Source organism: Nomascus leucogenys, chromosome 19, assembly GCF_006542625.1.
Source record: "Nomascus leucogenys isolate Asia chromosome 19, Asia_NLE_v1, whole genome shotgun sequence".
Lineage (NCBI taxonomy): Eukaryota > Metazoa > Chordata > Mammalia > Primates > Hylobatidae > Nomascus > Nomascus leucogenys.
In genome coordinates this window covers 60054403-60114581 of record NC_044399.1, presented here as the reverse complement: position 1 = coordinate 60114581, position 60179 = coordinate 60054403, and the positions used below count along the sequence as shown (strand labels likewise).

General features: G+C 41.4%; 1 protein-coding gene across 1 annotated transcript; it reads left to right on the top strand.

The window, feature by feature from the left end:
- The first annotated feature begins 6834 nt into the window (after positions 1-6834).
- GNA13 (G protein subunit alpha 13) lies at positions 6835-55386 on the top strand. The gene is made up of 4 exons (XM_012501371.2): positions 6835-7410; positions 9998-10224; positions 46418-46468; positions 49879-55386. The coding sequence occupies exons 1-4, from the start codon at positions 7128-7130 to the stop codon at positions 50449-50451; spliced, it is 1134 nt and encodes a 377-aa protein (XP_012356825.2). The 5' UTR covers positions 6835-7127; the 3' UTR covers positions 50452-55386.
- The last annotated feature ends 4793 nt before the right edge of the window (positions 55387-60179 follow it).

Sequence of the window (60179 nt, the reverse complement as noted above, 5' to 3'; positions counted from 1 at the left end):
TTTTTTGGAGGCTGAGAAAAATACAACCAATAATTAAAGTCATGTTTTCAGTTATTAACAACAACAAAACCACCACCAATTCGATTCCACATGTCTAGTTTCATACAAAATTTTCCACATGAGAGGCTTATTCTGGTAAAGGAAACATCAAATTTCATTACACACACACACACACACACACACACACACAAAGGGTTTCTTTTTAAATCTTCCTTATGGTAAGTGAATAATGTGTGGGGCTTGTGCATCATACAAATAAACAAATAAACAAACAAACAAGCTTGGCTCCTCTTTTCTTATTTCTCCATCAGCCACCTGGAATATTTTACAAACCAGAGCCTGAGTTCAAAGTGAAGAACATCTTACCAGGATCTGTCTGAGCTGGGGAACTTCAAGATGGCAGTCAGCCTGAAAGGGGCTGGAAAAATAATAAAGTACTGAACTCTGTGGTGCCTGGAGGTTAAGTCCAGTTAGCTACTTGTCTCAGGTTTGAAATTCGTACACTTGGGCATTCTGGGCACTACGGCAATTTCTGTACATCAAAAAGAGCACGGGGGGCCAGGCATAGTGGCTCATGCCTGTAATCTCAGCACTTTGGGAGGCTGTGGTGGGAGGATAGCTTGTGGCCAGAAGTTCAAGACCAGCCTGAAAAACATAGTGACAGCCTGTCTCTTAAACAACAACCACAACAACAGAAAAAGTCAAGAACATTGGGGCAGGGTGCAGTCATTCATGTCTATAATCCCAGCACTGTGGGAGGCCAAGGCAGGAGGATCACTTGAGCCCAGGAGTTCAAAATCAACCAGGGCAACATACTAAAAATTAAAAAAATTTGCCAGGCCTGGTAGGGCACACCTGTAGTCCTAGCTACTCAGGAGGCTGAGGTGGGAGGATTGAGGCTGCAGTGAGCTATGATAGTGCCACTACACTGCAGCCTGGGCAACAGAGCGAGACCTTATCTCCTACAAAAAAAAAAAAAAAAAAGCACTGGACTAAGCAGCTTCCAGTTCCAGCTCTGCAACTGGCCACAGTGAATGAGGTTTTCAGAGAGTCATTTGCTCAATGGGAGCGAGGTTAGTGCTGGGTGTTCCTAGTCAGGCTACTGTGAGCAGAGAATGAGATAAAGTAGGTCAAAGTGCTTTGAGGCATTTAAAACATGACACAAATGCAAGGGATTTGTATTTTGGGAGGGCTTGGGAATTCCCTTCCTTTCCCTGTGGAAGGTAAGAAAAGTCTACGCCTGTTTTATCTGTAAGGAAGGGTTAGAATCCACCTATTTTGTACTGATGGTGAGATAAAAGAGAGTTTCGTAATAAGAAGGCTGGATTAACACAAGGTTTAACCATCAAGTAATGTGACACATTTTTAAATAAACATATCTAAATGGGCGTTGTCCCATCCTGAGTAGTGAGTAGTCACCTTGGCAGGGAAAACACTTATTTAAATTATATTTCCCATCAAAAAAAATTTTTAACACCTCTTTTGGAACTGTTCCTAGAGCCTTTGGCACATTCTTCTGAATATGTCTGAGGGTGACACATTTTTTGTCCTTTGTGGATGATTCTGATTTTTGTAAACAGCCCAAAGTTATTTGGCACAAAGATTGGCAAATAAGCTAAGTAAGATCTTTTTTTTTAATTGAAAATAAACTGTAACTATAAGAAGCCTATCTTTCCAGAAGAGTTAGAAATAGATTTCAAGATTGGCAGTATTGTTGGAAAGAGCTTGTTTCTTTCTAAGGTGACAAGAGGAGAAAAGCTATTTGGAAATGTATTTCGTTTTTAGTCACACCTTTAATTATTTATCTTGCAAGATGGACACTAAACTGAGTTTCCAGAAAGAAACGAACATTGCAACTAATCAACTGCTGCAATTATTTTATCACAGCTCCACAGGGCATCTGAATCTATTTGCATATGGATTAACTGGCTAGCAACAATACACATGCTTCCAATGAGTTAACATCCGGGTCTGTTGGAAATATAGCATCCAGCAGATTCAATTCTAACTAGTAGACTTTATACTCCCTTAAAAAGTTTGGATTTTTTTTAAGTTACAAAACAATGTATCTGAAAACTAAAATATCATTAATATGATTACAATGTAACCTGAAGCAATGGCTAGATTTCCTTCTGTTGCAAAGAATTTCAATTGTTATTATTATTTTGAAATAAACACAATGGCATTTTCATTCTTTGAATGTTTTGCACACTGTGAGCACTTCAACCTTAAATGATGCCAATGACTTTTTAAAGAAAATATTTTTCTGGCTGGGCACGGTGGTTCACGCCTGTAATCCCAGCACTTTGGGAGGCCAAGATGGGCGGATCACCAGGTCAGGAGTTTGAGACCAGCCTGGCCAACATGGTCAAACCCTGTTTCTACTAAAAATACAAAAATTAGCCGGCCATGGTGGTGGCGCCTGTAATCCCAGCTACTCGGGAGGCTGAGGCAGGAGAATTGCTTGAACCTGGGAGGTGGACTAAAAATACAAAAACTAGCAGGGCATGGTGGCAGCGCCTGTATTCCCAGCTACTCCGGAGGCTGAGGCGGGAGAATTGCTTAAACACAGGAGGCAGAGGTTGCAGTGAGCCGAGATCACGCTACTGCACTCTGGCTCTAGGTGACAGAGCAAGACTCTGTCTTGGAAAAAAAAATTTTTTAAATAAAATAAAATAAAAAATATATTATATATATTATAAATATATAATATAGATTTTTTCCCCAATTCATTTTTTATTGTGGCAAAATTCACATAACATAAAATTAATCATGTGACCATTTTACAGTGTAGAATTCAGTGGCATTTAGTACATTCACGATGTTCTCCAACCATCATCACTATCTATTTCCAAAAACATTTTTGTCACCCCAAAATGAAACTCTGTACTGTTAAGCAGTCTCTCCACATCTTCCCTTACCCCATCTGCTTTCTGTTTTATGGATCTGCCTATTCTGGACATTTCACATAAGTGGAACCTTATAATATGTGGCTTTTTGTTTCACTTAGCCTAGTATTTTCTAAGTTCATTCATGTTGTAGCATGTGTCAGCACCTCATTCCTTTTCATGGCTGAATAATTGCAATGTATAGATATATGACATTTGGTTTATCCATTCATTCACCGATGGACATTTGGACACTTTTTGGTTATTCCTTTTTTGTTGTTGTGGGTTTTTTTTAACTTTTATTTTAGGTTTAGGAGTACATATGCAGGTTTGTTATACAGGTAAACTGCTCATCTCAAGTTTGGTGTACAGATTATTTAGTCACTCAGGTAATAAGTACAGTATGCGATAGGTTTTTTATTTTGTTTCGTTTTGTTTTGTTTTTTGAGATGGAGTTTCGCTCTTGTTGCCCAGGCCAGAGTGCAATGGCGTGATCTAGGCTCACTGCAACCTCCACCTCCCAGGTTCAAACAATTCTCCTGTCTCAGCCTCCTGAGGAGCTGGTATTACAGGCGTGCACCACTATGCCCAGCTAATTTTTGGTATTTTTACTAGAGACGGGGTTTCGCCATGTTGGCCAGGCTGGTCTCGAACTCCTGACCTCAGGTGATCTGCCCGCCTTGGCCTCCCAAAGTGCTGGGATTACAGGCGTGAACCACCACACCGACCAGGTATTTTTTTTTTTTTTTTAATCCTCTCCCTCCTCCTACCTTCCACCCTCAAGTAGGTCCCAGTGTCTGTTGTTCCCCTCTTTGTGTCTTGTTTTTTAGAGATAGGGTCTTGCTCTGCCACACAGACTAAAGTTCAGTGGCATGATGATAGCTCACTGTAGCCTTGAGCTCCTGCATTCAAGCAATCTTCCTGTCTCAGCCTCCTGAGTAGCTAGAACTACAAGTATGTGCCACAACATCTGGCTTTTTTTTTTTTTTTTTTTTTTTGAGACAGAGTCTAGCTCTGTTCCCTAGGCTGAAGTGCAGTGGTGCAATTTCGGCTCACTGCAGCTTCTGCTTCCTGGACTCAAGCAATTTTCCCACCTCAGCCTTCTGAGTAGCTAGGACCACAGGCGCACACCACCTTCAGCTACTTTTTATATATTTTTTGTAGACAGGGTTTCACCATGTTGCCCAGGCTGCTCTTGAACTCCTGGCTTAAGGGTTTGGATTACAGGCGTGAACCACTGCGGCCGGCTTATCTCTTGGCAACTATACATGGTGCTGACATGAACGTGGGTAAACAAGTTTTTGTTTGAACATTGTTTTCAATTCTTTTTAGTATTTTGGGGGGTATACCCAGGACAAAATTACTGGGTCATATGGCAATTCTATGTTCAAATCTTTGAGAAACCACCAAGTCTCTAACTCATTTTTATGTTTACAATTTACAAGGTGTCTTGATCACCAGTTAGAAGAAGCTGGACTGCTGCAGCCAAACCCCAGGTTGGACCCAAAGAGGTCTCTTTTTCCTTCATTCATTCATTCATTCCTTCTTTTTTTTTTTTTTTTTTGAGACAGAGAGTCTCACTCTGTCACCCATGCTGGAGTGCAGTGGCCTGATCTCAGCTCACTGCAACCTCCGCCTCCCGGGTTCAAGCAATTCTCCTGCCTCTGCCTCCCGAGTAGCTGGGACTACAGGCGCCCACCACCACGCCCCACTACTTTTTGTATTTTTAGTAGAGATGAGGTTTCACCATGTTGGCCAGGCTGGTCTCGAACTCCTGGGGTCAAGTGATCTGCCTGCCTCAGCCTCCCAAAGTGCTGGGATTACAGGCATGAGCTACTGTGCCCGGCCCTCTTTTTCTTTCTTTCTTCCTCCTTCTTCTTCTTCCTTCATTTGACTTTCAGGTCAAAGAGGTCTCTTTTTAAAAACTACACTGACTAGAACAGCCAGACTCCATGTCAGCCAAGTTTGTTCCAAGGCAAGCTTACACGCTGGGCTTTAAAAAGCTTTCTCTGCTGCTCTGCATGTCACAACATGAACTGGCTGGGCAGGAATACCTTCCTGCCTCCTAGGCATTCTTGGTTTTCCATTATGTTACACACACTTCTGAAAAAAGATGTTAACTACCTAACTTACAAGTTTCTCTCCTCTTTGTTGGAGTTCAGATTAGCACCTGGGGTCAATGCAGAAACAGTGCTCGGGGACAGGTTCTATGCCCCAATCCTGGGAGAGGCAAGTCCTTGCACGGTTTGAAAACAGGGCCTCCCAAACACTAGATGAGATGATGGAGAAATTCTCCATCCAGGGCAGGCTTTTACCATATATTTTGCCTGACAGCACTGCTCAGTGATTCTGACTCACAGATATTGGAGGTGAGCCTACTCTACTTGTATATTGTAGGTTGTCCACCCTCTGGGCTTGCCAAAGCCACAGGAGATAATCCTACTACAGGCATTGTTTACTGCAGCCCTTCTACTGAGTCGAGGCTTCTCGGTTATTAACCCAACCCCAGGCAGTAACTGATTAACACCGATTTTAAAATTCAAACCTGTTCGGGAGTTTCTTGGAATGCTGACCTCTTACCTCAGCTCCCTTATACATAGGAAGTTTCTGAGCCACAGGAGCCCAAAGCTATGCTGCATTGCCCAAAACAGGGACAGACCAAAGTGGCTTTTTCCACTGGAAACTAAATACTAAGAATGAAGAGGTCAGCTCTCGGGGGTCCCGGTTAAGCAGTTTCTTTGCCAACCCACAGCTGTCACTTGTGGCTTGTCTCCTGGCCTCCTTTCAGGTGTCCCGGCCTGAATCTGCTGTTAGGACAGAAAAAAAGTCCCTTGACGGGTCATATCCTCTGTAATCTGGCAGGAAAGCTAAAATTTGCGTGCTCCCATTCCTCGTTGTGTTTGTGTATCTGCTTCCTTGTTGGGAAGAGCCTGCATCACAGTGTCCGGTGTAGGGGATTTTCACCATGACCTCACCCTCCTGCTGCCACTCACTAATTCCGGCGCGGCCAAGCGTCCCCGAAGTCACATCACAGCCCAGGTGGAATGCACATGAGTGAGCCATTAAGAGCCCCTCGTAGCACGTCTCAGGTGAACATCAACTCCAGTTCTTTCCCCTCACAGAGAGCCCTGGCAGAGGTCGGAAAATGCCAGAAAGAGCTGGAAGTGGGGGTGGACGACGTCTGGTTACCGTTCTGGGATTCGGAGACTAGAAGGTCAAGGGAGTCACCTTAAGAAAACACCCCAGGCCAGGGCCTGGTGGCTCTGTCTGGAATCCCCGCACTGTGGGAGGCCGAGGCTAGAGGATCGCTTGAGCTCAGGAGTTCGAGACCAGCCTGGGCAACATAGGGGGGAGCCCCTGTATCTAAAAATAAATACAAAAAATTTAGCCGGGTGTGATGGCACACGCCTGTACTCCCAGCTACTCGGGAGGCTGAGGCGGGAGGATGGCTTGAACCTGGGAGGCGGGGGTTGCAGTGAGCCGAGATCGAGCCAATGCACTCCAGCCTGGGCGACAGGGTGAGACTCTGTCTCAAAAAAGAAAAAATAAAATGAAATAAAGAAAATGCACCAAAGACCTGCCAGGCTCACGCCGGCTGTCCTGTTCGAATAACTTTCGAGTCCGTGGCCTCGAAATGGGTCGGGTGGGCGGTGACAGCGGGCAGCGGGCGCGCAACGCGGGAGAAAGGGCGGCTAAGTGGGAGCCCAAAGAACCGCGTCCGGAACCTGGTCTCCGGCCTCCAGGCCTCGGGGAAGGAGCCCTTCTACCCACAAGTGGGCTCAGGCCATGAAAGGGAAACAGAAAGTCGGGTTCCCCAGCCCGGCCCACGTGACCGCGGTTCTTCAGCCCTCCCCGCGCGCGCCCGGCCGCGGCTGCGGGCGCGGGAACCCGAGCGACACACCGAGCTCGTGACTCACCGCGCAGGGTGGGAGGCGGGGAAGCGGCCGCGGCGCGCGCGCGCGCCTCCGGGAGGCAGCGGGAGCGCGCACGCTCCGGGGCCACCGCCCCTCCCGGGCCGGGCCCGCCCTCCTTCCCTCCCTCCCTCCCTCCCCCGCTCTCCTGGCCCGCCCTGCCAGGCCCGCCCTGCGAGTCAGTTCGCTGGTTCCCTCCCTCCCTGGGCGCGCTCGGGCCGCCGCCGCGCTCCCCGCCCTCGAGCCGCGGTGCCGGAGCCGCCCGCCGCGGGAGAAGGAGGTGGAGGGAGCCGGAGGGGCCCGCCGAGGCGGCGGCGGCGGCGGCAAGATGGCGGACTTCCTGCCGTCGCGGTCCGTGCTGTCCGTGTGCTTTCCCGGCTGCCTGCTGACGAGCGGCGAGGCCGAGCAGCAACGCAAGTCCAAGGAGATCGACAAATGCCTGTCTCGGGAAAAGACCTATGTGAAGCGGCTAGTAAAGATCCTGCTGCTGGGCGCGGGCGAGAGCGGCAAGTCTACCTTCTTGAAGCAGATGCGGATCATCCACGGGCAGGACTTCGACCAGCGCGCGCGCGAGGAGTTCCGCCCTACCATCTACAGCAACGTGATCAAAGGTGCCGGGCCGGGAGTGGGGGTCGGGGTGTTAAGGGCCGGGGGGCTGGGGCGGCGGCGGGCGCGGGGCCGGGCACCGCCCTCGTCCGCTCTGTCGCTGGCGGAGGAACGGGCCCGGCGGGCGGGCGGGCTGGCGGGAAGGGGGCGCGCCCCGGGAACCGGCCCTGCCCGCCCGGGGTGTCCTCGCCCCGCCCAGGCGAGAGGATGCTCGGGGTCGCCCTGCTCTCCCCCTTGTCTCCCCGGTGGGCGTCACGGCCATTCCCCCACCCCCCACCGCGTCCTGGTCTCTCCCCCTGCGAGAGGGAAGTGGGGCGAGCTGGGTGCTGACTCGGGGTGTGGGGAGACCTCTCCTGTCCTCGCCGCTGCTGATGAGGCAGGAAGACCAACAGCAGCCCTAGCCCCTTCACCCCCATCCCCTGCTCGGGCGATGTGGGTCGAACCTCGCTACCCTGGCTGGGTGACCCGAGTCACATGGGGTCGCATGCGCTCCCAACTCCCTGCTTCCTTGGCCGTCTCCTAAGCAAGCGAGTTCTGGAACCGTCGCAATAAGGGAACTTTTTGCCCGAGACTTCTTGTCAAGGGCGTAGGGTGACGGCCTCCTTTTGGGCAAGAATATGAAACTTGAGAGAGTGTCAGGTTGACTACTGGAATCAGGAGAGAGTGGACCCATACAGTTAGTCTGAAAAAGTATCATCTGTGCTTTTTCGCCCCAGTGTCACGGTCGGGTAGGATGTTTACGTGTAATTTCTGTGCAACACGTTCCACTCTCCTTTTCGCTAAGTAACTGGGGGCTGGCGGGAAGGGAGTACTACTGCTTCTATTTAGATGAAATGTAGTAGTAAGAAGACTGGCCTAAAAGTCATGTGGATCCTGTACAGATGGAGACAATGAATGAGTGTTGAGTTAGATAATTGGCTCTGCTCTTTATTGACAGTAGTTTTAAAATTAAACTTTGTTCTTAAGTGAAAAATAAACAAGTTGTTTATTTCTGGGCATTCAAAGAAATCGAAAAGATGGTTTTTATTTTGTCATTTGAAAGATAATTAACCCTCATGTTTCTGGGTGTCATGTATGTTCTATAGAAGAGGCATTTTGGCAAAATTTAGGTGCAGAGCCTGGTAACTCAGGTGCATCTGGATTTTATCTGGGGAGCAGTTTAGGAGTTTGCTACAGATTGCAGGTCTTTTTAAGTGGGATTTTTGTTCAGGAAGTACATAAGGGACTTCTGCATGTCACCCCCCCCCCCCTCAACCACCGCCCCCCGACCTTCCAGCGTCTGGGTAAAGGAAAACTGCCTGAAGAGCCAGGCATTGTGGAGTAATGAACTAGAGAGAATCACTAGACCACAGCCAGCTCTAGCCCTAGTACCTCTGCAGTTAAACTATAAAGAACAGTTGTATTTATCCTGCTGTAATGTTTAGCTCAAAACTAATTAAGGTCTCTTTCAAGGCTGCAGACTCTGCCTTGACAGTCCTTAATTGAAGGTACCTTTGTAACCTGATGCAGCTGAACTTAAGGAATTATGTTAATGAATAGCATCAACATGTTAACTGATTGTGAGCCTGGTAAACACCTCGTTCTTAATGTACACGGAGTTGTAAATGTGGTCTACATTGAGCATTGATTATGAGATGATGTAAGTCATCAGGAATCTAGTTTTTTCAAGTTGACATGAAATTTGACAGTAGAACAGTTTTTCAGGCTGGGCGTGGTGGCTCACTCCTGCAATCCCAGCACTTTGGGAGGCCAAAGTGGGAGGATGGCTTGAGCCCAGGAGTTCCAGATCAGCTGGGCCACATAGCCAGACCTCGTCTCTATTAAACAAACAAACAAACAAACAAAAAAAACGCCAGTTTTTCAGTTATTCAAACAAATGACTTCCTAATAGCCAAGTGACTGTTCAGATTGATCAAACGTAATAAAAGTAATAGGTCAGTGATAGGAAAAATGAGTTTCAGCTAACCTCTGTGAGCTGGAGTCCGATTTTGTACTATTTTGCAGTTGATCTTCCTCCCTTTTAGGGAAATTGAAGGCCATCCTGTGACTTAAACTGGATTGAAACTTGGGCTGGAAGAAGTTTTTAAATTTTGAATATGTTCCTAGAAGACTCAGTGTTGGGTTAGGGTGTCGAAGGAACAAACAGAACATGGAGCTGTAATAGTTGGTTCTTAGTGTTTCATAAATGAACATCTTTTAGGCTCATAAAACCTTGGTTGTGTCTGTTTTCTTCTGAGCTTGGACATTGGTCTGTGCAGCATAAGTTCTTTTTCTTTCTTGAGTTAGGTTCTTTTTTGACTACCTTCTACCCTAGAAGTTATTTTATAAATTGGAACATGTTAAAAATCCTTCAGAAAGAGGAATTGTGCTAATAGTATTTGCTTTTCAAGGCTCTAACTTTAAGACAGTGAGCAACTGTTATTTTTTTAACCTCTGAGAAGTTACATTTGTTTTTGATGTTGGTCTTCATTTTTGAAGAAGGTTTGTCTAGGTTAATTCAGAAGTATAAGGAAATAATACTGGAATAAAAACTTATGATAATATGTAATGACTCCTCTCCATACATTTTTTTTTTCTTCTTTTTAAACAAAGGTATGAGGGTGCTGGTTGATGCTCGAGAGAAGCTTCATATTCCCTGGGGAGATAACTCAAACCAACAACATGGAGATAAGATGATGTCGTTTGATACCCGGGCCCCCATGGCAGCCCAAGGAATGGTGGAAACAAGGGTTTTCTTACAATATCTTCCTGCTATAAGAGCATTATGGGCAGACAGCGGCATACAGAATGCCTATGACCGGCGTCGAGAATTTCAACTGGTAAGAGATTTGCTCTTTTAAAACATGTGGTTTTATTTTAATGATGTTTAGTATACAGGTTGCACATCCCTAATGCGAAAATTCGAAATGCTCCCAAATCTAAAAGTATTTGAGAGGGAGGAACAGACTGAAAGGCTAAGGCACAGACCTAATGTGTCCTAGTCTGTAATGACTATGTGTAAAAATAGTGTCTAAAATTACCTTTAGGCTACATGTCTTAAGGTATATATGAAACATAAATGAATTTCTAGTTTAGACTTGAATCCCATTCCCAGCATATCTCGTGTGTATGCAGATATTTCAGAAATCTGAAAAAATTCAAAATCCAAAACATTTCTGGTCCCAGGCATTCGGATAAGGGATACTCAACCTGTATCTGATTTTAGCACACTTTTTTCACTGACTTCCATAATATAATGTATCTATCCAAAATTGTAGCCTCAGAAATTTGTTTTTTTGTTTTTGGGGGTTTATTTTGAGACGGAGTCTCTGTTGCCCAGGCTGGAGTGCAGTGGTGTGATCTGGGCCCACTGCAACCTTTGCCTCCAGGGTTCAAGCAACTCTCATGCCTCAGCCTCCTGCGTAGCTGGGTCTATAGGCGTGTGCCACCACACCTGGCTAAATTTTTGTCTTTTTAGTAGAGGCAGTTTCGCCATGTTGGCCAGGCTGACCTCGAAATCCTGACCTCAGATGATCTGCCCACTTTGACCTCCCAAATTGCTGGCATTGCGCCAGGCATTTCTCCCCTTTTTTCTTAAACAAGACTACCCGTAAAATACTTTGTAGCTGTTACACAGCATTGAAGACAGGTTTGGAATAAAAGTATCCAATCCAGGTTAAAAATACAGAATACAGTTGAAACAGATTTTTAATCAAGTGTTTTGTAATTTAACTGTGAATGCTGTGATTGGGTTTTATTTGCCAAAGACCAGAAAGATTCCAGCAATGATAGAAATCTAGACTGTGTGTAATTTGGAGATAGTTCAGATCTGAAGTGTTTTACTCTAATATGATTAAAATGTGACAGTTAAAAGTAAAACTGCTGGCTGGGCACGGTGGCTCATGTCTGTAATCCCAGCACTTTGGGAGTCTGAGGCGGGTGGATCACCTGATGTTGGAAGTTCGAGACCAGCCTGGCCAACATGGTGAAACACCGTCTTTTCTAAAAATACAAAAATTAGCCAGGTGTGGTGGCAGGCGCCTGTAATCCCGGCTACTCAGGAGGCTGAGGCAGGAGACTCGCTTGAACCCAGGAAGCGGAGGTTGCGGTAAGCCAAGTTCACGCCACTGCACTCCAGCCTGGGCAACAGAAGCAGAACTCCATCTCCAAAAAATAAATCAGCTGCTCAGGAAGTTGTTTGATGATGTCACCAACATTAATCCACATTAATGGGTGTGGCTGCAAAGTGATGTACAACCAGCAGTCCTTGCTGTTATTATTTATACTTAGAAGCAGTCTTGCCTTTTAAAAGTTCTAGGAAAGTGTTCATGATAGCTTTTTATACAACTGACATCTTAATTTTGACTGTATCTGAATTATGGCTTTTATATCTGTCATTCAACTAGCATTTGATTATTTACTGTCTTGTATAGCTCTCTTCTATCATGTTTGTATCTTGTCTTTTCAAGTAATGTGTTTATTTCTGAAAGGCAGGGACTGTCTCACATTATTGTTAAAATTGAGTAGCTGCCAGTATTGCATGTTGAAAATGATGAATTTAACTTGACAAATGACCTCCATCCAATTACCAGATTTCTGGTTAGTTTTGTCCTTTTTTTTTTTTTTGAGACGGAGTCTCGCTCTGTCGCCCAGACTGGAGTGCAGTGGCGCAATCTCGGCTCACTGCAAGCTCCGCCTCCGGGGTTCACGCCACTCTCCTGCCTCAGCCTCTCCGAGTAGCTGGGACTACAGGCGTCCGCCACCACGCCCGGCTAATTTTTTGTATTTTTAGTAGAGACGGGGTTTCACTGTGGTCTCGATCTCCTGACCTCGTGATCCGCCTGCCTCGACCTCCCAAAGTGCTGGGATTACAAGCGTGAGCCACCGCGCCTGGCTAGTTTTGTCCTTTGATCAATGTTTATTACTTTATTTTTGTAGACTTGCTTGCATGAGTTCTTCCATATACCCCTTTCCATCGCCCATCACTCTACCTCCTGTTTTTTGTTTTTTTGAGAGAGTTGCTCTGGTTACCCAGGCTGGAGTGCAATGGCGCGATCTTGGCTCACCTCCGCCTCCCGGGTTCAGGCGATTCTCCTGCCTCAGCCTCCCGAGTAGCTGAGATTACAGGCATGTGCCACCACACCTGGCTAATTTTGTATTTTTAGTAGAGACAGTGTTTCTCCATGTTGGTCAAGCTGGTCTCTAACTCCTGACCTCAGGTGATCCATCTGCCTCGCCCTCCCAAAGTGCTGGGATTACAGGCGTGAGCCACTGCGCCTGGCCATCTACCTCCTGTTTTTTAAGTGCTGCTTATTCTCCTTTCTTCTTAGTTCATTTTGTCAACAAACGACACACTTTCAATTCAGTTTTCTCAGGCTCTATTCATCCTTCCAGGTCAGAGAAGAAACATTCATCTGTAATAAGCATACAGTGCATATGGATTAAATGAATAAATGAAGAACTGCATACCTGAAAGTTCTCTGTGGGGAAGTTCCGTGTTTGCCCTAAGTCCATTTAATTAAAGTTGGGTTTCATGGACAGTTTTTTAATTTGGAAGCTTACGTCTAACTGTCTCACATCAGGACTGTCATGTCCTCATCGTTGAGAAAGCATCCCTAAGTATATCTTTGTGATTAAGAACGAATAGGTAAAACCACTCAGGATGAGGACCTGCTTGTTGTTGACTTGAGCCAGTTGATCCTTAAGGAGCAGAGAAGTCCTCAAAGATGAGGAGAGATTAAGTTCCAGAAATACTTTTTTCCATGATGAAAAGTAGAGACAAGAAAAGAGGAGCAGAGCAAGACCTATTTTAAACTTCTGGAGGACAGAGATTCTTTTCTCCTGAGTCTACGCTCAGCATTGTTTTTTGTTTCTTTGTTTTTGTTTTTTAAGAGACAAGGTCTCACTGTTGTCCAGGCTGGAGTGCACTATTGTGATCATAGCTCACTGTAGACTCAACTCCTGGGCTCAAGTGATTCTCCAGCTTCAGTCTCCCAAGTAGCTAGGACTGCAGGTGTGTGCCATCACACCCAGCTAATTTTTTTAAAAAATTTGTGTAGAGATGGGGTCTTGCTATGTTGCCAGTGCTGGTCTTGGACTCCTGGCCTCAAGCAGTCCTCCTGCCTTGGCTTCCCAAAATGTTGGGGTTACAGGCATGAGCCACTGTGTGTGGCTTCAGCATTGTTAATAGCACCTGACACATATAGATGCTCCATTATTATGTTGACTTAATGACTCTTAAACTCTTGGATGTGCTGTGGTGCTTGGCATAGTGTCAGGCACTGAGAAGGCACTTGGCTTACTTAAAATTTTCCTCAAAGTCATCATCAATTCCATCTACTCATCTACATGCAGCAGCTCCCCAAGTTCTGATTTTTCTACCTCTGTAACGTCTCTTGCATTCATTCCCTCCTTTCCTCTATTTCTTGTCCTGCTACCTCTTGCTTGGACTCCAAGGTAGTCTTGTTCAAACACAGCATTGGTTTGCTCAGAAAGCTTTGGTGGCTTGCCATTGTCTTCAGAACAGAATTCAGATTCTTTGTGGGAGTCAAGACTCTAGCTAGCTTACCTGTGATTCCAGCAATATATTTCATTAGGCCATTGGACATGCTCTGTAATCTCTTGATTCCCATATACCCTAATTTTTTGCTTCTATAGCTCTCGTCATGCGTAGTCCGTCTGCCAGAATTATTCTTTACCCTATCTGTTACTAGGTCTTACCCTTCATTTAATGCAGTGATAATCACACTAAATGTGGCCCATGGACCCCATGGACTGGAATGCTTGTTAAAACAAACAAGTAGATGCTCAGACTTCATACCTGAGGATCTGATTCTGGATTCTGGGGTGGGACCCAGTGATCTGTGTTTTTAGCAAATAGCCATAGGTGATTTGGATGGATTTGCTCCATTCCCCCTCCCTTTCCCCAAGAACAGTGCCTTAGGGGCTATGTCTCTATTTGAAGCATCTCCAGTCTTCCTGGCTAGAATAGAGATCTCTGTGTCCTTTGCTTTCCCTAGCATGCTTACTTCTGTCACTCCTCACGGTACCCATTATGTGTGTTGGAGTTACAGCTTTCATGTGTGGCTATCAGTCATATAGAAGTCCTTTGGTATGCCTAGTTTGTCTTTTTCTCTCCCACTAGCATAGTGCCTGACACTTTTATTTCCTCGTTTTTCAGACATTCTTAATTACAAATATCTTCTAAAAAAATAAAATATCTGTAATCCCAGCTCTTTGGGAGGCTGAGGCAGGCAGATCACTTGAGGTCAGGAGTTGGAAACCAGCCTGGCTGACCTGGTGAAACCCCATCTCTACCAAAAACAAAAACAAAAATTAGCCAGGCATGGTGGCATGTACCTGTAGTCCTAGCTACTCAGGAGACTGAGGCACAAGAATCGCTTGAACTCAGGAGGTGGAGGTTGCAGTGAGTGGAGATCATGCCACTGCACTTCAGCTTGAACGTCAGAGTGAGACCCTGTCTCAATAAAATAAAAATTTAAAAATATATAATTTAATTCTACATTAAGTTCCTTCTGGGAAATACGGATTATTTCTATAATAGTTTCCTAATTTTCTAGGAAATGGAAAGTTCTTGTGTAATTATAATTTTTATTTGCGGGGGTTAAAATGCGTTTTTGTTATGTTTAGCAACATATTTTTGAATTTTGGATAGGAAAGGTAAACCATCAGAAGAAATAGGAGAGGTTAGCAGATAAAGTAACTAAAAATTAACCTTTTCGTTTCAGCTAATGATTTGATTATTAAACTTATTAATGCAAATTAAAAACTGACAGATTTTAAGACTCTACATGACTTAACATTTTGCCTAAGATGAACAACTGCCCTTTAATCAATTTTCGGGACAAGGGATAGGGTGTTGATAACAGCTTAGGTTTTTAGCAGTCTACTCATTTGTTAGTAATAACTTTGGGTGTAAACATGAATGTTTTTCTTTCTAAGTTCCCAAAGGCAAACATTTCCTTTTTTGGTTAGTTCCATTATGGGTCAGCTAAACAGCTTACTGTGGAAAAGAAAAATATAAGATTCACATTCTTGTTATAACTTCAGGTACCTTTGTAGTTATTATAACACATTGAGGATAATATATTGTAAGAACTGGCCTCTTTCAGTACTGAATTAAATATTTAAAATACTCTCCTTTGGCTGTACATTCAGTATAGCCTGCCACTGCACTTTTGAGTTACCCTGTCTTTAGAAAACCTTCTCATGTGACAATAGCTAGATAATTTGGTAACTCAGATGAATAAAGAGATGGGAGTCAGGGGTTGGCTGGATGATACAATTGGAGATATGGATGAAAACTAACAAAATGGCCAGGAGTCATTTCCAACTAATTTTTTTGTTAAATTTATATTCATTTATTGAGAAGTATAAGCAACACTGGTTACGTAGGACAGGACAGTGTGTGTGTGACAGTGAGAGGAACATCCCACAGCTTCCTACTTTCTGTAAACAATTTAACATTGTCAGCATTAATACAGCTTCCTGTAATGGCCAGTCTGTCTTTGCAATTCCTGAAACCAAACTTTTTGCTAATCATGGTACCTTCAGTTAGACTTAATTCTTTTCTTTTTGTGCTTGATGTTACTCTTCTTGAAGCCAGTAAGATAGTGTGTTCATTAACACAGAGATTTACTCCCTCAAGGTAACCATTTAGCTCCATGATTGGCCTGTAAAAAGGGGGAAGTCCAACAAAGTATTCTAGAAACTTCAGTTTCAGCTAATTTTTTTAAAAATTTATTTGCACTGCAGCGTGTATTTGAAGTATAATACAATCAAGAGTCATTTGAAGCTCCTGTAGTCCCAGCTTCTGGGGAGACAGGAGGATTGCTTGAGCTCAAGAGTTCAAGTCCAATGTGGGCAACATAGTGAGGACAGCCCCCTCCCTCTTAAAAAAAAAATCAGAGTCATTTATTTATTAATTAACGCAAATTTGGATTTGCTTTAAATAGTAAAGAATTGCTACTTTCAGTTGTAAAATATGTTTTTTTTGGATGATTGGTCCATTTTCTCTGTAAGTATAGTCAAGCAAGGACTTTGAAGTTGCTAAAAACCTATTGCGTATCTTTTGATTCTAGGCTTAGTGTTAAATATTTCATCCCGTATAAAATAAAGATTATATATAACATTAGAAATAGTAGAGGTTTTTATCTTACTTTATTAATCTTTTTTAGAGACAGAGTCTCACTCTGTTACACAGGCTGGAGTGCAGTGGTGTGATCATAGTTCACTGTAACCTTGGAACTCCTGGGCTCAAGTGATCCTCCTGCTTCAGCCTCTTAAAGTGCTGGGATTACAGTAGTGAGCCACCTCACCCAGCCAGAGATAGTAGAGATTTTAAAGTTGAGTTTAATTTCCTTTTGATGAAATTGATCAGATGTCAGAGTGGTTACATTTTATCCAAATCTTGTAAACCCAGAGCTTTATGTTTATTTACGTTAAAAATAAAGTTTTTTCTTTTTAGTTTATTTCTTTTTTTAAATTTCTGTGAGTTCCTTTAAGTTTACACTTATAGTTTTAATACAACTTTGTGAGGTGTGTGTGCATGCACACGTAGGTGGTATCACATGATGTAGTCTATTATGTTGAAATTTTCATGTTTGCATTTTTTTGGGTGAAAACTTGACTGGCTGTAGGATGTCTGGGTTCTTGGTGCTGAAGGGGAATTGGAAAATACTGTGCTGCTTTCTATATTACCTTTTATTGCTAAACAAAGCTAGTGGCACAATAATTTATGATTCTCTGAAAATGTTTATTAAACAACTAAGAGATGGAACAAGTAAATAGTTTTGTTATGAAAAGTAGACTTTAGTTTCAGAACTCTTTACCTAGAATGTGGACCTAACCCAGGAAAAAGGTTTGTGAGCTTACTTTAAAGAAAAGCATAATGGCCAAAGGACTCCTTGGATTGAATGTTCCCTGCTCATCTTTCACAGATATGCGTAGCCAACCAAGTTGGGGTATCCAGTCCTATTAGCCCAAAACAGGTGCCAGTTTCTTTCTTCAGAAAATTAATTCAGGCTGAGGATTGCTTGAGGCCAAGAATTCCAGAATGGCCTGGCCAGCATAGCAAGATCCTGTCTCTACAAATAATTTTAAAGATTAGCCAAGCACAATGGCATGTGCCTGTAGTCCCCCCTACTTGGGAGGTTGAGAGAAGGAGATCGCTTGAGCCCAGGAGTTTGAGGTTGCAGTGAGCTGTGATAGCACCGTTGCACTCCCGCCTGGCTGACAGAGTGAGATCCTGTCTCAAAAATAAATAAAACTAAAATTAATTCATAGTACTGATAATTATAATAATTGTTTAATACCTTATGTTTTATAACAACATTTGCTTTGCACTTTTCAAATCCCTATCACATTCATATAGTACTATATTTAAAAAGGAGAAACAATCCTGAAGTGTCAAGTCCCCAGAAAAGCTAAACAAGATATAGTGTTATCTGCATTTCACAGATTAAAAAATGGAGACTCAGAAAGATTCCTTGAGATGCTTCAGTTCACAGACCTAGTAAATAATAATAGAATAGACACCGCAGTCCCAATCTGCTGACTCCTAGTCCACAGCTCTGGCCACCAAACCATTTTACTAGCACTCAAACATGGCATCTGTGGAGAATTCTTGTCTTTCATTCCCAACTTCTTCTGACACCACCCATACATACAAATAATTAACACTCCCCTATTAAGTTTTAGCACATTATTTTAAGTGCATGTAAGGTTTTATTTAAAAATGTTTGGTGTTACGCTGATAGTCACATAGTTATTTTTATATCCTGAACTTTCCTAATATCCTTGTACTGTTTCTTCTTTCTTTATTATAGTAACGATATGAGTAATCTTAAGCAATCTTTAATAGTAAATTTACTAACTTTGAATGGTAGATTTTATCCTAATCACTATTCAGCTTGGTAAAGGTTCAGTTTGAATCTACCTCCTTAAAAACTAACTGTAATAGTGATTCTCAACTGATGTTTCATCAGTGGACACATTTTTTTGTTGTTGTTGTTGTTGTTGTTGTTTTTTGAGACAGAGTCTTGGATCTCTTGCCCAGGCTGGAGTGCAGTGGCATGATCCCAGCTCATTGCATCTTCCACTTCCCAGGTTTAAGCCCTGACCCAGCCTCCCAAGTAATTGGGACTACAAGCGTGCACCACCACACCCAGCTAATTTTTGTATTTTTAGTAGAGATGGGGTTTCACCATGTTGGCCAGGCTGGTCTCGACCACCTGACCTCAGGTAATGTGCACGTCTTAGCCTCCCAAAGTGCTGGGATTACAGGTGTGAGCCACCATGCCTGGCTGAACACAGTTTTTAATGTATTCTGAAAAACAGAAGTTTAATAGCAACCAGTTAGCTGAAAGAGATTGCCAACATTTTTCTAGGACAGTGCCATTTGGAAATTAGTGCCTGTCTTGTATGTAATTGGTCAGATTTGCTTTTGTTTTAGAGAAGGGGACACCAGAACACTTTTTTTTTTCTTTTTTTTTTTTTTTTTGAGATGGAGTCTCACTTTGTTGCCCACGCTGGAGTGCAGTGGTGTGATCTTGGCTCACTGAAACCTCCACCTCCCAGGCTCAAGCAATTCTCCTGCCTCAGCCTCCCGAGTAGCTGGGATTACATGTATGGGCCACCATGCCTGGCTAATTTTTGTATTTTTAGTAGAGACAGGGTTTTACCATGTTGGCCAGGCTGGTCTTGAACTCCTGACCTCAAGTGATCTGTCCGCTTTAGCCTCCCAAAGTGTTGGGATTACAGGCGTGAGCCACCGCGCCCAGCCTATTGTTAACTTTTTATGAACTCCTTTGAAATGCTTCTCGTATAATCATGTCACAGTTTTCATACTGCCTAGGAGCACTCGAGATTGCAATTTGTCACAAAGTTTTTTGGGTTTTTTTTCCTTTTTTTTAAGAGATGGGGTTTTGCCAGTTGCCCAGGCTGGTCTTGAATTCCTGGGTTCGATTAATTCTCCCACCTTGGCCTCCCAAAGTGCTGGGACTACAGGCGTGAGCCACCACCGTGCCTGGCTTGTCACAAATTTTTGTTCCAGTTAAAAGTGACCTAATTTTTGTTTTAAGTGTCTATTTCTGGAAATTAGAAGTGACTTTTTTTCCCTGCTTGAAAGTATTTAGTTTTTCCCTAGCTGTATACTATTCACCTTTGTCTATATTGTGAACCTATCTTGTTTACAAGATGCCTTTTATTCAGAAGAACTTGTTAAAGCCACATTAGCAGAGCGGTATTAGAATGAGCTGATACGGATCAAGAAAATAGTTTTGTTTTGAGAACTGAACTTTAGTGCACTTGGCCAAAGTACCGATCTGTTGCATTGATGGTAGCTATTTATCTTAATCTTCCAAATGTAATTACTCTTCCTTTGGCAAAATGAATTGGAAGTGTTTTTTCTTTTTTTACTTTTTGAGACAGGGTCTTGCTCTGTTCCCCAGGCCGGTTGGTATGTGGTGGCACAGTCATGGCTTACTGTATGTAGCCTTGACCTCCGCAGCTCAAGCAATCTTCCCAACTCAATCTCCCGAGTAGTTGAGATTACTGTACATACTACCACACCCGGCTAGTTTTTTTGTTATTTTCAGAAATGAGGTCTCACTATGTTGACCAGGGTGGCCTTGAACTCCTGGCCTCAAATGATTCTCCCATCTTGGCCTCCTACAGTGCTGGGATTTCAGGCGTGAGCCACTGTGCCCAGCCTCGAAAGGATTTTTAAATCCATGCAGTGGGTAAACTTTTTCATCTCCATCTACTCTGCAGTAGATCCAGAGTACTTTAGCGGAACTCTTTGTTGATTTTTGTTTGTTTTTTTTTTGTTGTTCTTGTTTTCATTTTTTATCAATCCTGACCTACAGATATTTTTGTTTTTTAATCTAAATAGTAAAATCTGTGTGCTTGGTTGTGCTATATGTGACTTTTTAAAAGCTTTTATCTTCCATACAAATTAAACCACATTCAGTCCAAGCACAGTGGCTCACACCTGTAATCTCAGCACTTTGGAAGTCTGAGGTGAGCAGATTGCTTGAGTCCAGGAGTTTGAGACCAGCCTGGGCAACATGCCAAAACCTTGCCTCTACAAAATACACAAAAATTAGTCAAGCATGGTGGTGCACACCTGTGGTCCCAGCTACTCGGGGGTCTGAAACAAGAGGACTGCTTGAGCCTGGGAGGCAGAGTTGCAGTGACCTGAGATTGCACCACTGCACTCCAGCCTGGGTGACAGAGCAAGACCTTGTCTCAAAAAAAAAAAAAAAAAAAAAAAAAATGAATAAACATGTTCAAACTTAATGATTTTATATATTGCAAAACATTTTTACATTTGGTTTCATGTGATGGCCTTAAGATTGGATTTCGTTTTGTGCCATGCTGTGGGATAAAGTGGAGTAAGCCAGCAGCCAGAGTTCCTGTTCTGGCTGCCACTCACTGTGTGAGCTCATGCAAGTCCTTCGGCCTCTCTGAATTTCTAATTCTGCAACTGCAAAATGAGGATGATCTATTATTAGGGACCTACTGTTATTATTGTGACGAGGACATGAGATAACCCATGTAAAGCCCCACAGTACCTGACTTGTATTAACCATATTATTAATATTAGTTATTAATATTCCTAATGGGCTTTATGCACCTAAGTAGCTTCATAGAAAAATAAAGCACTATAAACTTGGATTTGATTTACTCTCTAAACCTGATTACCAATATAAAAAATTCTGAATAATGTAGAATATATTGCTTGTGTTTTCTTATTAGACTGTGTGTTGTGTCTAGGACCACATGTTTTTTTTTTTTGAGACGGAGTCTCGCTCTGTCGCCCAGGCTGGAGTGCAGTGGCGCAGTCTCGGCTCACTGCAAGCTCCGCCACCCAGGTTCACGCCATTCTCCTGCCTCAGCCTCTCCGAGTAGCTGGGACTATAGGCACCCGCCACCACGTCCGGCTAATTTTTTGTATTTTTAGTAGAGACGGGGTTTCACTGTGGTCTCGATCTCCTGACCTCGTGATCCGCCCGCTGCCAATGTTGGAACCAGCGGGACAATTTGAGGTTTTCCTTGTTACATTAGTTCTTTTTTTTGAGATGGAGTCTCAGTCTGTTGCCCAGGCTGGAGTGCAGTGGCGCGGTCTTGGCTCACTGCAACCTCCCTCTCCCGGGTTCAAGTGATTCTCCTGCCTTGGCCTCCCAAGTAGCTGGGACTACAGGCCCGCACCACCATGCCCGGCTAATTTTTGTATTTTTAGTAGAGACGGGGTTTCACTGTGTTGGCCATGCTGGTCTGGAACTCCTGACCTCAATTGATCTGCCCACCTAAGCTTCCCAAAGTGTCGGGATTATAGGCTTGAGCCACCGTGCCCGGCCAACTTGTTATATTAGTTCTTGTTGCCTAGTGATACTGCTTTGCTTGATTTATAGATCAAAAACTTATGATGTGGTTCTTCTTTTTTTTTTTTTTGAGACAGAGTTTCGCTCTTGTTACCCAGGCTGGAGTGCAATGGCGCGATCTCAGCTCATGGCAACCTCTGCCTCCCGGGTTCAAGCAATTCTTCTGCCTCAGGCTCCCGAGTAGCTGGGATTACATGTGTGGGCCACCACGCCTGGCTAATTTTGTATTTTTAGTAGAGACAGGGTTTCTGCATTTTGTTCAGGCTGGTCTTGAACTCCTCACCTCAGGTGACCCACCTGCCTTGGCCTCCCTAAGTGCAGGGATTACAGTCGTGAGCCACCGCGGCTGGCTTGTTCTTCATTTTTTTCACAGTACCTTTTTAAACAAGTGAAAACATTTTACAAACAATGGGTCCATATTTTTATGGCTAGTCCTTGTGTGTCTTTGTAAATGTAAAAACATACAACTCTAAAAAATCAAATGTCATTTGAAAATAATAGAGTGTTATATAGATGGTTGGTGAAACTAACCAGTATTGATCCTTCTCATCACGATGAGATTTGTAGCCAGAATTATTTGATTGTTTGGAGAATGTGTTCCTGAAATGCCTCAGATGTACCAGAGTGAGACAAGTCATTTATCTTCCTGCTAGAGGCATGGGGAGATAACCTCTGGCTCAGGTGCAGAGTGCTCAGCACTCCCACTGAATGTGCTGCTTTTGTCCCCTCTTCCTTCACCTTTGTCCCTGAGGTGCTCCCCACACCCCTTCCACACCCACACACAGACATACTCTTTCCCTTTCTGTCGTTTCTCTGCCCTGTGACTTGGCAGAGGCGTTGAGAGTACTTAGTTAAAGAGGGTGTTAGAGCCTCATTTCCAAGGTAAAAAAATTCATATGTTCACAAAATACATATTTTTTTTCTTTAGATTCCATGTTTTTTGTGAGATCTTAAAACTTCTGACTATTTTGTATAAAAACCAACTAAAAAGTTAGTCTAGAGAATATCTGCTTTTTCTCATGGAGCAAAATTAGCAAACTTCAAATTCGCTCCGCTCAAAGAAAAAAGTATTGATTTTAGCATTTAAAAACAAAACTCTTCTATACCACCTCCCTCTCCCCAAAAAACATAAAACAATGTCATTGGGTTCTTTGAGCCAAGGCAGCTATATTTAGCTTATAAATAGGCGATTTCTTTTCTCTTTAAACTCTTCTGGAAAGGTTAAAGAAAAAGAGCTGGAATAATGAATAATTGGGGTGAGAGACTTTCACTTTCCTTTTCAACATCTTGGTTACTGTTTTCTTAGTCGCTTTTTAAAAAATTATTTTTCTGCTAAATAGGATGAATTGGCTCAGAAGTTATATAGAAAATCAGATATATCATCATGTGATTTTTATTTAAGCATCATGATGTGAAATGTGGTTGTATCTTTTCATTGATGTTAAATAAAAGAAACATTTATGGAAGCTACTAGCAATGAGCAGCTGCCCCAGAATTTCCATGTTGCTAGAGAGTTGCCCACAAGTTACTGCCTGGCCATCTCTGCTACAGTAAGCCTAACACATGAGAGAATGTACGGGAGCATACTTTAGACAGATAAAGTTGCTGTTCAACTATAAGATGATCTCTAGGCCGGGCGCAGTGGCTCACGCCTGTAATCCCAGCACTTTGGGAGGCCGAGGTGGGCGGATCACCTGAGGTCGGGAGTTCAAGACCAGCCTGACCAATATGGAGAAACCCTGTCTCTACTAAAAATACAAAATTAGCCGGGCATGGTGGTGCATGCCTGTAATCCCAGCTACTCGGGAGGCCGAGGCAGGAGAAGCGCTTGAACCTGGGAGGTGGAGGTTGCGGTGAGCCGAGATCGTGCCATTGCACTCCAGCCTGGGCAACAAGAGTGAACTCCGTCTCAAAAAAAAAAAAAAGATGGTCTCTAAATTTTTAACGGGTTTTTAAAAACCTAAATTATTGGCTGGGCAGGGTGGCTCATGCCTGTAATCCCAGCACTTTGGGAGTCCAAGGCTGGCAGATCACAAGGTCAGGAGAGCGAGACCATCCTGGCAAACATGGTGAAACCCGTCTCTACTAAAAATACAAAAATTAGCTGGGCGTGGTGGTGGGTACCTGTAATCCCAGCTACTTGGGAGGCTGAGGCTTGAACCAGGGAGTTGGAGGTTGCAGTGAGCTGAGGTCGTGCCACGGCACTCCAGCCTGGTGACAGAGCAAGACTCCGTCTCAAAAAGAACAAAACCTAAATAATACTGTATGTTCACAAAGTTGCAAATACCGTTTATCCTAATTGCAAATTTTAAAAAGAAAATGTGATTTATCCAATTCAGTTAAAAATATTGTAATACAAATGATTTGCTATTTTTAACTGTTACCAGCTTGCCACATTTACTGTTAAACTGTTTGCCACAGCTTCAAACATGGTAGGGACTTTAAACTGTTGCCATAAAGATAATATACATTTCAACTCTAGAACAAGGAGAATTATACTTGCTTCCATTTTTTCTTGACTTTTCCAATTATGGTATGTTATCATTAAATGTTGCAACCAATTTTAAGGTTGGTGTTATAGTTTAATAGTTTAGTAAGAGAACCAAGGTTCCCCTTGTTGTACAGTATTTTGCATAGTTGGCCTTACTGTATCTTTTTTTTGAAAAAGTATTTTATTAAAAAGCTTCATTCTATAGAAATACTTTTTCTGGTAAGAATATGTTCATGTGATATTTTTATATGTAATTATATTTTATTCTATATGAAAAGTAACTAGTGAATGTAAAAACTGATGAGACAAGAAAGCCCCAGGTAGTGGATTACAGGAAATGTGTTATTCTGAACAAGTCTGGTAACAGTTCACTGGTAGCTTTCAGCAGCCACGCAGTCACATGTTACTGAACACCTATTAATGAGTCAGTTACCTTTTTGTGGGCTAGGTGTTTGCTCATGAACCAAATGAAAGTAATCTCTGCGTTGATCTTAGATGCTAGTCAGAGTAACCTACATGAAATACGCAAATATGTAATTACACACGTGGTAAATGCTCAGAAGGAAGAGAAATGATGAGAGACCAAGAGGATGGTCTGAGGAGGCAACATTTAGGTTCAGATCCATGGATGAGAAAGTCCCCCAGGAAAGGAGGGGGGAAGAATGCTCCAGGCAGAACGAGCACCATGTGCAAAGTTGGAAAAAAACTTACTGCTGGTCAGAAAACGTGATCCAGGCCAGGATGGAGGAGTGAGTGAGGGAGAACTGAGGTGGAAGAGGCAGGCAGCAGCCTGTGACTGCCAGGCCTTGTAGCCCATGTTGAGAAGTTTGGGGTTTCTCTGACTGCCTTGGGAAGCCACCAAAGGATTTTAAGCAAGATCACTCAGGCTGCTGTGTGGAAATTAGAGGGGAGTGAGGGAGAGCCTTTGCACCAGGTACTGTTCTTGGTCCTAACCAGTTCCAGAGTTTGGAGACTATTGCAGAGCAAGCAGCTTGTTTTCAGGTGGTGGCCGTAGAGATAAGAGAAGAAAATGGATTCAGGATATACTTTGTAGGGAAAATCATTGGGATCTGCTAGATTGGATGTGGGGTAGGGGAGAAAGGCATATATTAAGAGTGACTCAAGTTTCTGGCTTTATCAACTAGGTGGATATTGGTGCTATTTACTCATATCACAGGATCATGGCAGAATGATATTTGAGGGGGATGATTAAGAGTTTAGTTCGGGCATACAGACAGTCCCTGGTTTACTGTGATTTGACTTAACGATTTTTTTACTTTACGGTGGTGTAAATGCAATACACCTTTAGTAGAAACTGTACTTCAGGTACCCATACAGCCATTATGTTTTTCACTTTCAATATGCTATTCAGTAAATGTTGTGAGATATTCAACACTTTCTTATAAAATAAGCTTTGTGGTAGATGATTTTGCCCAACTATCAACTGACGTAAGTGTTCCGAGCATGTTTAAGGGAGGCTAGGCTAAGCTGTGATGCTTGGTGGGTTAGATGTATTAAATGTATTTTTGGGCCGGGCATGGTGGCTCACGCCTGTAATCCCAACACATTGGGAGGCCAAGGTGGGCGGATTGCTTGAACTCAAGAGCTCGAGACCAGCCTTGCCAACATGGTGAGAAACATCCCCCCGCAACCCCGTCTGTACTAAAAATACAAAAAAATAGTTGGGTATGGTGGTATATGCCTGTGGTCCCAGCTACTCAGAGCTGAGTTGGGAGGATCCCTTGAGCCCAGGAGGTTGAGGCTGCAGTGAGCCGTGATTATGCCACTGTACTTAAGCCTGGGTGACAAAGCAAGACCCTGTCTCTAAAAATAAATTTTTTTTTTTTTTTTTGAGATGGTGTCTCGCTCTGTCGCCCAGGCTGGAGTGCAGTGGCGCAATCTCAACTCACCGCAACCTCCGCCTCCGAGCTTCAAGCGATTCTCCTACCTCAGCTTCCCAAGTAGCTGAGATTACAGGCATGTGCCACCAGGCCCGGTGAATTTTTGTATTTTTAGTAGAGACAGGGTTTCACCATATTGGCCAGGCCGGTCTCGAACTCCTGACCTTGTGATCTGTCTGCCTCGGCCTCCCAAAGTGCTGGGATTACAGGCATGAGCCACTGCACCCGGCCATAAATGTGTTTTTGGCTTAACGACATTTTCATCTTAAGTGATGGGTTTGTTGAGGCATATAACCCTGTCGGAAGTCAACGAGCTTAAGTACTAGGTTGAGATCTCTGTGAGATGTATGGGTAGAGATACCAGGTAGACAGCTTGATACATGAGTCTTGAATCCAGAACAGTTTGGGGCTAGAGATAGAAATTCAGGAAGTGTTTGTATCTAGGAGATATTTAATGTCTATGAAATAATTACTGAGTATAATTTTTCTGATATGATTACTCAGGGAAGGGGTGTAAAAAGAAGAGATGAGGGCTCATGGTAGAATCTTTTTTTTTTTTTTTCCATTTTTGTAGAGGCCGGGTCTCTCCATGTTGCCTAGGCTGGTCTCGAACTCCTGGGCTCAAGCAATCTGCATGTCTTGGCCTCCCAATGTGTTGGGATTACAGGTGTGAGCCACTGTGCTCAGTCTGACAGTAGAGTCTTGAGAAACCTCCACATCTTTTGAGAATGTTCAGAGGAGATCCTAACAGAAATGGCTAGAAAGGTAGGAGAAATGTAGGAACATGTCACGTCATGGAAGCCAGGAAAGTGTTTCAAGAAGAAAAACGTGGTCAGCAGTGTCCTTTGCCATTGAGAGGTCTAGGAAGAATGACATGTTCACTGATGTTGGCACAGGAAAGTTGGATATGCTGACTATGGCAGCAGGTGCCCAGGTGAGGGAGAGGCCAGCCTAGAAGGGCTTAAGAGGAGAGAGGCGAGGAAGTGGAGAAGATTCAGTTGAAGTCAAGCTCACTGTTCTCTTTTCCCTTTTACAGTACTTTCAACCCTCTGGCTTAGTGAGTTGTGGTTTTTCTGACCTTTTTAAAGTTTGAGAGGACATTGTATTTATATTAACCAATTTATTTGAATTTCAGTCTCAGAAGTATTAAATATTAGTTCATAAGATTGTTAATCTGTTAGGTCAGGCAAATACAGAAGAGTTTTTCACTTTGTTATGTTCTTGGCCCAGACTAGGCCCTAGCAACCCAAGTGAACTGCTTGTCTGGCTGCCTTAATGGGGGCTCCCAATCTAGTGGGGAGCAAATGAAACGATCAGTGTGATAATTTACTGCACTTGCAGCTGTTCTGCCAAGAGTGTGCAGAATCACTCTTTATTAACCTAGAAAAGACCTAAGAGAGCATGTAGTTGAGTTCTGTTCATTTTGTAAGTAAAGCATAGGGCCACAGAGGTGAAGGACACATAAAGGCTAAGGTCACAGCTAGTTTTATTTATTTATATATTTATTTATTTGGGACATAGTCTCACTCTTTCACCCAGGCTGGAGTGCAGTGGCATGATACAGGCTCACTCCAACCTCTGTCTCACAGATTCAAGCGATTCTTATGCCTCAGCTTCCTGAGTAGCTGGGACTACAGGCATGCACCACAACACCCACCTAATTTTTGTAGTTTTAATAGAGACGGGGTTTTGCCATGTTGACCAGGCTGGTCTCGAACTCCTGGCCTCAAGCAATCCACCCGCCTTGGTCTCCCAAAGTGCTGGGATTACAGGCGTGAGCCACCGTGCCTGGCCCAGCTAGTTTTAGTGATAGAGCCAAGATTCCCATTCCGGGTTGTAGGATTCCAAAGCCTGAGTCTGATACTCCGCTGCCTTGCTTTATTGCTTTCTTAGTAACAAAATTGATCAAATCGGGACTTGGAAACAGGAGCTGATGTGCCAGTATACATTTTGAGCTAATTTTCACATTCATCAGCTTTTGAAAATATTTACAGGTTGGCCTGCTTTGCTGCCTGACTGGTTGAAGGATAAGGATGGGAAAGTATTTAGTGCTCCTTTAGGCCGTGTGGAAATTTTCTGCTGCAGAGAGTTTGGTTGGGATAATGATTGAACTCTAAACTGGAAATAAAGCCATCTGGGTTTTCCTTTTCACCTGTTTTGTGATCATAGGCGTAGAATTACCTTATTAATTAATTAGTGTTGATTATTGTGTAATGTTTGAGTTATAAGGTATTTTTTAGCACATCATCACAGCAGAATTTTCCACCTGGAGTGCATTCACAAGGACTTTGGGCTATTATGAAGCGCTCTTATAGGCGCCTCTGTTTAGATAGTAGAGGAATTGAAACTGTATTTGGGAAGTATGTCCTGTGTTGGAAAACAGCATATTCTTTTTTTCTTTTTAACAATTGAAGTCATTGCTTTTTGGGAATCCAAAAAAAAAAAAAATTTACAACGAAGGTTCTAGTTCTGACAAAGCTAAATATTTCTTGATATGCTGATGGGATTGTATATGATTGGCCCTTTTCAAAAAAGTATTTCAACCTTGAGGGATTTTTCAAGGCTCAGAACTCTTAAGCTTTCTGTTGTTATCATTATGTGAAAACTGAAGAGTAGGAAAGTGGTTTGTCTGTTTTGAGGGAATGACTTACAGGCTCCAGAACCTAAATTAGCTTGTTTTTTTTAAGTTTAAAATTTTAAAACATACATGGTTCATTATAAAATATCATCCAGTTAGCCACTATCCTACCACCTCAGGACATCTCCGCTGACATTTTGGTGTATTTCCTTCCAGTATTTGAATACAATATTGGATGTTGAGATAAGCTTGTTTGTACTTTCTGTACAACTTTATATCCTGTTCATTTAATGTTGCAACATGAGCATTTCCTGGAGGAGGTGATTTTCTCAGAGGAACAGCAAGGCATTTTTTAGAAATAGATGCGGATTTTTTATTTAAATGGAAAATTCTTCCCGGTATGTATGTATTTTTTTAGCCAACAGAAGATAGTGGTGCTAAAAATGGTAACATGGAACAAATATGGGTTAAATATTACCATGTTGCTACCTGATCAGCAATATATATGATGTCAGAGCTGACCCATTTCTGCAGTATTAAACTCCTTTCTCACATTTAAAATTTGTACTTAATTTTGTTAAGTACCGTGGCTCATGCCTGTAATCCTAGCACTTTGGGAGGCCAAGGCGGGTGGATCACCTGAGGTCGAGAGTTCAAGACCAGCCTGACAAACATGGAGAAACCCCATCTCTACTAAAAATACAAAGTTAGCCAGGCATGGTGTTGCATGCCTGTAATCCCAGGTGCTCAGGAGGCTGAGACAGGAGAATCGCTTGAACCAGGGAGGCGGAGGTTGCAGTGAGCTGAGATCGTGCCATTGCACTCCCGCCTGGGCAACAAGAGCAAAACTCTATCTCAAAAAAATAAAATAAAATAAATACCAAACATACGGCTAAAACTTTTTTCTCTGTTTCTCCACGATGAAGCATTTTAGTAAGGTCCTTTTTTTGTGACTTCTATAGTAGGAGAATTACTAAACTGCATTGTACATTTTGTGTTAACATTTGATAGGACTACGGAAATACTCCTAGAACACTTGGACCATTAAGATTATTAGCCTTGGGCCCAGCACAGTGGCTCACGCCTGTAATCCCAGCAGTTTGGGAGGCCGAGGCGGGTGGGTCACAAGGTCAGGAGATCGAGACCATCCTGGCTAACAGGGTGAAACCCCGTCTCTACTAAAAATACAAAAAATTAGCTGGGCATAGTGGCGGGTGTCTGTAGTCCCAGCTACTCGGGAGGCTGAGGCAGGAAAATGGCGTGAACCTGGGAGGCAGAGATTGCAGTGACCTGAGATAGCACCACTGCACTCCAGCCTGGGTGACAGAGCGAGACTCCATCTCAAAAAAAAAAAAAAATTATTAGCCTTAAGTTATTTTGGTGATAAGGCCAACACAAAAACTTGATATAAAGAGGAATTTATTAATTTGTGCGCAGCAACAAGAAAAAGGCAATTTGTAGAATAACGTAATAAGTTCTTTCCAAAAAAGCTCTTATTTCATGTGCGGTAGTTTATTTTTGTAGCTTATATGCTAGAAAACATTGAAATAACTTATCTAAATGAGATAAAGGTAGTATTCTACTTATGCTATTATAGACTGTCTTACATTGGTCTGGAAAGATACTGAATTTGAAAAAGAAATTTTCAAATATTGGGATGGTTTATGATGTAACTGACTACTAATTTTGGTTCTTTTGGAATTTTTTTTTGAGACGGATTCCTGCTCCGTGGCCCAGGCTGGAGTGTAGCAGGGCGATCTTGGCTCACTGCAACCTCCGCCTCCTGAGTTCAAGTGATTCTCCTGCCTCAGCCTCTTGAGTAGCTGGGACTACAGGCGCCCACTACCACGCCCAGCTAATTTTTGTATTTTTAGTAGAGACGGAGTTTCACCATATTGGCCAGGCTGGTCTCAAACTCCTGACCTTGTGATCTGCCCACCTCGGCCTCCCAAAGTGTTGGAATTACAGGTGTGATCCACCAAGCCCAGCCTCTTTTGGAAGTTTTAACTGATGTACATAGAAATTGCTGGCAAGAAATTTGGAACTGTGTATTCACTTGGAGTCTGCTTAATTTTTATGTATCTACACAGCAAAGGAAAATGGCTTTTCGGCTATAAGTTTTGTTCCTCATGAACTAAACATTTTACTCCTCCTGAACTAAACAGAAAGGCATGACTGGTGGTACTTTGAGTATGCTGTAATTATTTTTATTTTTTTTAATTATTTTTTTAAAGGCAGGGTCTCATTTTGTCACCCAGGCTGGAGTGCAGTGGTGCAATCATAGCTCACTATGGCCTTGCACATCTGGGCTCAAACAATCCTTCTGCTTCAGCCTCCTAGTAGCTGGACTACAGGTCTACCAGATACCCACACCCAGCTGATTTCTTCTTTTTTTTTTTAGAGATGGGGTCTTGCTCTGTTGCCCAGGCTGGTCTCGAACTCCTGGGCTCAAGTGATCCTCCCACCTTCGCCTCCCAAAGCATTGGGATTACAGGTGTCAGCCAGTGTGTCCAACCTAACTATGCTCTAATGATAACGATGACAATATTACCCTCGTTGAAAACATATGCTATACATCACAACAAGTACTGTGATTTTTTTTTTTTTTAAGATGGAGTCTCGCTCTGTTGCCCAGGCTAGAGTGCAGTGGCACGATCTTGGCTCACTGCAACCTCTGCCTCCTGGTTTCAAGCAGTTCTCCTACCTCAGCCTCCTGAGTAGCTGGGATTACAGGTGCCAGCCACCACGCCTGGCTAATTTTTGCGTTTTGAGTAGAGATGGGGTTTCACCAAGTTGGCCAGGCTAGTGTCGAACTCCTGACCTCAGGTGATACACCCACCTCAGCCTCCCAAAGTGCTGGGATTACAGACATGAGCCGCCGCACCCAGGCTAATACTGTTTTTTTCCAGATAAAAATGAAGTCATAGAGAAAGCCATGGGGCAGAAAAGGCAATATCAAAGATAAAGACCAATAGAATAGGTCCCTTGTGACAACTAAGCAAAATGAAAATGTTGGAAAGGCATTAAATAAAAGAAGTGAAACTGGTCCATGGTAAGCTCTGAGAACCAGGAGGAGAGTTTTGTATGCTGTATGTAAAGCCAGCCTCTGGACTGGGAAGACCTTCTCAAGTCATTCTTTATCACACTTAATTTGACATAAAAATTAAAGGGAGAAAGACCTGGGATAAGAGGTAGTATATTTCAAATGTTTGAAATAGGATGGTTCCAAGATTTTTTAACTTTAAAATCATTTTCAAAGCTGTGAATAAACTCAAAATATAATCAGGCCTGGTTTTGTATTTACTGTCTTTAAGGAATTGCATGTAATAGATTTCAGATAGTGTGGGCAGAACAATATCATGGTATATTTCATATATATATATATTTTCGAGACGGAGTCTTGCTCTGTCGCCCAGGCTGCAGTGCAGTGGCGCGATCTCGGCTCACTGCAAGCTCCGCCTCCGGGGTTCACGCCATTCTCCTGCCTCAGCCTCCTGAGTAGCTGGGGACTACAGGTGCCCACCACCACACCTGGCTAATTTTTTGTATTTTTAGTAGAGACGGGCTTTCACTGTGTTAGCCAGGATGGTCGTGATCTCCTGACCTCATGATCCGCCCGCCTCAGCCTCCCAAAGTGCTGGGATTACAGGCTTGAGCCACCGCGCCCGGCCTATTTCATATTTTTATGTTAATATGTGGAGAGACAATAAAGGACAGATAGGGTGGGAAATTGAGTGTAAGTACTAATAAATATTACCTTCTGTCTTTTTACTAGCCATATCCTCGGGTTGAATCGAAAAGTCTTGGTTTATTAACCAGCCTTAACCCCAGAGTTTTCCATTTTGTGTCTATTTATGTTTGGTATTTAATTCTTGCTGAAAACTTTATGTAAGTACATGCTAGATGGAATGGCTCCTGAATAGACTTCATTATAAGCCTACTGTTATAATGAACAGCACCTTATTTATATATGACTTTATCAAGATGTTTCCAGGACTGAAATTATTAGTGTATGCATATGTGAACTATTGATAAAAGCCTATATCTAGGTCTCTTTTATACACACACACACACACAGTCTACGTTGTCCAGGTTGGTGTAGAATTCCTGGGCTCGATAGATCCCCCCGCCTCAGCCTCCTGAGTAGCTGGAATTACAGGCATGCACCACCATGTCCAACTCTTAGGTCTCTTTTAAAAGCAAGTTAATAAGTTTGCTATTGAATAGCTTTCCCCAAGCATATGCTTAATGAGTCCTGCCTAATGAATATTTAGAAAACATTTTGACCTGGATTTGTTTTGGGATTATAACACTGATGGAAATTAAAGGCATATTATAGGTATATAAAAACCTTATGCTAATCAAGGTAACTCACAGTTGTGATTAAGTATGAATAAACTTAATTTCCAGTTTTCTCTCATATCACTTGATTCTTTTTCCTCTTTGAAATGTTCCAAACTTGCAAAACAAAGGACTTGATATATGCATGGGAAGTGTGTAAACCATTTTAAACCATTGGGCTTAGCTATTTTAGAGCACAGACATTTACAGTCGTGTGCCAGGAAGATGTTTTGGTCAAGGACTGACTGCATATAAGATGGCAGCCCCATAAGATGATAAGGGAGCTGCCCTATACAGGTGTAGCATTTTTAAAATCTTTTGTAGTATATCTTTACTGAACCTTTCCTATGTTTAGATACCCAAATACTTAACCATTGTATTACAGCTGCCTACCCTATTCAGTACAGTAACGTGCTGTACAGGTTTGTAGCCTAGAAGCAATAGGCCATGCCATATAGCCGAGGTATGTAGTAGGCTGTGTATGCTAGTACTTAATTAAGATGTTCTGCTCTTTATAGCACTTGGTTGGTTCTCTATAAAGAAAAGCTGGATATTAACTTTGAATTATACTTTCATTTTTGGAATCACATGTATACTTAGGTTTCAGAAGAAACTCTACTTAATTATCTTGGTAATATAGATTTTCTTTTACTTTCAATATTTTTTGAGCTGTTTACTTTTAAAAGACGCTTGTAGGGGATGTTAGCCTAATAACTAAAGAGATCTCAACACATAAAAATTGGATACTTTTTTAAAAAATTGAGATGGGGTCTTGCTATGTTGCCCAGGCTGGTCTTGAACTCCTGGGCTCAAAAAGTCCTCTGACCTTGGCCTCTCAAAGTGCTGAGATTACAAGCATGAGCAGCCATGCCCGGCCAAAATTGGAAACTTTTTAATTCACTTTGTTTTGTCCTTTATAATTGGCTTGTTTTTTTTAAAGTGAAATTTCTGCCATTTATGTACATTCCTAATTGGCCTGCAATTAAATTCTGGACATTTTACAAGATTAAGCAGTGATGTTTTATTTTAGTAGCAAACAAACTTTTGAATAGCCTACCTGAGTGTGATAGTCTTTTGACCTTCATTATAGTCTATAAAATCCAGTAAAATGAAGTTAATTACATGTGTGAGGCATATTATTACCTAACATTCTCATTATCAGAATTTGACCTTTGTGAAATTTCCGGTATTAATCATTAGAATATATACTGTCTATGACAAAAACAAACCTTTCAAATTCTGCATGATCTGTGATTCTTCACCAGAATCTGGAGATCTAGTCTTGGAGTAGTTAATAGCCCTGCTTGGTCATTACTTTGAATTTGGCTCTGCTGAAACTTCAGGATTATAAATATTCTGAAAGTTTCTAAATCTGCTCAGAGAAAAAGCAATTAGGAAGATTTGTCATCATCTTTGCCCCTTCCAAATTCTATCTTTATATTATTCTGTTTGAACTACCAGTATACTTTATCACTTTTATGGGATGTCTTTTTGATTGATGTTAACACTGAATGGTTACTTACATGGAGTAGGAGCTTCCCATTTTGTCTTAGCATCTTCCCGTACCACTGCCTACAGTGCTCTTCAAAGCATTCAGACTTATTGAAAATAGTCACGTACTTCATGCCACTGAAGATCTTTGCCATGTACATTTGAGTTGATCTCTTTTCTGTCTTTAGCATTTACATTTATAAACAAGTGGAATTTAGTGGCAGAAAGTTGCCTTTAAAAAAAAAAACACCTTCCCTTTCAATGTATTATGCTTTTGACAACTCTGACATTTGTAGAAATAATAAGATGGAAACAGGATGTCATAAAGGGGAAGGAAGTTATAATACAAAAAATTCAACAGATGTTTATGTAGCTATTGTTCTTTACAGGGTAAAATTGCTATCCTAGGATACACGGAGGTGTAGCAAAGGGATTTGGAGTCTAAATTTGACATGTAGGACTACATATAAAAATAAAGAAGTGCCATGAGTGGTATAAACCATAAGTGCAAAAGATATTGAGTGAAGAGTATGATTACTGAGAGTTGGGAAGTTATAGTGGAGGTAGGGGAAAAATAAGAATCAGGATACGTGAAATTCTTGGTTCTGCTACTGAAACAGTTTTGTTGGCTAAGCCACCTAACTTCTCTGACCCTTAGGCTTCTCATCTGTAAAATGGAGCATAAGGTTACTTGCTCTCCAAGCTGTCTTCCAACTTAAAATTTATCTTTGCTCCCTGTAAGAACCCCAGAAGGAGAGGTGGAAGCAGAGGCGGGTGGGGGAAATGGTGTTAGGTAGAGGAGGTAGGAATATGCACAGAATTTTCCAGAAGCATGGGGAGATGAGCATGGAGCTTGTTTCATAGGGAAAAGTAGGAGATAATGTTGGAGATAGTCAGTTGGGACTAGCTGGAGACTTCAAACACGAGACATGCTAACTGCATAACTAATTCAGCATTTCATCAGATACTATTATATTTCTCCTATTTTAGGTAGTTCTTGGTAAATACTTTTTGACTCAGCAGCACAACTGAACAGTATCCTTGATCCTTCAGTGTTCACCAAGTTTTTCCCAACATCCTTAATGTTTCTCATTCAGGTGAACTTCTCAGTATTATATCAGTAACTCTGCCTCCTTTTTTTTTCTTTTTCTTTTTCTTTTTTTTTTTTTTTACCTCCTTTTTAAGAAACAAAATCCGTAGTATTCCTCTTTAAGGAAACTGTCACCTAGTTGGGGAAGGCCAGATTCTAGAGACTGCATGTAGAGGCTGTAGCTCTCTGGAAAGTATGTAGGTGGGGGAGGTGGAGGCTGCAGATTGGAAGAAGAAGGTGGTGTGAAGCTGAAGAGTAAAGTAGGGAGGCAGTAATTAGAGATAGTTTGATCTGTATTCCTTCACTTTCATCTTTCTGGGTGACCCGAAAGTTGCTTAAGGTTGTGGCGCTATCATCCTAGTGTTGAGGCCAAGACAAGTGATCTAGAGTCATACCTCTCATGATACATGAAACAGTCTTCTTTTTAGGCTCAAGTATTTCATGAAATGCCCTAAGTACCAGTGAGCTAATTACAAGAGGCAACTGCTACCATTTAGGAAAATTATAATTACAGTGGTTCTTGCAAGTAGATGATGAGCAACCTTAAGAATCACCTGTGAAGTGGGTTTTTTTTTCTACTTTCTTCCTTATATGGTAGGTAGGTGGTATTCTTTTTTTTTTTTTTTTTTTTTTTTTTTTTTTTGGAGACAGTCTCACTCTGTCGCTCAGGCTGGAGTGCAGTGGCATGATCTCAACTCACCGCAACCTCTGCCTCCCGGGTTCAAGCGGTTCTCCTGCCTCAGCCTCCCAAGTAGCTGAGACTACAGGAGCCCATCACCATGCCCGCCTAATGTTTGTACTTTTGTTTTGTTTTGTTTTGTTTTTTGAGACAGAGTCTCGCTCTGTCGCCCAGGCTGGAGTGCAATGACGCGCTCTCAGCTCACTGCAAGCTCCGCCTCCTGGGTTCACGCCATTCTCCTGCCTTAGCCTCCCGAGTAGCTGGGACTACAGGCACCCGCCACCGCGCTCGGCTAATTTTTTGTATTTTTAGTAGAGATGGGGTTTCACTGTGGGCTCGATCTCCTGACCTCGTGACCTGCCTACCTCGGCCTCCCAAAGTGCTGGGATTACAGGCGTGAGCCACCGCGCCCAGCCTAATGTTTGTACTTTTAGTAGATGGGATTTCACCGTGTTGGCCAGACTGGTCTTAAATTCCTGGCCTCAAGTGATCTGCCCACCTTGACCTCTCAAAGTGCTGGAATTACAGGCATGAGCCACCATGCCCAGCCTTGTTTTCTTAACTGATAGAAGTTTTGAATATTTGGTTTTGTTTTGGCCCTCTCCCATCATTCTTAGGAAAGCCTTTTGTTGTAAAGGAGAAATTAGCATGTCAGTGTTCCTAGTTTCAAAGAGAGACCAATTCTGTGATACTCACTTTTTTCAAACATATATATTATTTAACACTATATGCAAATAGGAGGGATACAGTGACTAATAAGGCAAAAACTGTCCCCAGGAACAATACATTGTAGAAAAGGAAATAAAACAAGTACACAGATGATTGCATATGAGGTAGAAAATGACTCATGCCATAGGAGGTGCTGATAAAACCACTATGGAAATTTAAGCAAAAGATTTTCTTAGATTTTTAAAGGGCCCCCAGTGGCTGCTTGTGGTGGTACGCCTGTAATCCCAGCTACTTGGAAGGCTGAGGCGGGAGGACTGCTTGAGCCCAGGAATTTGAGACCAGCCTGGGAAACATAGTGAAAACCCATCTCTTTTAAAAAAAAAAGGCAGGGGAGGGGTGTGAGGTGGGAATTTGACTATACTATATAAATAAATCTGGATGATTTGAGAAAGATAGGTGCACTTTGGATTTCTGAGGCAAGAGAAAGGACACAAAAGTGCTAGTGTTAACATCAGAATTGTAGAAAAATTATTAGGAAGTCAGTAAACTAGATTTTCATAAAATGGTTTCTTTCCTTCTGCTTCAGAAAGTAGTGAGCCTTAAGAATATGCTGGGAAAAGAGGCCGGGCACAGTGGCTCATGCCTGTAATCTCAGCACTTTGGGAGGCCAAGGTGGGCGGATTACCTGAGGCGGGGAGTTCAAGACCAGCCTGACCAACATGGAGAAACCCTATCTCCACTAAAAATGCAAAATTAGCTGGTCATGGTGGCTCATGCTTGTAATCCCAGCTACTTGGAAGGCTGAGGCAGAAGAATCACTTGAACCTGGGAGGCAGAGGTTGCGGTGAGCCAAGATCCTGCCATTGCACCCCAGCCTGGGCAACAAGAGTGAAACTCCGTGTCAAAAACAAAAAAACAAATACGCTTGGAAAAGTTTCATGTATATGTCTTTATAACCACTGTTACATTTTGATGAGTTTCCTTATAATCTCATTTTCTATGCAATTTTCTTAAAAGAGAGTTCATACTATAGTAGATCTTGAATGATCTAGAAGTTCTGCGTTTTCATGAATCCCCTCTGCTTCATATTTTTTGATGAATTTGTAATTCTTTAGTGTAAGATTCATTTGGCAAAAAATTATTTCTTTAATTATACTTAACTTTGGAAATGGCTTTATTTTATAGCCTATATAAACTTGGCTTATGATTTGTGAAAATGAATACTGTTTTGTTTTTGTTTTTAATGGAAAGTCTTACATCTAAGCCATAGAGTATTTTCTAGTCATGGCTTCCTGATACTGATTAACTATTTATAGATCATCATTCCCTTTGGGGATCAGATGATAAAGTGATAGATTGTATTTGTCAATTATGTTGGTATTGGGACTCTGACTTGACTCAGAGGGATAGTGTAGTCTTGATTTGAAGGATTTGAGGTTTGTTTAAGGGTTGGATGTGATTTTTGTTTTGTCTTATGGGTTTTTTTTTTTATTTTGGCGGAGAGTAGTGATTTGGTCTTATTTTGGGAGTATAAAATGTAGAAAATTGTATAGTTTTTGGGTTTTTAGTGATGATTAACAAATATATAAAATCATAATGTTTGGCAGGGTAGGCCTCTCATTTTAACTCTGAAAATTAAAACCTTATACATTACTTATAATTTTTTTTGTTGTGTCTGCTGTTTTCATCATAGTGCAGTTTTTTTACCTGTTTACCACATAAAAAGATGGAGAATGCTGCTTTTTAGTCGTGGCTCACTGCAGTCTTGAACTCCTAGGCTCAAGTGATCCTCCCACCTCAGCCTCCCAAATAGCTGGGACCACAGGCGTGCACCACCACACCTGGCTAATTTTTTTTTTTGTAGAGATGGGATCTCTCTATGTGTTCTAGGCTGGGTCTCGAACTCCTGGGCTCAGGCGATCCTTCCTCCTTAGCCTCCCAAAGTGCTGGGATTGCAGGCATTGAGCCACTGAACCTGGCCAGGGAGTGCTGCTTATTAAGCATTTTTAATTGCTTGTTTACCTATCGTGCAATGTTTAGGTGTCTATTATAGAAGCAAATTAATTTTGTAAGTTTAATTGAGGTTTCAAGTTCCTTAGAGTCGTATTGCTAAAATATAAGTAGCACTTACGATAACTTTTCCCATCTGCGCTTCTTAGCACGTTCAGTAATGTTACATCTGGAGTATCAGGTCCACTAATTTTTAACCACAAAATCTGAGTTAGCTTGAAAGCTGTGGACTATGGTGAACATTTGAAAATAGGCTCTAGGGTTATAGACAAGTAGGCAGCTAGAACTGTAGTACAGTAGGAAATAAAGTTTGTCAGAATTGTCAAATAAGTTTTTTTTAAAAGAGGAAGCTATATATAGACTTAATTTTATTGTTTATGATTCAGATATCCTAAAAGAAGGCCTAATATTTTCTTGTGAGATATGGTGAATTATGAAGAATGCAAATACTGCTTGAAATCCACTTTTACAGCTGGGTGTGGTGGCTCATGCTTGTAATCCCAGCACTCCCGGAGGCCGCAGTGGGTGGGTTGCTTGAATCCAGGAGTTCGAGACCACCCTGGGCAACATAGTGAAACCCCATTTCTACTAAAAATACAAATTAGCCAGGCATGGTAGCGAGTGCCTGTAATCCCAGCTACGCTGGAGGCTGAGGTGGGAGAATCACCTGAGCCTAGGAGGTCAAGGCTACAATGAGCCTTGACTGGCTACATTGTGCCACTGTACTCCAGCCTGGATAACCAGAGTTGAGACCCTATCTCAAGAAAACAAAAAACAAGCCCACTTTTACCGTAAGATAAAACTAAACTAAATTTCTTATCTTGGCATTTTTAGACTTTAAAAACAGATTTTGTGTAATTGATCCTAAAAGGTGAAATTAATATGAAATCTAGTTTTGAGTAAAATGTATATCCAGATTTGAAGTAATGCTAGGGCTGGCTACATCAGAATCACTTCTCTCGGAACTTGCTAAGATTTTCATTGGGTGGATTTGTTTGGAGACCTGGGAATCTGTATTTTTAATAAGCGCATTAGGTAATTCTGATAGATTACCAGGATTAAGAATCATTGGTCTAGAAATGTGTAAAGGGTCAGATAGTATAATATTTTAGGCACTGCGTGCCAAGGTAAGAAATCAAGGGCATTATGTAGGTATTCATATAAAAATTTTTATTGATGAGATTAAAAATATAAACTTGTGCGCAAGTTTTTGTGGCTACGAATGTGAAAAAAATTGGATTCTTTTGTGGGAATAACATTTTGTTTATTGGGATTCAACGTTTTAGCATTTTTTTTGTCAAAGTCAGTTGCAAATATTCCTCTATTCTGATCTGTAATGAGATTTTATACATTTCATCCTTGAAAATATATTTTCACACAGATACTACCAAATGAGCATATGATTTTTTATTTTTTTATTTTTTGGAGAAGGTCTTGCTCTGTTGCCCAGGCTGGAGTGCAGTGGCATGATCACAGCTCATTGCAGCCTCAACCCCCTGGCTCAGGTGATCCTCCTACCTCACCCTCCCTAGTAGTTGGGACTACAGGCACATGCCACCACACCCAGCTAATTTTTTAACTTTTTGTAGAGATGAGGCTCAGTATGTTGCCTAGGTGGGTTTTAAACTCCTGGGCTCAAGCAATCCTCCTGCTTTGGCCTCCTCCCAAAGTGCTGGGATTACAGGTGTGAGCCACCGTGCCAGCCATAGCATATGATTTTTATTGAGCATAGTCAATGCTTGAGAGATACTTATAGAATCCTGTTAGATTCTTCTCAGTGTTTGCCTCTTAGCATGTCATTACATTGCAGATTAACCACTTGAAGGCTAGGTAGAAGCTCTTCATTTGCATAGTTAAATGGATTTTGAAATATGGAAATTTCCTTGGCACTTACATAGGGATCTGAAAGATGCTGTTGGAACTGTAGGTAGAGTTTAGAAATATTATGTCCACTGGAAATTTGTATGGGAATGGAAGTCTCACTTCTTGTTTTAACTTTTGACAGCAAAGGAAATATATAAAGCAGTTTGACATTGTCTTGATTAAAACTATGCTAGCTGTCGAAATGACTTTACCAGAGTATAAGTTTCACCAACAATGCCGTTTTGCCTTGTAATTTTAGGTTGAATTCATTCAGAAATCAAATCAAGTCTGCCCTAAGGCTAATTTCCGAAACCATTCAGTGTTCAACAATAGTGGTTAAGGATAGTTCTTGTTCAGGAAAAGAAATCAGTTCCATCCCTGTGCTCAGAAAAAGTCAGTAAAACTGTAGCGCTGCTAAGACATCGAACTGTGTCAGAATTTTCACTTTTTGTTTCTGACAGAAACATGACCTGCTGATGGTCAAGTTGACAGGAGCGTGTTAAATTCATCACTGACATTACTCATTCACGAGCACATGATAGATGCATGTGTTTGCCACAAGGTACATGCTCATGAGTAATGCAGTGAGTAACCCTTACACAGGTTTTGTATGTTTGACCCCTTTTCTGTTCCACGCATTTTTACCACCATCAGTTGTAACACACCCTAGCATACTCCAGTTTAGGTTGTACTCATTTGGTGTTTTCTCAGCTTCTCTGAAAATACTCTCACACGTAGCTCTTCCACATGGACTATTCATACAGGCTGGTTCTTCAGTCAGTTCAAACTTGGCATTGATTCCCTAAGTAAACAACAACTGAGCATTGTGGTAATAAACTCAGCAAGAGCCAAGGAAAACCACTGAAATAATTTGCCATGTTTCTTAATTGACAGTTGATGGTTGTTCCCAGTGTCCTCAACTCTGAGCAACTGCTCTCACTGAAAGGCTAATAGTCTTAAACAAGGTTATTTTCTCTGGCCATATTTCTTCAGCTGTTACAATCAAACATGAGTTACTCACTCACTTGGCAAATGGCATTCCTTGCTTGTCTAACAAAAACTTTGAAAACTTGAAAACACTTTGGTTGCAGTCTCATTTCATTTTTTGTTTTGGTGAAGAAATTCTGCAGTGATAAGCTATTCCATTTTAAAATTTTGCATGTGTTTTGTTTCTGTTTTATGACCGTTGCTTTCCTGTGGGTTGGGAGGATTGAAGAAAGCTTAGTCTGTAAATGTTGGCATACATTGTATTCTTCTAGCATAGCTATAGTGTCATTGCATAATAAATAATGCTTTACCATGGAATTTGATAGCAAAATTATTTACATCCCACTGTGCCTTAAAAGTGTGGTATTCAGGGCCTTCTTTTTATTTGGATGGATGTGTATTTACTCCCATTTTTTTTTTTTAAATGTCATGGTATGGCAATACTGGTGACATTTGCAATATTTTCAAGTTATAACTGTGTCACTGCAGTTTGTGGTGCACCAGGCAGTGGTGCAAAGTGATGAGAGTGCAACACACTGCCTCAGTCTCCACTCCTCACCTCTGCTGTTGTAGCCTGGAAGTTCCCATAGACAATACACCAACAGGTGAGCGTGGTTGTGTTCCAGTGCATTTTTATTTATGGATATTGAAGTTTGAATTTCATATCATTTTTACATATCATGAAATAGTCTTTTAATTTTTTTCCCCAACCATTTAAAAATGAGCCGTACAAAAACAGGCATTGGGTTGGATTTAGCCTTCAGGCTATATAGTTTGTGGACAGACCCCTGGTCCAGAATCTAGATAAATATAAGGAGCAATCCATTTGCTCTCAAACAGCTCTTCTTTCTGCCGTAATAGTAATTCATTAGCACTGTTGTAGTTGTGTATACTTTTTCACTGGTACTGTGTTGAGGATCATTTGAAAGATCTTAATACATATTGCCAAATTGCTTTCTAGAATATGTTTACCTTGCTTCTTTTTATTAGAAAATCTATATTTGATACCCATCTCTATAAACTTTATGTTATATTCTTCAGGCATGGATCAGGCTTTGAATTAAAAAACTCTACTGTTTACCTGTTTTCTATAAGCAGAGTTGCCCTTTTCTTATTGACATAAAGCCACTGGTGTTTTTGAGTATGTTCTAAAACAGCAGACCAGTTCTTCTTGTGTGTTCTTTGGCTATCCAGCTTAAATTCCATATCCTTTTAAAGAAGTGCATTCTAAATCCTTTCCTTTATATATTTTAGCTGTGCAGAACAGAGCACTGAATACAAATGTCACTTGTTCAGTAACTGGATCGATAAGCTGCTAAGCCTCTCTCTCTATGACTATGAATTTGTTTAATAGAAATTATTTTCTAACTTTTGTTCTTAGCCTTTCTGTTACCTTCAAGCTTAGGACTCCAGACCCATTTTGTCTTTACAAGCAAAGAATGTTTATAACAAATTATTGTTGTGAAGTGGGGGCAACATTGAAGCCATTCCCAGCTTAGACACCACTTTGTAAAACTCGTATGAAATATGGTTCATGGAACCTCATAGACTTCTAATACTCAAAGGGTAACTGAAGCCCACCTAATACTGTTCGTTGACTTCATCAATAATAAAGTCTATCTTGTGGCTAGAACCCAGGTCCACTGGCTGCTGTGCCATTTAAATGGAGCTGAAATATCCACAAGGCTAAAGAAATATTGGAACACTTTTCAGAGTGCCATGCTACTTTATACTTTTCAGCTGTACTACAGTAACCTAGAAACTTACCTGTAGTGTTCTGAGCAGAGAAAAAAGAGCTAAGGGCCGAATAAAACAATCTTAAGTTTTTAAATTGTTAACTGTGAAATGAAATTTCTTTGAAATTTTATTTTTAAAATTTCCAGGCCAGTCATGGTGGCTCACACCTGTAATCCCAGCACTTTGGGAGGCCGAGACGGGTGGATCACCTGAGGTCGGGAGTTCGAGACCAGCCTGGCCAACATGGAGAAACCCTGTCTCTACTAAAAATACAAAAATTAGCCGGACATGGAGGCACACACCTGTAATCCCGGCTACCCCAGAGGCTGAGGCAGGAGAATGGCTTGAACCCAGGAGGTGGAGGTTGTAGTGAGTCAAGATCGCGCCATTGCACCCCAGTGGGCAACAGATTGAGACCCTGTCTCAAAAAAAAAAAAAAAAAAAAAATACCCTTCAGTAAATAGAATGAACTGGGAAAAATATGAGAGTCTCAAATTACAACCAGCAAAAAGTGAGTCTTAAACCCATAATATTCTTGCCCAATACATTAAATCCTTTACTTATTAGCAAAGAAAGTGGAAGAAACACCACTTGAATGAGTCACAACAAAAGCAGATTTAGGATTAATAGACGCATGGTGTATGAGGAAAGAAGAACTTAACTTTAAATCAGTGGAACTAACTGAAATTGTTGCACACGGCAGAACTTAAGTGGTTGGTTATCCATTGAACCACTAAACTTCTTCATGTAACTCTGGGGGAAATGGAGGCCTGGAGGAGTTTAGAGACTTGGCCAGATCACTCCTTGTTAGAGAAAGGACTGAAATTCACATCTGTTCTTTAACATTAATATTAGAAAACAAGAGGACTTTGATCACTTCTGAAATTGTTAGGAAAAAAATATTGAAGGGTAACTCTCTCCCAGTAATTCATATTTTATCTGCCAGACACTTTTGGAAGGTAGGAGGAGAGGATACAAGTTGCCTAGTACTGAGCTTTGTATAAAATTTGAATGAGGACACTAAACACAAAAAGATGTGATCAGAAGCTGTTGAGCTTACTGAGTCCAGAGACATCATCATTTGTTTCCATGTCCTCCATTTTATTTTTTAAATTTTTCTGTTTTTAATTTTTGTGGGCACATAATAGATTAATATATTTCTGGCGCACATGAGCTGTTTTGATAGAGGCATGCAATGCGTAATAATCACTCATGGAAGATAGGGTATCTCTCCCTTCAGGCATTTATCCTTTATGTTACAAACCATCCAATTATACTCTTTTAGTTATTTCTAAATGTACACTTAAATTATTAGTGACTGTAGTCACCCTGTTGTGCTATCAAATACTGGGCCATATTCATTCACTTTAACTATCTTTTGTACCTATTAGCCATCCCTACCTCCTGCCACCCCAACCCCTGCTGCCCTTCCCAGCCTTTGGTAACCATCCTTCTCTATCTCCATGGGTTCAATTGCTTTGATTTTTAGCTCCTACCAATAAGTGATAACATGCAATGTTTGTCTTTCTGTGCCTGTCTTACTTCACTTAACATAGTGACCTACAGTTCCATACCTGTTGTTGCAAATGACTGAATCCCATTCTTTTTTATAGCTAAATAGTACTCCATTTTGTATGTGTATCACGTCTTCTCTATCCATTCATCTTTTGATGGACACTTAACGCTGCTTCCAAATCTTGGCTGTTGTGAAGAGTGCCGCAGTAAACTTGGGGGTGCAGATACCTCTCTCCTCCATATACTCATTTCCTTTCTTTTGGGTATATACCTAGCAGTGCCATTGCTGGATCATATTGTGTGATCTTGAGACCAAAAAATTATAGAACTGCTACTTTCAAGCTTTGTGACTCAAAGTATGGTCCCAGGCACTCCTTGAATCGCAGAAACTGGGGTCCCACCCAGACCTACTAAACTGGAGCCTGCAGTGTGAGGAGATCTTCACATGATTCCCAGGCATACTAAATGAGGTGCTGCTTTCAGGAAGACTTGGAAGTAGCTTCAGGCAGGGGCAGTGCTGCAGCTGTAGAATCCCGCGGGAAAGTGAAACGCAGCGGGTGAGGACTAGGAGACTCGGACACAGAGCCCTTCTTTCCCAAAATAGTTCCCTCTTCTCTTTGTCCTCTGGTCAAGCGTTTTCATGTTAGGAATGTGTTCTCGTAGAGTTAGGTGTTTGAAATTGCTTGGAAGTTTCGTAGAGAAAACTGGGCTCAGAAAGAATAGGCCACTTGGGAAAAGAGCTGTTGGAGATGTGAAGCTGGCAGCACTATCCAGGACCTTCCTGAGCAAGCACGCCTGTCCATGCCTGTGGTTGGGGGATTTTGTGCAGTATTCTCACCTCATCTCTGGTTTGCTTTCTCTGAAGATAACTACCGTCACTGTTAAGCTAGAAAATGTAGACAAAAAGACTGTCACTTAAATTTTATATGTAGATTTATGTTTTATCTCAAAAGCAGTTTTCATCTTCTAATTATATGTCTTCACTGTGGATACGTAGTTATAGCAAAAAGCATGCGTGTAATCCTGTCCAAGTAGATGATCACTTGGGATATTGATTCTATTAAGCATTTGTGAAATCAGCCTGCCTTTGCAGATTTAGCAGTCTGTGACAGAGCAGACGTTTTATATGTTTTTAGGAAGGTTAGCTGTCTGAAACTGGTGACTAAACAAAGTCTGTTTGGGTTAAGTGTACAACCAGACAGTATAATATAAACTGTTATAACAAGATCTTCCATTTCTAAGCCCTAATAACTATTTGTTTTCTTCTTGTTTTTAGGGTGAATCTGTAAAATATTTCCTGGATAACTTGGATAAACTTGGAGAACCAGTAAGTATTTAAACCGAATGTTTATGTTTAGTGCCATTTGAAAGCAGAAGTCAGGATATTGACGTTAGGAGACTTAGAAAAATTATGTATTAACTGTTTGTTTCTTTGTCTTTCTCTTTTTTTTTTTTTTTTTTTTTTTTAGTAGTGGCATTCTGATTCTTCCCTGCTTTATTTAGAGTGATTGGTAGCTCAGAGTATTGAATGATTTTTATTTTTTCAAAATGAAAGTATTTTTATTGTTTAATCATGACACTTCTTTTTTCTCCCTCTAACTGTCCAGGTCTCTACCATTTTCTTGAGGAATGCTTTATCTGCTATTTCTTGGAAGTAAAACTGTTTAGAGAAAGAAGTTTATGTTTGAAAATGATATTGTGCATTATCTATTATACTTTAGTGTCTTTAGAGGTTTTTGTTTGTAAACAGAAATAGAACACAGTGGGTTCACTGATTTCCAAATCTTTTGACAAATGACATGTTCGAATTCATGCCCCCTTTGTGTCGAGTTACGGAGTAGGAGGGCTAGATTCTAAAGGCTGAAGAGACTCCACGAGGTAGGGGGAGTTGCCCTTGAAAAGAGAGTTTATCATTTTCCTGTAGGTATTCCTTGGAGCCAGCAGCTCTAAGCTGGTGCTTTGGCCAGCGGGGCCCACTGCAGGCAGAGCAGCTTCGCTTGTTTGACCTCTGTATTGGGCGTACACAGAAGAGTTCACTGGGAGAAAGGTTTCTGCTGCTTAGGAAAATTTTGAAAGCCATTGCCTTAGAGTCATCTGTTACTCTCTATATGTAGCACAGCTTCATTTGCCTCCTCATAAGGCAAGTTTCTTCTTCTTCACACAGCTAGTATGTGTGTGTCCTCATCAACATACTCTGCTCTGCCAGACTATTTAGCACTTGATTGCATGAAGTTCTGTGCTTCATGTGAAGCAGCCTTTAGACTGCTAACTAGATTATTAGCTTTAATAGAGACAATAATAGAGAACTTTTTATGGAATTACATTTTTTAAAAGCTCAGGGCCCAGCGTGTTTCTGAAGGAGCTGGCATAGGTGTATGCTGTAAATTGGTATTGCCTTCTAGAAAGCAGTCGGGTGTTAAGTATCCAGAGTCATTAAAATGTTTGTAACCTTTAACGTCATAATCGTATCCCTGATGATTTTAATCTTAGGAAATAGTCCAAAAGAAAAAAAAATATGTGCATGAGAATTTTAATTGCAGTATTTCTGTTAATTATGGCTAAAAATTGGAAACAACCTTAATGACCACTAGTAGGGGAATGTTAATGTAAAGTACAGCACTTTAATGCATTTGGTGTATTTTATTGTCTTTTAAAATGAGGTATGATTGTATCAGCATATGGAACAGTTCGCAAAATATTAAGCAAAAATGTAGAGGTAGGCTGTACGCTGTGTGCATATGCTAATTATAAGTAAAGCAGGCGTGTACGTGAACAAAAGCTAGAAGAAAACATGGAAAAGCTAACACTTGAGTCCTAGAGTTATTTAATGAATGGCTGTTGGTTGCCAGTAACTAAGAATCCACCTACTTTTTAAAAATTCTTAATTCTGGCTGGGTGCAGTGGCTCACACCTGTAATCCCAGCACATTGGGAGGCTGAGGCAGGCGGATCACTTGAGGTCAGGAGTTCGAGACCAGCCTGGCCAAAATGGCGAAACCCCGTCTTTACTAAAAATACAAAAAATTAGCCAGCCGTGGTGGTGCACACCTGTAGTCCCAGCTACTCGGGAGGCTGAGGCAGGAGAATCGCTTGAACCCGGGAGGCGGAGATTGTAGTGAGCCGAGATTGTGCTACTGCACTCCAATCTGGGCAACACAGCAAGACTCCATCTCAAAAAAATATGTATATATATATTCTTAATTCCACTGCACCATTTTGAGACAAGGAGTATTCTTGTTGTAATGAAATTTCAAAATCATATGACCTATTCAGAAGGGCATAAAGTGCAGCATTGTGAATAACAGTCAGCATTGTTTTAAATCCTGCCTTGATTTTTAAAATATTTTGACCTTGATTATAAATATTAGCTGTCCCGTTCATGTATTACCAGAAAGTTGTGTTGTAGTTTTGGAAAAATGCTAGACTGACAAGGAAGAACCAGTTACATTGCATAAGGAAGTGTGCCATCACAGAGTAGCCGGTGACTTGTGTGACCAGCAGCTTCTGTTTGTTCAGGGTCTTAGAGTTCACTGACCAAGAGTGCAGAGAAGAGCTCATTTGATCCCTACAACAACCCTCCCTCCCAGGTAGATAGGCCAAGTGTGATCACCTCCATTTCACAGACAGAGGTGCTGACACTCAGAGTAAGTGACTAGTTTGAGTTCTTGGGTCAATAAGTAAGAAAGCTAGAATATAGTTAATTATAGTAGAGAAAGGGTTTTTCACACATGTAATATAACAGCAATGGAAACATAGAAGTTCTAAGTCATGAGTGGGGTTGCACAGTAAAAGAACTTTTGGAATAGGTTAGAGAGAGGTGGGCAAAACTTGGAACTGGGAAGTGATCCTTGTGAATTGGCACTGGAATCAGATCCCATTGCTTTTTTTTTTTTTTTTTTTTTTGAGACAAAGTCTTGCTCTGTCACCCAGGCTGGAGAGCAGTGGCGTGATCTCAGCTCACTGCAAGCTCCACCTCCTGGGTTCACGACACTCTCCTGCCTCAGCCTCCCAAGTAGCTGGGACTACAGGCGCCCGCCATCATGCCTGGCTAATTTTTTTGTATTTTTAGTAGAGAAGGGGTTTCACTGTGTTAGCCAGGATGGTCTCAATCTCCTGACCTTGTGATCCACCCGTCTCGGCCTCCCAAAGTGCTGGGATTACAAGCGTGAGCCACCGCGCCCAGCCCCCATTGCTTTTAATAGAGGAACAAGGAGCAGTGTGGAGAAGGTGGATATGCAGACAGGAAGATGACTCTGGCTAGAACCGAGAGTGGCTGATAGTGGGGAGTAAGATTGCAGGTGGATATATAGCAGTGAGGGTGGGTGAGGACAATTGATAAGACTTCAGCTTAAATTTTGAGTAGTATTTCAGGGATGAAAACAAGTAGATTCTGGCCATTTGTAGTAAATTTTGAACCCGTCCTGCTAACATTTTAATGTATCTTGGCTTTTTTGCAGGGAGCACAAGTGGGGTCTTGCTATATTGCTCAGGATACTCTCAAACTCCTGGCTTCGCAAGCGATCCTCCTGCCTCAGCCTCCCAAAGTGCTGGGATTATAGGCATGACCCACCATGTCTGACCAGTCTTGGCATTTTATAATTAGCATAATCTATCTGAAAATGTCACTTGAAAGATCATTTTGTTTGCGTATCTATTCACTAGTCCAGTTAGTAGTCCATTAAAAATTGGAATTACTTCTGGATTACTAAGTATATAAAACAATTTTTTTCTTTTCCAGGATTATATTCCATCACAGCAAGATATTCTGCTTGCCAGAAGACCCACCAAAGGCATCCATGAGTATGACTTTGAAATAAAAAATGTTCCTTTCAAAATGGTTGATGTAGGTGGTCAGAGATCAGAAAGGAAACGTTGGTTTGAATGTTTCGACAGTGTGACATCAATACTTTTCCTTGTTTCCTCAAGTGAATTTGACCAGGTGCTTATGGAAGATCGACTGACCAATCGCCTTACAGAGTCTCTGAACATTTTTGAAACAATCGTCAATAACCGGGTTTTCAGCAATGTCTCCATAATTCTGTTCTTAAACAAGACAGACTTGCTTGAGGAGAAGGTGCAAATTGTGAGCATCAAAGACTATTTCCTAGAATTTGAAGGGGATCCCCACTGCTTAAGAGACGTCCAAAAATTCCTGGTGGAATGTTTCCGGAACAAACGCCGGGACCAGCAGCAGAAGCCCTTATACCACCACTTCACCACTGCTATCAACACGGAGAACATCCGCCTTGTTTTCCGTGACGTGAAGGATACTATTCTGCATGACAACCTCAAGCAGCTTATGCTACAGTGATGTACAAAAGACTTGCTGTTTTAATATCTTTTTGTGTTTTTGATGTTTTCTGTTTGTTTTGTTTTTTAAAATAGCAGTTTACAACCAGAATTAGAACAATCTTAATTCTACGTTTAACTTCTTGAAAATCTTAGTACTTTTTCTGCAGCCTTTGGTTTGTGGCTGAAAGCTGTTGAGTGACACATCGCCAAGATTTGCTGCAATGCAGGCTTTGATCTGTTTCACCGTGGCTTCTATTCAAGTCCAGTTAAAACTTCCCAGCTGACGTCAGACTAGGCATATTTCAGGCTTTAAATTATTCTATTTTTCAAACTGAATTCTGCAGTGCCAAGTATCGAAGGTGTCCTTAAATACTTTTAGGGATGAAGTTAGGAATATTCAGTTCCAAAACAAGGTATCTTCTGTCCACCTTACACATAGCAGTGATACTTGTTGCCTAACTTTATAGTGACCTCCTGTTTTGTAAGGGCTGTTAGAAAAAAGTTTGATCTAAGAAATGGCATTCTATAGATTTATAGAAGGTTTAGCCTTCATATTTTAATTGCTTGTATACACAACGGCTGTTTTGCTTTTAGATTTCTGTGTTTCTGAAGGTAATGTTCTTCCTGTTTTCAAGTTTACGTAAGGATCTTTGGTCTGATGCTGATGAAGAGTTCACAGGTGGTACGGGAGAGCAAAAGGCAAGCAAATGCTATTTACCGTGTTTTGGTCAAACGTAATGAGTGAAATAGAATTTGCCTTTCTCATATTTAATTATCATGTAGCTTAATGTACCATATGTGAAACATTCTGGCCATAACAGCAACTAAAAACTGCAAGCAACTTGGTAACAGAACTTTCTAAATAAACTTAACCTGTTCCAGAATGTCATGTATTTGACTTTTAAGCCCTATCTCAGTTGGTCAGTAAAGACCAATCCTTACTGTAGGAAATCATTGTTGTATCATCACAAACATCTATCTTTTGCTGTCCTGTCCAGTCCCATCAACTCCACACTGTGGCATTTGTGGCATCGTTTTATATGGAGTTTGCCAAGGGCAGTATTTTTCTGTCAGACTATTCAAGAAGGCATTATTTGAGGTTCCTGTTCATTCTTGGTATGTCTCTAACAGATACAGTATGTATACATTTGTATAATTGTTGTTGTTGAAAGTCCAGCTTTTTTGAGGTGTATTTTAAATGTTTTAAGGATGCTTCTAAGGATCAGTAGTAATTTTTTTAGTTCACACCTAAAGATGATTACATTGACCTCCCCCCACTGCTTACCAAATTAAAATGCGTCCACGAAGTAGCTTTGTGATCGCAGATACATTCATAGTGAACTCATCAGAATGGCTGGTTTGCAGTACTGAAATACTGTCTTGTAGGCTGTATGTAGTGCTACAATTAGAGAAACAGAAGTCCAAGGCTGGCGACAGCTTGAAAAGTCTGACAGCTTTTCTACTTTTCCTGAAAATTTTAAGACTGTGATATCTGTCATTTTACTGTATAGCTGACTGTGTACTCAGGTATTTTATTGGTCCTTGAAAGATTGGTCGTTATGGATCACCCAGCCTTTCCAAGTCAGTGGCTGTTGTTCTGTCTTGCTGTCTGATACGAGAGTAGGGCTTTTCAGTGAACTAACCAGGGATTGTTCTTGACATACCTGACTTTTCTCACATTTGAACTTCCACTCTCATTGTATCCATATAACTTCTAGCGTTTTCATGCCATGGTAATCCATGAGCTACACATACGTAGCCCGGCACCGTGATGCAGGTGTTCATGGTATCATTCATGCATGTTTGAATAGTTCTACATCTAGTGCTTCTTGCCAAAAAGAATACATTGTTTAAATTCACAAAGCATAATTGCAGTGCTAATGAATATCGGAATATGTGCACAGTAACATCTGGACTATTCAGTGGAGAGTTTGCCCATACATTTAGCAAACTGAATGGTCAAAACATGTGACTCCAGTGAGGGCTCAAGTTAGATCCCTATAGAAAGAGGACTTCATCTTACTTAAGTCATAGTTAAGATCTGTGATATGAACCATAGATATTGCCTGACAAAGCAGAAATCACCAAGTTTCCCCCTTTTGAATTACCACCAAGAAGTGTTGAAACACCAAATAGATACCATATTTTGTGCATTTGCAATTTTCTTCCCTGCTGCATGTAATGTCTCAGAATCAACATTCTTTTAAAATCTAGACTATATTTTGAGGCAATGAATTACTTACATTCACCTTAGGCTTGTTTTGACATTCAGTAGAACTTTAAGTTCAATCTAAAGGCTTCAGTCCACATTTTTTTATACGTTGTATTTTAAAAACCGTTTGAAAGGAGTCTTATACCTGTATTGTGAAAACTGAATCCTTTTGAAATACCACTATATGAAGAGAGAGATGAAATTTAGTGAACAGAATTGAAAAGGTGCTCATAATTTTCACTATGCCAACTTACCCCAGTCTCTAAAAAAGTAATTTAGATTTAAAGTTCTTTGATGTATTTGATTTTCTAAATCTTTATGGTTATGATTTGGAATAAAATGTGCCTAATCCTGTATTACATTCTGTTCTTAAATCTGAATGCCTTCTCATTTAATTCTGAAGAAATAGCACACAAGTGTCTTCACTGACCTTGAAGAAATGTATAGTATACACAGTTGCCTTATAAAACAACATAAATTTAGACCATAACTTTTATAGAGAAAGGGTTTTGTCAAATGTTTTCTGAAAATCTGAATAATTCAAAGCATGCCTCTGCCCCTTTAATATTTTTAATAACCTGCATTGTTGCTGTCTGCCAAATATTAAGTTGAAGTCTTCATTTCAGTTTTATTATCTGGAAAGGGCACTGGATTGCTCTGCAACCAAAGAAAGCAATATGGAATGAAAAAAATCCTTCACTTTTGTCTTATTTTCTTTTAAGGTGTATTGGCATGTAATCTGCATAGAGAAGGTCCTCTGGTTAGTCTCTCAAATTGAGGTTGTTTAGGGAAATCCTTATTCAGTTGGTGGCAGTGGTTGGTTTAAAGTAGAAGGAAATAAGATCACCTTAATACCAGAAATGATTAGAAGTGCTGATTTAGATTCAACAAATACCATATGTCCTTATCATTTTTTGTAAGAAGAAATTGGTTAAGTCCTAACTTTCAATGTGTACCCAAATACTTGTATTTATGCTTTTGATAAAATGTATTTTCAGCATTATTACACATCCGATTATGCCTTATTTATCTATGAAGAATGAAGTTACCATGTTATACTGTTATGTCCTAAAATTCAAATCACTATTTGAGAAACCCTCAAATTGGTGCTTTCATTATATAATGATACATTTAGACAAAACCCCAAACTAAGCCATTTGAAACAAGATTCTCTCCATTGCAATTTGTAGCAATGTTATTTCTGTGTATGTCATGAGAAGGCTAAATATCAGTGTTAATTTCTTGTTTGAATCCATGAAATCATGCCTGTAAAGCCCAAACATTTGTAACAAACTCCCTAATAAATTTAGAGAAAGTCACTCTGTTACCATTTCATTTATTTTAGTTTTGAGAAATTAAGACGAGAAGTTTTGCTCATGTCTTTTTCACTTGGAAATCTGACTTAGTACCTAGTTAATTTGTCTCTCTGCCATCATTTTAAGGTGTTCGCTTCTGTTAATCACAGATGATCTGTCCTTGTGTTGTGCTGCTTGACTAAAAGCCCTGTTTTGTTTTGTTTTGTTTTGTTTAATGATAGGATACAGGGTGGCTTTTCAGTCTAGTAAACATGAGGAGGGGAGAGATTGTGGGTGGGTGTGGTGTGTCCGCATGTCCCAAATATAGCACATGCCCATTTTTTTATGGTACGAGGTTAGAGCTTAATAAATGTATACTAGATCTTGAAGTGTAAGTCTTAAGTCTGAACATTTTAAACAAGTTGGACTTTCTGGCTTTTTCAAGTTCCATCAAGTAGATACTAGCCTTAGGCTGGTAGGTGATTAACAACATTATTTGGAGTACAGTGTTTGTACCACTAGCATTCTTATGTCTGTACTTGAACGTATAGTTAGCATTTAAGTTATGTTCACTCTTGTAGCATTCAGGTCTTACCATCTGGTTTCAAATGCGAGAGCTTATATGAACATTGTTTTGAAAGCATGAATGATATGGCAATATTTTATGGCTTGATAAGGAAAGTTTTGTGACATATACAAATCTGCTGTTAATGATGAAAGTTTACAGATGGATCAGAGTATGCTGGAACTCAGTGTGCATAAATTTTCAGTCAGTGAATATCACTGAACGTCATATACTACTTGGTATGTGACTTTGGTTTGTATTAAGAAAGCTTGTTTATAATACTTTTTGCCATAGTAAGTGATAAATTGTCCTTAATCATGCCTATTTGATGGTACTAGGAAAGAAAGGGGTAGAGATTAATTCTTGCAAAATATATGCAACAGTGCAACAAACTATGCCATTTACCTTTTACCTCTTACTTGAAGGCAGAATCGCAAAACGTTTGAAATGGCTTTTCTAAACTACCCTACTCTGGTGAGAGCTCATTTACCACAAGAAGCCTTATGAAAAAGTATATTTTGTAATAACCCCGTAGATATGTACCTAACAAAACATGACTTGTATTAGCTCTATAAAATATTTGTGGCTTAGGGTTTTGTTTTGTTTTTTTTACGTATATCTTTTTTTAACTTTCCAGGAACTAAGCACATTATCTGATAATTGTTGTAAATTTTTTTGTCAGTGCTTTAGTTCAGGATGGGCAATAAATTATTTCTAAAGGAGGTCTAAAAGTGGAAAGAATGGTTTGATTTTATAAAATGAGTTGCTAGTTCATTACAGCTTTTTACTTTTGTACGTATTTTGCAAAATATTTGCCTCTTGCTATTAATATTTGCTGTGTAAAAATTACTGACATTTAATAAACATTTGTAAATGATTCAATACTATGATGTTATTTAACAGTTTGGTAATTGTAAAGTGTAAAGCAGATACTAAAAGTTGGAAAGCAAAAGTTTCATCTAGGGACTGAGTTAAGGCACAGAAATCTACTTCAGCAGAATCCCAATGCCACTTGGCTTGAATATTAGTCTAGAAACTTCTTGCTAGAAATGGAGATGTGGACTTCTTCCAAGGAAGTTCTCAGACGCTTAATATATTTTGACAAGGGAATAGGGGAAGAGAAACCACTTGTTTTCTCTACTCCGCTTATGGCTGCTGAAACTGTATTAGGGTGTACCTGAGCTCAGTTCATCCAGCTGCGACAGTATTAATAATTCTGTTATGTCTGTTGTGATTAATGTTTGGAGACAAACCAACATTGACCACTCATCTTTTAAAAAAAAAATAAACTTCATATTAGATTATGATTTACAGAAAAATTTCAAGACAGTACAGAGTTCCCCTATACTCCACACCCCTTATGATAGTTCCCGTAGTTATCGTCTTGCATTACTTTGGTATATTTGTCATAATTAATGAACCAATACTGATAACATTATTCACTAAAACCCATACTTTGTTCTTATTTCCTTAGTTTTCCCCTAATGCCTTACTTGTGTTCCAGGATCCATCCAATACAGGACATTACATTTACTTGTCATGTCTCCTTCAGCTCTTGGTAATTAACAGACTCCTGTTTCTCAGACTTTCAGTTTTTGATTACTTTGGCAGGTGTTTTTTTGTGTTTTTTCTTTTTGAGACAGGGTCTCACTCCTGTCGCCCAGGCTGGAGTGCAGTGACCTGATCTCAGCTCACTGCAGCCTCCGCCTCCGAGGTTCAAGTGATTCTCCTGCCTCAGCCACCTAAGTAGCTGGGATTACAGGTGTGCGCCACCACACCCAGCCACTTTTTGTATTTTTAGCGATTTGCCTGCCTTGGTCTCCCAAATGGCTGGGATTACAGGCTTGAGGACTTTGGCAGTTTTGAGGAGTACTGGTCAGATATTTTGTAGAATGCCCCTCTGTTGAAATTTGTCTGGCGTTTTTCACACGATTAGACTGGGTTATGGGTTTGGGAACTAGAGAGATAAAGTATCATTCTCACCAAATCGTATCAAGTGCACCTTCTACTACTCATCTTTTCCCTTTATGCTTTCCGCTAAGTTAGCAGTTGTCAAATCACTTGGCATCTTTACACCTTTTCTTACCTGGCGTGGATTGAAAGCTATGGCTGGGCGTGGTGGCTCATGCTTGTAATCCCAGCACTTTGGGAGGCCAAGGCTGGCAGATCACTTGAGCTCACGAGTTCGAGACCAGCCTGGGCAACATGGTGAAATCCCATCTTTACAAAAATTAGGTGGGCGTGGTGGCATGGGCCTGTAGTCCCCCAGCTACTCGGGAGGCTGTGGAGGTTGCAGTGAGCCAAGATCGCGTCACTGCACTCCAGCCCGGGTGATAGATCCAGACCTTGTCTCTAAGTAAATAGATAGACAGATAAAGCTGTGCTTGTACTGTTCTTCCCCTAAAGAGAATGAAGGGCTTTCTCTTGTTGCAAAGCCGGTGTGAGGAAATGGCTGGAGGTAATGGCTGTACTCCTAGCTGCTCTGGCTCCAAACTCTGGCAAATAAAAATTCTTTTAGGTTCTCACCTCTAACATGAAATTTTACTGTTGATCTCAAGAGAAACTGGGTTAGAAAATTTGGACTTTGAGTCTAACTATTAACATCTAAAAATCTGTGACTTTGGAAACAGGTCATTAAAATCTTTCTGGGAGAGATTTAAGATCTTTAAAAATCGAAACTAGACTCACTTGATCATTTGAATCCCCAAACAAACCAAGAGGTAATTTAAAAAGCAAAAACACCTTTTTTATGCTGTTGTTGGAACAAGGGAATATATATCTGTGTAAAAAGAAACAATACAAACTATTGTGTAGCAAAGTGGGCACAATCCTGGTTAACTGGCACCGTGGGATGTCATGTCAGTACAGGATGCTCTCCCAAAATGACCTGCTGCGTTGCCCACAGAGTGGGTTGTTGAAAAGGGAGGCTTTTTGGTCCTGAGAATATAGGAAACTCAAGGTTTACAGGTTAAACCAGAGGTCTGTTTTGGTGACTTGGGAAATTTGGCAAATCCTCAAAAAGCAGATGGCCCAGGGCAGTGTTTTAAAATACATGCTATATAGGCCAGGCGTGGTGGTTCATGCCTGTAATCCCAGCACTTTGGGAGGCTAAGGTGGGCGGATCACTTGAGGTCAGGAGTTAAAGACCAGCCTAGCCAACATGGTAAAACCACGTCTCTACTAAAAATACAAAAATTAGCCAGACCTGTGGTGGGCGCCTGTAATGCCAGCCACTTGGGAGGCTGAGGCAGAATTGCTTGTATCTGGGAAGCAGAGGTTGCAATGAGCCAAGATCGTGCCATTGCACTCCAGCCTGGGCAACAAAGCGAGACTCCATCTCAAAAAAATTTTAAACAAAAATAAAGGCCGGGAGCGGTGGCTCACACCTGTAATCCCAGCACTTTGGGAGGCCTAGGCTGGCAGATCACCTGATGTCAGGAATTTGAGACCAGCCTGGCTAACACAGTGAAACCCCATCTCTACTAAAAATACAAAAACTAGCCGGGAGTGGTGGCACGCGCCTGTAGTCCCAGCAACTCAGGAGGCTGAAGCAGGAGAATCACTTTAACCCGGGATGGGGAGGTTGCAGTGAGCCAAGATTGTGCCACTGCACTCCAGCCTGGGCAACAGAGCGAGACTCCGGCTCTAAATAAATAAGTAAATAAATAAATAAAAGTACACGTAATTTTTCCTCAGAAATTAGTGGGGCCTCTAAAATACGGTATTGTGGTTGGCATAAGGGGTATCCATGAAAATGCTGTGCAAGAATATTTCACAGTGTTCCTTTTTCTTTGAAGTACACCAAGAAAACAAGGCTCAAACAAGTATGGGATACAAATTAGCCATTCAAGGAGGCTGTGTTCAGCTTCTCTGTTTGCCACAAGAATACTGAGGGAAGTTGTGTCCAGAATTAACATTTATACTGAGTGGAGGAATATGTTGATTTTTCTTTTCCCCATGAAGGTTCGTGGTAGGAAAACAAGCTATCAAGTCTTTTTTAAAGTCGATGATTCTTCCGTAATGACCTACACTGCTGCTTTAGACACACTTGATTTTCTGCCCCTGCCAACTGGTGAAGGGGAGATGCAACATAAAATGAACTGAAGGCCAAGCACTGCCGACCTTGGGGGGAGAAAAATTCGTTTCGTTTTACTTTTACGTTATTCTACGTGGAAAATCCCCAGTTCTTGTAAGCTTTGTGGGATTTAACTAGCTCATTTTACCATCAGACTTAGTTGAAATTTTATTCTGAAAAAAATGAACCTCCCCGGGCACTGGTGGCCCACGCCTGTAATTCCAGCACTTTGGGAGGCCGAGGCAGGTGGATCACCTGAGGTCAGGAGTTCAAGACCAGCCTGGCCAACATGGTGAAACCCCATCTCTACTAAAAATACAAAAATTAGCTAGGCGTGGTGGCACACGCCTGTAGTCCCAGCTGCTCAGGAAGCTGAGGCAGGAGAATCGCTTGAGCCTGGGAGGCGGAGGCTGCAGCGAGCCGAGATCACCACTGCACTCCAGCCTGAGCGACAGAGCAAGACTCAATCTCGAAAGAAATAAAGAAAAAATGAACCTCACAGCACCCACAGCTTGGCTCTATTAATGAAATTACAGATCAAGGCTAATTTTCTGCAGGCAATCCTTGCATTTGTAGCAGGTTATAGTCTGGGGGAAGATGCCATACATCGATATAAAAGGGGAATATATTCTAGATGAAGAGCCGGATGCCCAACTTAATGGAAATAAGCGTTAATCCAACACAGGAATACTGGATATTATTCCTTTCTGTAGTGAGTGAGACAGAAGAGTGTTCCAGCTCCCTGCATGGCATCCACACCATTCAGGACCCAGCATCAAACTTTATCTTTCTTTTTTTTTTTTTGAGACGGAGTCTCGCTCTGTCACTAGGCTGGAGTGCAGTGGCTCGGTCTTGGCTCACTGCAATCTCCGCCTCCCGAGTTCAGGCGATTCTGTCACCTCAGCCTCCCCAGTAGCTGGGATTACACGCATGCGCCACCATGCCTGGCTAATATTTGTATTTTTAGTAAAGACGGGGTTTCACCATGTTGGCCAGGCTTGTCTCGAACTACTGACCTTGTGATCCGCCCACCTCGGCCTCCCACAGTGCTGAGATTACATGTGTGAGCCACCATGCCCAGCTGCATCAACCTTTTTCTAACCGGCCTTCCCTTCCAGCTTCCTCCACTCTAGCTGAACTAGATGGCTTCTTTGCCCCACACCTCTTCTCTCTGGTTCTGTTTGCCACATGGCAAATCCTACTCATCCTTCAAGACCCAGTTCAAAGGAGGATATCCCAATTGCTATGCATCCTGGGCTAGAAGCAGTTCTTTCTCTGAGTACTTATCCCATGTTATTGCTTTCTCAGGGCACTTAAATCATTCTACGTTATTATTATTATTATTATTACTATTATTTATTGAGACAGGGTCTCACTCTGCCACCCAGGCTGGAGTGCAGTGGCACAATCATAGTTCACTTTCGCTTTGACCTCCCAGGTTTAACTGATCCTCCCACCTCAGCCCCTCGAGTAGCTGGGACCACAGTTATGCATCACCGCATCCGGCTAATTTTTTTTTTTTTTTTTTTTTTGTAGAGATGAGGTCTCGCTATATTGCCCAGGCTGGTCTCTAACTCCTGAGCTCAAACAATCTGCCCAC

Bases quoted from the DNA above. Each gene is read 5' to 3' on its own strand.
- GNA13 (XM_012501371.2), top strand. From the start codon at position 7,128: ATGGCGGACTTCCTGCCGTCGCGGTCCGTGCTGTCCGTGTGCTTTCCC. The intron at 7,411-9,997 runs GTGCCGGGCCGG...TTTTAAACAAAG, and splicing joins CTACAGCAACGTGATCAAAG to GTATGAGGGTGCTGGTTGAT. The intron at 10,225-46,417 runs GTAAGAGATTTG...TCTTGTTTTTAG, and splicing joins GGCGTCGAGAATTTCAACTG to GGTGAATCTGTAAAATATTT.